The sequence below is a fragment of the Leopardus geoffroyi genome, chromosome D3 (assembly GCF_018350155.1).
Source record: "Leopardus geoffroyi isolate Oge1 chromosome D3, O.geoffroyi_Oge1_pat1.0, whole genome shotgun sequence".
Taxonomy (NCBI): domain Eukaryota; kingdom Metazoa; phylum Chordata; class Mammalia; order Carnivora; family Felidae; genus Leopardus; species Leopardus geoffroyi.
Window position 1 is genome coordinate 77381866 of NC_059339.1, and position 58815 is coordinate 77440680.

Consider the following 58815-nt stretch of genomic DNA (forward strand, 5'->3'; position numbering starts at 1 on the left):
CTCGAAATTCTTAGTAATTTTTAAACAAGAACCCTGCACTTTGTTTTGCATTAGCCTTGCCAACCACGTGGCCCGTCTCGACGGGAACAAAGATGGTTCAAAGACCAGGATAGAAAGTACGGGCTCCAAAGAATGGATTTCTGTCCGGCAAAGGACACCAGGGATAAGGAACTGACAGATAACTGAAACTAAATGCCTTCAGTGACCCAGGTAGACGAGGACCGATATAGAGAATAACCAGGAACTCTTGCAAAGCAAAGAGCGAATCCGTTAAACACGGGCAAAGGGTTGCAAGCGGAAAACAGAAGAGAAAACTTAAATGGCCGGCTGACCAACAAAAACATCCCAACTGATTTGCAATCAGAGAAATGAAAGGTGCAACAATCGGATGGCATTTTACGTCCATTAACTGCCAAAAATGAGAAAGCTGGAGCAGGCAATGAAGCGGGAATCAGCATCCACCCGGAGGGTGTCCTGGGGCAGTCGCTCTGGAGCACAGGCTGGTGGCAATTACCAGTATGGGTTTACCTTATGACCCAGCAACCCCGCTCACTGGTGTGTGTATGTGAGCTAAAGCCTCACGTAGGTCGGTATGGGGACACTCTGGGTGCTTCTGTGGGTCGGAGGCCGTCTGTGTCCGTCGCCCAGGGAACAGCTAAGTGTGAGATGCCGATGAATTATTACGGGGGGTGAGAAGGTCTGGACTAGGTGAGCGCAGGAACGCCATAAGGATAACAAGAAACACCTCAAACGTAGCACAGCACGACCCGTGTAGAAACAGATCTGAAGCACAAAGTCACGTATATAAATTATAAATACATTTGCACAAAATGAGGACACCTACGAATAAAAGCACAGACATCAAGCGTACGGGGGTAGGGGTAACAGGGAAGGGAGAGAGGGAAAAAATGAAAGGAAATGGATTATTTAAAATGAAGGACACGAGGACCCACAAGGACGTACATGAACATAAACAAATAAAAGAAGCACTTTGCAGGACCAGGGTGAAAAGTGTCATTAACTGTGCAGCTGATGACTGCACCATTCTGCTCTTGAGGGTAAAAACAAACAAACAAAATTAACTGTCTAAGGTCCCACAAAACTGGGTAAAAAATTTTAAAGACTGAATATTGTCTCTTGGCTGTATGGGGGGGGGGAAGAAAAGCTACTGATTTTTAGCCATGTCTTTTTACTCCCTCAAAGCATGTATTATTTATTTATTTATTTATTTACTTTTATTTTTTAATTTTTAATGTTTATTTTTGAGAGAGAGAGAGAGAGAGAGAGAGAGAGAGCACAAGCAGGGGAGGGGCAGAGAGAGAGGGAGACACGGAATCCGAAGCAGGCTCCAGGCTCCGAGCTGTCCGCACAGAGCCCGACGCGGGGCTCGAACTCACAAACCATGAGATCGTGACCTGAGCTGGAGTCGGATGCCCAACCGACTGGGCCACCCAGGCTCCCCAAAGCATCTATTATTTAAAAGAATTCAAATTCTTGATTTTTTTTCAGCAGCAGACCGGGCAACCCACACGAGAACCTGTATCATTCTTCTCCCTCGGTGAAGACGGGGCTGTGGGCACAAAATGCAGGCTCAAAGAGTGGCCTCTGAATTCATCTGTCTCTCTTCCCACCCCCCACACCCCCTCCACTCCCTCCCCACCCCCTTCACTCCCCTCCCCACCCCCTGTCATCTCAGATTGATGGTTCTGGAAGGCGGAGCTGAGTGCCTGTAAATTCATTTGAAAGTGACACGAAGAAGCTAACCTTGCCTACTTCTTTTGCTTTGAAATTCAGTGTACGACTCGGTCGGGAAGCTTGGGAGCAATATTCTTAACGGAAACGTGGACAGGCTGGGATCGTACAGCGAGTGCCTCTCCGCCCGGGCTCCCTCGGGACACTTCCAAGGACAGTACTGCAAGTTTCAGATCCTGCAGGTGAGTGCGGGATCTGCCCTCGTGCTCTCCAAGGACAACTGAACTTCGTGACCGGGAACCCCAGACAGCTCCGTCGATTGCTTTTCTTAACAAACCCCGCCCCCCCCCCCCCCCCCCCCCCCGCCAAATCTATTACGATGTTTCGCAAAAAGTTACACCTAAATCACACTTGCATGTTCTGAGTGTGCGACACTATAGGAGGGCAGTTGTCCGCATTCCACACAGACCTTCAGATGTTCCTCCCGCCATATTGTACGGGGGCAAGACTTCTGGACGACCTTCATGAGGAATCCAAGGTCAAGCCCCAGCCGATGTTCCTGGGCATCAACTCCTGACTCACCATCTGTTTGGGGAATACCAAAGGGAGGGGAGACTTCCCATTACCCATAATCCTGTCTCAGAAACAGAGCTCTGAGACAGGTGTTTGAGACGGGCCCGGACTTCTGTGAACACATCAGTACGTCAGTTGACTGAGGTCACAGGGCTCACTCCCTGCAAGGCATGTTAATTCTTCCGCTGCTGGAAAATAAAACCAGGGACAGCACAGCCTCTTATTCGATACAAAAATAGGCTTGATGATGTTGTACGACACTAGAAGAAAATACATTACACGTTGGCTAAAAACAGTCATATAAAATAACAGTAAGAAATCCACGCTTTCTGATATTAATGCTATAAAACGGTCTTGCGATGGTTGACCACTGGCCATTGAGAGATTCTCACCCACTTGTCCCCCGGAGGGCTGTGACAATGATTGCTTGAGGGTTTAATCAGCGTGTACAAATGTCACGTCCTATTTTCGAAGCAGATTAATGGTTTTGAAATCAGAGCCAAAGGCCAGGCCCATGCAATCATGTAAATTGCATGTTTAGAAGCAGCATGCCGGAAATTTTTATTTATAATTTGATCTTTCCTTCATTGGGACAGGCATTCTCATCATGGGCTTGATTTATGAATAAAATCTTTATTTGATATGCTGTGTCCTGTTACAAAGAGATGGCGACGTGGCAATTCTGTTGAAAACCCTAAGGACCGTCGACCCCTAGGACAGTTTGCCCTGTGGGAGAGAGGTGAACGGGGGGCGGATTACCCCGCACTGGTGGCGGCTTTTAAACTAATCAGCTGCGTACTTTGATGTAAATACAAGTGCATCTGACCTTCTGCAGGTTTACTCGAACCACCCTGTAACGGGGAAGCCATCTCCAAAGATGTCAGCGCACGTCTTTCGACACCTGTCTCCCCCCCGTCCTAATCTTAATTCTTGGGCAGCACAACAGCAGCCTTAGAAATGGTCGTGTGCACGTGTCACGAGCACCAACACGAAAGAACGTTGTGGCTTCGTGTTTTTCAGGATGGAGCTGCATACAGCGTGGGAGTGTGTGTCCCTGATTCTTGCACCGAAGAGGACGTGACCGTGATGTCTCGGTTGGGTAGGTCCTAGTGAGACTGTTGTCTCCGCGTAACGTTTGAAGACCCCCCACTCCTTGGAGCCGAGAAAGGCCCTTCTTTCAGGAACGAACTAACCTTTCGTCCTGATTAAGGCCAACCAACTGAGTGAGCATAATGGGGTTTTGGGATTTGGCAACGGAGGTGTTGGAATAGGCAAGGAGTAGGTAGGATGGAGGATGGAGGTAGGATTGAGAGAGAGAGAGAGAGAGAGAGAGACAGAGCGTGAGTGGGGGAGGGGCAGAGAGAGAGCGGGAGACACAGAATCCGAAGCAGGCTCCGGGCTCTGAGCCATCAGCACGGAGCCCGACGCGGGGCTCGAACTCACGGACCGCGAGATCATGACCTGAGCCGAAGTCGGGCGCTCCACCGACTGAGCCACCCAGGCGCCCCCTGCACAATAAAATTGTAAATTTCAACAATCTTCCCTCACCCACAGTGGCCTGGTTAGGCCTGAAGAAAGGAGGGGGGCGGTATCCGGTTCCATATTGTGAGTGTTCTCTGCTCTGGCCCACGTGTGGAAGTCTGGCAGCTGCCAAATCCAGAAGGCCATTCTGAACTGGGATCGTGTGACGCCAATGTGTTACGAGGGTTCGGGGCTGGGACCCCCGCGTTTTTTCCGAGTCGTCACCTCCCAGCTGTGCGATCCTGGGCAAATCGCTCCAACTCCCCGTGCCTCAATCCCTTCCTCTGCAGGGAGAGGGGTGGACAACGAAGTTCCGCGTGACTCCAGCTCCCCGCGGCCTTGCGGTCGCTTCTGACCTTCGCCTCGCAGAGTGAATACATTTGAGTCCTCATGGACGCTGGGTTGATTTCCTCTCTTTCGGAATTTTCAAAGGAAGAGTTTTGAAGCCCAGAAGTTTAACTACTAGCATCTCTTGTATTTATTCTGGTTGTCCAAATGAGAACTAACATGGCACGTTAAAAGGAAGACACTATTTCTCTACCCGCAGGACACTTCGGACACCACATGCGTGGGTGCCCCCCTCACGTTGTACAGTTCTGACACAAACTACCTGGAGGCCGTGCTGACCCCACAGGTCAAAGGCTCATTCCCACAAGACCGTCCCCCACTTCAGACACCAGTCCCAAGTAGTGGGTCCCGAGGTTGCCCACACTTCGGTCTGATGGAGCGGCCAGTCAGGGGTCCCCACCGTACCCTCCTCAGGTTTGCGAATTTGCTATCCTGGCTCACAGAACACAGAGAAACACTTTACTGTTACTTATTACTGGCTTGTTATAAAGGACAAAACTCGGGAACAGCCAAATGGAAGAGTTGCGCAGGGCACGGAACGTGGGAAGGGGCGTCGAGCTTCCCTGCCCTCTCAGGGTGCACCCCCATCCCGGCACCTCGTATTCCTCAGCCCAGAAGCTCTCTGAACCGCTTTGTTTAGGACTTTTATGGAGGTTCCATTACGTAGGCACAATTTTTTTTTTTAATATTTATCTTTGAGAGAGGGAGAGAGAGAGCGCGCACAAGTGGGGGAGGGGCGGAGAGAGAGGGGGACAGAGGATCCGAAGCGGGCTCCACGCTGACAGCAGAGAGCCCCATGTGGGGCTCAAACTCACGAACTGTGAGATCATGACCCAAGCCACAGTCGGACGCTCAACCGACTGAGCCACCCAGGCGCCCCAACGGGTAGGCACAGTTGATGAAATCACAGGCCATTGGTGATTGACTCAATCCGGTCCCTCTCTCCCTCCAGAGGTGGGGGATGGGCCGAAGGCTCCAATCTTCTAGTCCCAACTGGTGCCCCCCAGAGTCATTTTATTAGGCATCAACTCAAGTCTGCCTGAAAGGGGCTTATTATGAATGAGAACAAACACTCCTCCTACCCGTGTCACTCAGGAAATTCCAAGGGCTTTATGAGCTCTGTGCCAGGAACCCGGGACGAAGACCAAATTTAGATTTCTTATTATATCACAACCTCACACACATATTTAAAATCTTTTAGGTGTCGATGTTGCAGCTAGTTTTCAATAAGCTTAAATTGTCCTCTGACTTTATGATCCCCCCTATAGCTTCAGGTACGGGGTCTGTCTACCCAGCCAAATATTTTATGTGCTGTTGAAAAGAAAGCCAATTGTTATAAATTAAATTTCAATTTCAATTCTTGCTGGATAGGCCACAAATAGCCTAGCAACAAAGATAAATGCGTGGAGTCGTTATTAAATTAGCAGTTCGAGTAAGTAAATGGCTCGCTAAGTCTGAGTTAACGTTCATTATTATTTAAGAGATTTATCAGCTAGCCTGGTTTTTCTGGCCAATGCTAAGCTCGTTAGCCAGAGTGGACATTAGAATAAAGTGGAAGGTTCCATGCTATTGTGGATACAAAGATATTCTGATGAGTGTCATTGAGGAACCGGAAAAAGGAAGGGTCCTGCTTAGGGAGGGCAGGGCCGACTGATAGCGTGGGTATATTCTCCAGCTTCTGCACGGAGAAGTGGGAACTTCTTTGCCTAGAAGAAAAGGTCTCCATCCAGAAAGGATTTGTCAGCTATTCCCCAAAGCTTTTTTTTTTTTTAACCCTTTTGAAAAAAATGTTTATATTTATTTTTTGAGAGAGAACCTGAGCAGGGGAGGGGCAGAGACAGAGGGAGCCAGAATCCTGGGAGCAGGCTTCCCGCAAAGCCCGACGTGGGGCTCGAACACACGAATCGAGAGATCAAGACTTGAGCCAAAGTCGGGCGCTCAACCGGCTGAGCCACCCAGATGCCCCGGCTGTTCCCCAAAGATTTTTGATGGAGTTGCCAGTATTACCTCTACAGATGTGGGGGCAGACAGCTCGGCAATAGCGGGCAGAAGCTGTTTGTGCAAGGACTTAACACATGGCGACCCTAGCAGACAAGCCAGGAAGAAAAGAGCACAAGATTGCAGACAGAGGGGAAAAGATTCTGGGCAGGTCAGGGTGTGTTACCGAGTAATACTCCAGTGTATATATATATATATATATATATATACCACATCTTCTTTATCCATTTATCCATCGATGGACATTTGGGCTCTTTCCAGAATTTGGCTATTGTCGATAGTGCTGCTATAAACATGGGGGTGCACGTGCCCCTTCGAAACAGCACACCTGTATCCCGTGGATCAATGCCTAGTCGTGCAATTGCTGGGTAGTTCTCTATTTTCAATTTTTGGAGGAACCTTTTCCAGAGTGGCTGCACCAGCTTGCCTTCCCACCCACAATGCAACAGTAAACGTCAGACAAATCTGACTGGAGTTTAATGGAGGGGCAAATAATTACCTGGTCACAGGGACAGCACAGAGCTGAGAAAGAAGGGGCTTGGGTTAAGGAAAGGTCTGTCAATGCTGAGGTAGCCAATTTTACCCACACTCGACTATGAAGAATTTCCCTTCTTTTTTTTTTTTTTTAACATTTATTTATTCTTGAGAGAGAGCGTGAGCAGCGGAGGGGCAGAGAGAGAGAGAGAGAGAGAGAGGGAGACAGAGAATTTGAAGCAGGCTTCAGGCTCCGAGCCATCAGCACAGAGCCCAACACGGGGCTCGAACTTAACCGACCGTGAGATCATGATCTGAGCTGAAGTCGGACGCCCAACTGACTGAGCCACCCAGGCGCCCCATGAAGAATTTCCATTCTTAGGAACTCACTCTCAGTCTGCCTCCTGTCCTTATGGAAATTTCATGACATCGTACGGTGGCCACAGCGTCTCTCCTGGCAGTGGCCGAAAGCAGAGAGAACTGGGCTGTTGACAGTCAATGTGGAACCATCCCTTATATCCGTCCTCTTTCTTATGCTCTGTTAGGCTAATTTCATCTCCCCTTGTCTATTACAATTAGGATTATGAGGCCTCCACGGAACCAGGGGCCTGGCACTTCAAGGAGTGACTTCTTCCCCCGCCCCCCACGGAACCAGGGGCCTGGCACTTCAAGGAGTGACTTCTTCCCCCTCCCCCCACGATCTCACGGGAATTCCCGGAGCCCTGATTGAGCAAATGGAGCTATTTTAATGAATAACTCCCTGAACTACCCACAGAAGCACCTCGGAAGGACTGAAGATCAGTCCTGAGGATCACAAGGAATCCAAAACATTTCACAGGATACCATTGTGTGTTCTCGGTTCAATGCAGAAAATGTGTCCTGAGGACTCTTACATCTGGCCTCTGTGTGCCATCGCGTGCGTGCGCCGAGGGGGAAGAATCAAAAGAATTGGGGGTTCTCATTTTGAGAACCCTATAATTTAGTTAGTAAGGGGAGTGTGCGTGCCCGACGTGAGCCCCTGTCAGGAAATACACGCTGGAGCTCATGCCAACTGGTAGGGACAGGTAGCCGTGCAGAGGAACTTTGGGGGGGCCCGCAGGGTTGAGGGGGAAAGAGCCACCTGGGATAGGGTGAAGGGGGACGTTTGTAGCGTGGGCTTGAGCTGCCTGTGTCAGTGAAGGGGGTGCTGATGGTATGTGGCGAGACATTGGTGGGAAACAGATCAAACAAAGGTTCCCTATTCCCCTGTAGAGGCCTAGAATCTGACACAGTGTAGACCCTTCTGCACAGGCTGCCGATTGGTTTAATCAACTGGCAGGCTTTAGCACGGGGAGTGGGGATTCTCCTCAGTGCTGCTAAGACCGAGGACATTGACTCCGGTCACTTGGTGAGGGAGGACGAGCCCAGGAAACCCAACTGTCCGCAGGCAGCCCCCCATTCGAGAGTCTTGGCCTGGTCCCCCCAACCGAGTGCTATCTCATCAAGGGCAGCGATCTGGCGAGTCTCTGTGAGAGCTGGCTGGGGCCGCCTTGACAAATACCACAGACTCCGGGGCTTAACAACGAAATTTCTTTCTCATGGTTCTGGCGACTGGAAGTCCAGGATCAAGGCGTCAGGAGGGCTGGTTTCTTCTGAGGGCTCTTTCCTGGGCTTGCAGACGGCCACCTTCTCGCTCACTGTGGGCTCACCTATGTGTGTCCAAACTTCCTTTCATTTAAGGACACCGGTTGGATGAGATAGTGTGATGGCTCCGTTTTCATTTAATCACCTCTCCCTAAAGGCCCTGCCTCTAAATATTGTCACATTCTGAGGTCCTGGCTTCAACATATGAATTTAGAGGGGACATGGTTGTCTCTAGGGGTCTCTTTTCAGAGCCCTTTGAACTTGATTTTGGGACCTCCGGGGCTCAATTCTTTTCTACTCATTCTCTTCCTCTCCTGCCCCTGAGGCTTTCCTGTGATCACCTGCAAAGAGGGTGGGCACCTTGGAGGAGGGGAGCGGTAGCTGCAGTGTAGCCCTTAGACCTAGGTAAGAAGGACCCTGTCCTCGGCGCCCTGCTTTAGAGACCAGGCCTCATGCTGGGCCTCCTCGTGGGATGTCTGTAGGGTCATGGGACATGCTCACCTTCCCCTTCTCTTCCAGTCACGCTGAGTGTCTAGAATTCCCTGCCCCTCTGGCTCCCGGCCCCCCTCCAAGGGGGGGGGGATGGGGGAGGGCTAGGGAGGTGGAGCTTAGGTTATCCACACCCCACAGCTAAGGCACTTGGTGGTGTAGGAACAGGGAAGAGGTGGGGGGAGAGAAAAGTGTTGGAGGTAGACGGGACATGAGATTCCACTGTGTCCAACCCACCCTTCCTCGTTACCCAGAGGAGGAAATGAGACCCAGAGAGGTGAAGTAACTTGCCCAGGGTCCCACAGCAAGCTGGCTCAAACCCAAGCCTCCTGCATGCAAATCTAGCCAATACGTGGTGCTACAATGGGGTGGCAGGAGGACACAAAAAGGCCACACTCTTCAGGTTCACGCCGACCCGAGTGAGATTGTTCCTGCCCCTTAGCAGCAACATAGAGACAACCAACATTTACTGAACGCTTACCCTTCCAGGAACTTGCTGAGTGCTTTCTAGTTAGTGCTGCACCCCTCGCAACAACCCTATGAGGGGCGATTGTTTTCATTTTACCAAGGGGGAAACCGAGGCACGGAACCGCGAAGTAACGTGTCCACGGTCATAAAGGGTAGATGCGGGCTCTCAATGCAGAGGCTGCATTCTCTAAATTTTTTTTTTTTAACGTTTATTTATTTTTGAGACAGAGGGAGACAGAGCATGAACGGGGGAGGGTCAGAGAGAGAAGGAGACACAGAATCTGAAACAGGCTCCAGGCTCCGAGCGGTCAGCACAGAGCCCGACGCGGGGCTCGAACTCACGGACCGTGAGATCGTGACCTGAGCCGAAGTCGGACGCCCAACCGACTGAGCCACCCAGGCGCCCCCAGAACCTGCATTCTTAGCCACCATGCTTAGGTTCGTGAACTTATCCAAGGAGAATTTTCCTTCTCTGTAAAATAAGATAAATAATGGGCGCCTGGGTGGCTCAGTCGTTAAAAGCATCTGACTTTGGCTCAGGTTCGTGAGTTGGGAGTCCCGCATCAGGGGAACCCTGTCTGTCTGTCTCTCTCTCTCTGTCCAGGACACCCTCTCTCTCTCTCTCAAAAAAAAAAAAAGAAAGAAATGATGGATTAGAGACAGTGATCAAAACACGTCTCATACCTGATGGGCGCTTAATATCTATATTTTTATTTTTTGTTATTTATAATTGGCATTGCTATTTAATTAAACTACACTGTGTCCCCCCTCCTTTGCTGATGTTTTGGAACATCTGTGGGTCTCAAAGTGTGCGCCCTGATTACTAGGTAGCCTGAGCACCTGATTTCTTGTTAGAAATGCAAATTCTCAGGTCCCACCCCAGACCTGCTGCATCGGCCTGGCTGGGAGGGGAGGGGAGGCAGGCAGTGGTCTAGTGAGCAGGCCCTCCGGGTAATCCCGGGACACACTGAAGTCTGAGACCCCTGCCCTCCTCTTACCACTAATGTCCCCACAAACTACGGGGATCCCTACAATCAGTGACTGATTAGGTGCGCCCCGAGTTGGTGCTTCTGTGTTTCACTTTTATTTATTTATTTACTATCTTTTAATGTTTATTTTTGAGAGGGGCGCCTGGGTGGCGCAGTCGGTTAAGCGTCCGACTTCAGCCAGGTCACGATCTCGCGCTCCGTGAGTTCGAGCCCCGCGTCGGGCTCTGGGCTGATGGCTCAGAGCCTGGAGCCTGTTTCCGATTCTGTGTCTCCCTCTCTCTCTGCCCCTCCCCTGTTCATGCTCTGTCTCTCTCTGTCCCCAAAATAAATAAACGTTGAAAAAAAAAATTTTTTTTTAATGTTTATTTTTGAGAAAGAGAGACAGAGTGTGAGAGGGGGAGGGGCAGAGAGAGAGGGAGACACAGACTCCGAAGCAGGCTCCAGGCTCCGAGCGGTCAGCACAGACCCCGACGCGGGGCTTGAACCCACCAACCGCGGGATCGTGACCTGAGCCGAAGTTGGAAGCTTAACCGACTGAGCCCCCCAGGTGCCCCCTTTAGATACAGCGCCTTTCTCCAGCCTGCGGCCTTTCATTGTATTTTTTTCATCTCATATTGCATTTATGTCTCTTGCGGGAACCTGTTTATGAACAGATTTAAGCAGATTTAGTGGTGCCTTTTAGGATTGTCATTCCCAGCGCTGTGCTAGGAGGGACCGCAGGAGTCTGGGCGGGCTAAGCATTCCAGAGACTACGGTCCACTTCGCGCTGGGCTGAGTTCTTCCTTCTGTGAGTCTCAGCATCTCCGTGCCCTATTTTCCCCATCTGTAAATCAGATATAGGAAAGCCAGCTGCCCTTTTTCATATCAAAGTTTTATTTTGAAACAATAGGTATGAAAGCTCTTGGAAAAGTATATTTGTTGCAGAGTAAAGTATCATTAATACAATCTCTCTTTTTTTTTTTTTTTCTTTCCCTTGGTAGATATTTTCAGATTCAGAAATACTTCGTTTTTGGCCTCTTCTCTCTCTCTCTTTGCAATCACTTCTTCCTCCTCATCTGGCACGGGCGCGGCTAGATGTGCTTCTGGAACGTTCCCCCTCGACACCTTTGTGGCCGTGTGTCTGTGAGTATGGGCATCTGAGGTACCTGGTCGGGATGTATACGCCGGGACTGTGTAATCGATTTCCACTCACCACCTACGCGTGGCCATTTCATTTTCATTCTTGAATGATGTCTGGCCAGTGTTCCCTGAACGATCACCACGTACCTTAAACAAGAAAATTCAGCAGTGGTCGAGAGGAAGGCTGGCCACACCCAAATGTGATTGAGTTTCAGAGTCACGGAGAAATGTAACCCGATCCCAAATTGTCCTGTTCCTATCACGTGACCTCTGAAGATTAATTTCTTTTTTTTTTCTTTTTTTTTTTCCACTTTTTTTTTTTTTTTTTTTTGGGACAGAGAGAGACAGAGCATGAACGGGCGAGGGGCAGAGAGAGAGGGAGACACAGAATCAGAAACAGGCTCCAGGCTCTGAGCCATCAGCCCAGAGCCCGACGCGGGGCTCGAACTCACGGAGCGCGAGATCGTGACCTGGCTGAAGTCGGACGCTTAACCGACTGCGCCACCCAGGCGCCCCTAGATTAATTTCTTTTATTTGAGGTGTGGCTTCTCCCTCAAACACCTTAGCCGTCCTGTCTGTTACTTTTTGTTTGCATCCTGCACACAAACTAACGGAAGTAGAATTGCCAGGGCGTAGCCGGCATCATTGGTGAGAGGCTTTCCTGAAAACCTCACTTATTTAACAACCCCCCTCTGAGACGTCCATGTCTATATCACCGTCCTGTCACCCGTATCACCGGCTACCTTTGTAAAAACGACTACCAATCTGATGGAGTCAATACACTGGTTTAATTTACCTTAAAACCTTGGTAACGAGGAGGTTTTTTTCCCCCCTCAAGTTTATCTGCTATTCATACTTTTCGCTCCTGTTTCCATGTATGTGGGTTAGCTGGGTTCTTACTGATTTTTTAAACTATCTTATATACATGAAAGATATGAGTTCGTAGTCCAATCAGCTGCAAGTATCCTTCTTAGGGTTTGGGTGTTTCTGTTTATGACTTTTTTTTTTTTTAGCAATTATAATAAGGAGTCGAGTGAAATCCATTAATCTTTTACTTTGTCATTTCCTTCATTATTGATTCTTACGAAGCCACTCCCGCCCCTTTAAACTGTTCGATACTTGTCTGTATTTTTGTTGGGGGCTTGCGTGGTTGGTTTTTCGCTGGGCTGTTTTCTCTGCCTCTTACGGTGGCTTTGGTGCGACGTAAGGCTTGGTCACATGTGTCTTTCCCCTGCAGCTGCCTCACCTCGCTGGGCCTCCTCCTTCCCCTGGCTGGGACTGTCTATGTGGCGGCCAGGGGGCGGGGGCCCGACTACAGGGAGTCACCCTCACATCGGGCACGACCGGCCACCGACGGGAGCCTGCCTCTGAGAGAGACACAGAGGAGGGACCCAGGAAACAGAGCGGGTGGCCTGGCCCACCTCTCACTCTCAGGAACCCCGAGCAGAGGACAAAGTAGGCATTTTGATAACCTAAGAGCGCGCACTAGAGGTGGCTTAGAGGAGCCGTATTTGGAAAATAATTCCGACGGTGCTGGGGTCTGGGGAACGTCCAACAGCTTCTAAATGCCAGTGTGGAGGTTGGGTCTCTGTTCTGCACAATTCCGTCTTTGTTTGCTGTCGGAGTGTTACGGCGAGTCGCTAAAAATGCTGCTTTCTTTCTTGGGTACAATGATTCAGTGTGTTTTGTGCTACCCCGTGACCAGAGCAGAGCAGGGCTTGGGTTTCACTGCAGTCATCCCCTAAGAAACAATTCCATGACCACAGTGTCTATTTTCGGTGTCACAGCGACGCAGATGGCTCACAGAACCTTGCTGGCATCACTAAGGTAAAGGATCGACGTCCACATCGAAGCCAGGGGAGGAAGTGTGCAACACGTTAAAGCCTGGCTGAGCGTATCTGAGCCAGAACTACATAACCCACTTAGTGAAGGGCGAGCTGGACGGCGCTTAGCAGTTGGTCACGTTGCGTTGTGTTGCAGCTGAAAATCAAAAGCATTATCTTCATTTCCCCCTGCCCATATGGCAAGGCAAAGACCACACACACACACACACACACCCTGAAACCAGGGCCGCATCGTCATGCAAACAGATTTAGCACATGGGGAATCGTTTCTGGCAGAGTCCCTGGACCTGGACACAATTGATCTTCCCTTACTCCAACTCGGGGGATAAAGATAAGACACCATATCAACGAATGGGCCACAAGATTATGAATGTGTGATCAAGCAGCTGCAGGGGATATGTCCACTGTGGAGGGCACGGCGATGATTGTATCAGATCCTCTTTGGATCTTCGGGCAAAAATAAAAACCGCTGTAACACTACCACGAGCTCCCAGCAACAAGCTAGTGGTAACACTACCACGAGCTCCCAACAGCACGAGCTCCCAAGCAGCTCCCAAGCAACAATTCTCTTCTTAATTTTTTTTAATGTTTATTTATTTATTATGGGGGGGGAGGGGCAGAGAGAGAAGGAAAGAGAGAATCCTAAGCAGACTCCACGCTGTCAGTGCAAAGCCTGACTTGGAGCTGGAACTCACGAACCGTGAGATCATGACCTGAGCCAAAACCAAGAGTTGGACGCTTAACCGACTGGGCCACCCAGCAATCCCTGCTCTGTCATTTCTACCGATGGGCCCTTGTTTTGCCCTCCTACTTACTCTCTTGTTTCATCAGATACTGGGGACAGTTATGATGGCTTCTCCTGTCATAGTCTCAGAGCCCCTCAGTCACTCCTCACGTGACATTGTTCAAGAACTTGGCTCCCCAGCTGCCATGTAGAGAAGGTTCCACGAGCGTGGAACATGCTTAGCGACCTCCGCTCAATCCTGCCTGGGTTTCTAACTCTGCCCTTGGTGGGGTCGTTTGACCCCTAAGAACCTCAGGTTCCACATGTGTAAAACTGGGACATACAGTGGGATTTGTTGAAGGCATTAAATGAGGTAATGGAAACTTACATCCTCCTGCTACGTTGCCTTTTTCCTCATTCGCTGCCCTTAAGCCAGAAGGAGGAAAGGGTAGTGGCTTTAACTGCCCAAGACCTCTCGCTAACACTGACCTTGCTGAGGTCAGCTGGGTTCCAGGCACCTGCCACGGGCTTCTAGTTGTCAGACTGAGGGTGAGCCTACAGCCACCGAAATTCACCGCTGCCTGTCATTAGGTAGAAGACTAAACCACGGAGCCTGGCGTTTTAAGGCAGATGCACCTGATACGGTGTCAGGACCCAGCCACCGAAACGGTAGGGTTTCAGCCCAAGACAGGACTGTCTATGATCAGGACATGAAGGTTATGTTCACTTTTTCAGCAGCTATGTTTAACTGTGGCCTCAAAATGGCGGAAGTGGGGGGACCGTGTTCTCTTGCTGTAACTTTTTTCTTTTTTTGGATTTAATACCATCAGAGTAAAAGATCACATCCTGGGGGCGCCTGGGTGGCGCAGTCGGTTGAGCGTCCGACTTCAGCCAGGTCACGATCTCGCGGTCCGGGAGTTCGAGCCCCGCGTCGGGCTCTGGGCTGATGGCTCAGAGCCTGGAGCCTGTTTCTGATTCTGTGTCTCCCTCTCTCTCTGCCCCTCCCCCATTCATGCTCTGTCTCTCTCTGTCCCAAAAATAAATAAACGTTGAAAAAAAAAAAAAATCACATCCTGAATGTTTGGAAACAAAAAATCGAGATGCAGAGAGCCCTAGGGTCAGCATCTTTTTCGTCTCCGCATTTGCACTCACCAGCGAGTCAAATCAACGTAAGACTACCGTGTCTCCTAGAAGTTTAGAGCCAAATTGGGTATTTCAGATTCCTGGTTCTTTATCCTCCAAGTAATCATTGCGTTCGCTTAGAGAGGTTTCCTGTTACAAGAGCCTGCCCTTTCCTACTTAGATGAGAAGAAGTACCAGCACGTGTTGGAGGAAGTTTCCACGAAGCAAACGGCTATGGATTTTAGCCCCTGGAAGGCAGGGCTCTTACTGTGTGGTCTGTCACTTCAAGCGGGCTCACGGTCATCATCGCTGAGAAGATCCAAAGGGGCCACAAGGTCTTTCAAAGCGCCACGACACCTTGTGGTTCGCAGACCTTGGTCTTCAAACTCCGGAAGCCCCTGGAGGTCTTGTCGCAGCACAAGCACCTTTGCGGGGCCCGGCCCTCAGAGGTTGTGGGTCGGTGGGTCTGGGGTGGGGCCGGAGACCGTGCATTTCCAACAGGCTCCCGGGCGATACTGAAGCTGCTGGACTGGGGACCCCCTACTTTGAGGTGGGCAGGCGTCAGGCCAGATGTTTGGCAAATATGCTCAAATGCTCACGGCAGCCGGGCCAAAAAGGGTGCTCAGTTTAAAGGTGAGGGAAGAGGTCCCGAGAGGTTGAAGAGAGGGCAGAACCGGCCAGAGCCCGGGTTCTGTGTGTGTCTCTCTCTCTCTTGTGGCACGTGGCTTCTGGGGAGCCGAGGGGAGCCGGGACTCGGGGTGCAGGACACGACTGGCCGTGCTGTGCCAAGGGCGGTCGGTGAAAATGCCCCTAGGGGAGAGGGTGAGCTCTGTGATTTCAGGCAGGCACACGGGAGAGCGACTCCGATGGAAAAACCCCTATTTACGGCCGAAACCTCCGAAGGTTTGACAATTACATTCCTCCAGTTCAGAAACTGATTTTAGATTTGCAGAGCCGGGTTATCCGCCAGCTCTCATTTGTAAATAAGTCTCATTTCTGCGGGGACTTCTTGAGCCTGCAGTGTTTAAGCACCAAGCTTCAACCAAGAAAAACCGTGAGTCTCTTGGAGCGGCTTGCGCCTTCCTTTGGAGGCTCCTGGTTCACAGGTCCAGCTGTTTGGAATGCATCCCAACGAGTCCGATCAAAATTTTGTAAACATGAAACGGAAGAAGGGACGTAGAAGGGACGAGGGCAATTGGGCTTCAAATAGTGAGTGTGGCAGGTGTGATGGTGTCCCCTTTGCTCCTCATGACAATCCTAAGGTTATGAGATGGACTTTGATTCCTGTTTTGTAGCTGGGGAAACGTAGGCACTTCAGGGCGGACGGTAACACCTGTGCTCTCGTCCAGGATTTTTAGGAGCCACGGAGCACGCTCTGAAATGCTTTTCGTGGCAGAAGAACGTGCCGGCCATCTGGGCCACAGAGACGCCGGGGGGCGTGTGCTCTGCGCTGAATGGCATCCGGGCTCTGAGCCTCCTCTGGATCATATCCGGGCACACCAGTCAGATGACCGCCTGGCTGTCTTTGGGTGAGGAGAACTCACGGGTCTTTCCGAGCAGTCGAGGAAGAGGGCCGCTTTCGCGCGAGGGGATCGTGTTGGGCCCGGGATGCAAGCCTGCAGCCTTCCTTCTGTTTTAGACACGTAGCCGTGACCCCCCCCCGCCCCACCAAGTGAGTTTTGGGAGGGCCCAAACCGATGCCCAGTAGTTGCTCCCCCTCCTTGTCCTACTCGACGAAGCCAGAAACTAACATATTTTTTCTCCTGGAAAGGTAGTCAAGCATAAACAGATAAATATTATGCACCGGTGTTAAAGCCGTGTTTCTCGGCCTGCTGCCTCACTCCGGAAGCAGCACGGGAGCCGCTCCCGGGGCGGGGGGGGGGAGGGGGGATGTGCACCAGGTCAAGGGGATGTTGCTGCCCCCCCCCCCCAGGAGCTGTGGGCACCATGAGAACAGGAAACAGTCCAAAGCCTGAGTTACGGTGGTTCCGTGGCAGATACTGTCAGCTGCCTCAGTCACCATTTCTTATTCCGATCTGTGTTCTCTTCAGTAAGTTGTGGGGATACACAAAATCCTCTTTTTTTGGGGGCGCCTGGGTGGCGCAGTCGGTTAAGCGTCCGACTTCAGCCAGGTCACGATCTCGCGGTCCGGGAGTTCGAGCCCCGCGTCGGGCTCTGGGCTGATGGCTCAGAGCCTGGAGCCTGTTTCCGATTCTGTGTCTCCCTCTCTCTCTGCCCCTCCCCCGTTCATGCTCTGTCTCTCTCTGTCCCAAAAATAAATAAACGTTGAAAAAAAAAATTTAATAAAAAACAAAATCCTCTTTTTTTTAAAAAAAAAATGTTTATTTATTTTTGAGAGAGGGAGAGACAGAGAGTGAGCGGGGGAGGGGCAGAGAGAGAGAGGGAGACACAGAATCCGAAGCAGGCTCCAGGCTCCGAGCTGTCCGCGCAGAGCCCGACGCGGGGCTCGAACTCACGAATCGTGAGATCACGACCCAAGCCGAAGTGGGACGCTTCGCTGGCCGAGCCCCCCAGGCGCCCCGAAATCCCCTCGATACTATGAAAGTCGAAGGTGCTCCTCTTGCTTTTTTTGAAAACGTGAATCACATGACTTTCTTCGGTGAAACAGAAAGACAACTGTTTTTCTGTTTGTTGCAGATAATGTGCTTGAGTGGAAAAGCAGAGTGCTTAAAAATCCACTGTACCTTTATTCTCGGAGTGGCCCATTCTATCTTGGGGTTGACACATTCTTCCTGATCAGGTAATGTGGTGTGGTGTCTGCTGTTGCGCATATTGCTGTGTGTGTGTGTGTGTGTGTGCGTGTGTGTGTGTCCAGCAATAAGCAAACAAATAAACAAGAACAAAATCGGATAGTAATAGCTACTAGGAAGGAAGAGCACAGCAGTTGTGAGAGAGAGCGGGTAGCTGTGTAGACTTATTGGAAAAGGCTTGTCTGATGAGGGACTACTGTGGCTAGAAGGAGCTGGCCCTGGGAAAATCCTGGATAAGAAAGATTCAGGCAAAGGGAGCCACCAGTGCCAAAGAGCTAAGGAGAGAGAGAGAGAGAGACAGAAACAGAGACAGACAGAGACAGAGATCCATCCTTGTTAAAGGAGCAGAAAGAAGGCCGAAGCATGGTGAAGGTGGGGAGAGAGGGAGTGAGCCGGGCAGGGCCAGACCACAGAGGACCTTGTAGCAAGACTCAGGAGCTTGGACTTTAGTCTTGGTGGGACGGGAAGAGGTTGGATTGCTTTCGTTTGAAAGCGATATCATCTGACATTTTAAAAAATGATCAGTCTGGCTCCTGTGTTCGCGGCAGATCTAAGGCAGGCGGGGATAGAAGCAGGGAGATCCATCAGTGACCTTTGCTATACTTCCGATGAGAAAGGATGAGGCCTGGACGGGGGCAGGGGAGGCGGGGGATGGCCGGTGGGTGGGATAGAGTGAGAAGGTCATGTCCAAGATAGGCTTTAGATGTGGAATTGTCAGGACCTGTTGATTGGATGTGAAGGGCGAGAGAGAGAGGACTTCAGAAGGACTTCCGGCTGGGCTCAGGAGCTGAGATGGGGGGTGGGGGGGGGGTCTGTGTCGGGGTGGGGGTGGGAGGAGGAGGAGGAGGAGGGGTGGGGGGTGGCTGGCATTCGCTGAGCAGAAAGCCTGGAGCAGAAGAAGAGTCTTGGCGGGAAAACCAGGCCTTCTGTTGGAATCAAAGGGTGCCAACCCGGTGAAGATAACCCAGCCACCCAGGTAGTGGTGTTCACTCAGCAGGGGCTCCGTGTGCCGGGAGCTCAGTGGAAATGTCCAGGCCAGAGATGGGAACTTGGGGGCCTTGGGTTACGGGCGGCAGGGAGGCCACAGAGCTGGCCCGGATCTCGCGGGGAGGAGAGCGCAAGCAAGGACAGGGCAGGGGTAGATATGCTAGGACCTCCGCCGCCCCAGCCCGCAGAAGTGGGGGAGAAGGGGAGCCCCCACGGAGTCTGAGAATGAGCGACCGGGGAAACGAGACGGGACAAGCGAGACACGGCGGGGCCCAGGAAGCCAAGCCAAGGCAGCGGATCAGGAAGGAAGGGCAACTCTGTGGGAGCTGAAGAGACGCGGAAGTGCCCCCCCCCCCCCCGTATCTGGCGACGCAGAGGGGTGCTGGTGCCCCTGTCCGGGGAGTGGCCGCGCAGCCTGGGCCCTGGGGCCAGATGGCAGGGCGTGGAGACTGTGGCGGGGGGCTGCGCCGTGCGTGGGCGGCAGGGAGCGATCAGGAAAGCGAGGGATCTGAGAACGCGTCCCCATCGCACGCTGACACGTCGGAAGAGAAAGCGACCCCCCCCCCCACCCCCCCCCCCCCCATGAATGCTGCGGAGGTTGTTGGCCCAACAACAATGGAGCAAGCTTCTGATAAGTGCCCCATCGTGCTTCTTGTGCTTTGTGTTTTGTTTTCTGGTGGTTTTGCTTCGTTATGCTTGTAATTTTAAAGCCGTGAAATTCAAAAGCGTACGAACCGCCAGATTAGGAGAGAACCAGCCTGCAAACAGGGCAGAGCAGCAGCACGGGGGGACGAATGACCATCATTTTCCGCCACACTTACTTCCCCGAGGTCCTCGTGGCTTTCCCTCTCTTCCTTCAGCGATTGCCCAAATGTTACCTCCCAACAACGCCTGGCTCGTCTCCCTTGTTTAACACGGACCCACCACACTCTTGCCTTCATTTTCCCTGATTTATTTCTCCTCTTTTACCTAACCTTATAGATGCCGCATATTTATTATTCATGTATTTATTGTCGGTGTCTCTCCACTGGACTATATGATGGGACTTCTTTCTGTTTTGTGTCCTGCTGTCCCTGGAGCCCAAAGCAATGCCAGGCATACGGGACTGCCCAATAAGGAGTTGTCGAAATGATTTCTTAGTTGTTTTAGTTCAAGCTTCTGGTGTGACAGGTTCTTGGGGGTAATGCAGAGAAAGGAGGGTACAGAATGAGCTGAGACCCGGTCACCAGGTGGCCAGGGTGACAAAAAGGGGGGCCCAGACAGGCGAGGGTCAGAGGCCACTTCTGCGGTGAAATGGCAACCACTGGGCACCAGACTTGCCAGGAGGGCATAGCTGGGTCTAACCAGGCAGGCAAACCCGAGCGCAGAGACCTGGGGCAGGCCCCCCGCTGGGTGGGGAGGTCGGCCCAGGGGTCGGCCTTCAACGTCCAGAACTCTGTTCCCTGCAAGAGGACCTAGCAAGAACAAGGCCAAAAAGATGGGGCTGGCTGGCGGAGCCCCAAGCCGTGGGAGGGAGGCTGGCAAGGACAGATCAGCATGGCTGGAATCAAAGCCAAAAACTCAAGCTGGAGAATTGCCACCAGGAGGGAAGAATGAGGGCCTGGAAAGCCACTGGTCATGCCTGGACTATCAGTGCGAATCCCTGAGACACCAGAGCCGCCGTTGGGTCAGCCCTGAGATACCCCAAAACCCCAGGCCAAGGCTATGAAATTTCAGAAGTCCAAGAAAACTGCAACCCTGCACCCTTTTGTTGGTAAAAAGACTACATATCCAACCCCTGGCTCGCTCTGGGGCCCGGGGAGTGCCGGGCCTTTTATCAGTGGTTCTCAGAGTATGGGCCCAGTCCAGCTGTACCCGCGTCATCTGCAAGGCTGTCAGAAATGCAGGTTCTCAGGCCCCACCCCGGGCCTCACCCAGCTAAGAGGCCAGGACTCCTGTTTCCTTCCCGTCCAACGTTCATTTTGTTTACTTTCTTAATTTGTTAATGTTTATTTATTGATTGTTTATTTCATGTAACATTATGTTAATGTTGATGAGAGAGACAGAGTGCCAGCGGGGGAGGGGCAGAGAGAGCGGGACACACAGAATCCGAAGCAGGCTCCGGGCTCCACGCTGTCAGCACAGAGCCCGACGCGGGGCTCGAACTCACGGACCGCGAGATCATGACCTGAGCCGACGTCGGACGCTCAACCGACCGAGCCACCCAGGCGCCCCCATTTTGTTTACTTTAAAAAGTGCGCCCCGGGGCTCCCGGCTGGCTCAGCCAGAAGAGCGTGCGACCCTTGATCTCGCGGGTCACAATGTCAAGCCCCACTATGGGTGTACAGATTACTTACAAATAAGTACACGTAAAAAAAGAACTGCACCGATTCCTTTTACAGAAACATTTCATTTGGACAATGGAAATCTTACGAAGGGACCCCTAGTATCGCCATCGTGCCAACAGCTTTTAACCTGTTATTCCGGACGATTCTCCCATTAAACCCGGGAGGCTGGAGCCGGTTTCATCATGCTCGTGTTTACAGATGAGAAAGTTGATGTGCAGAGATGAAATCAGTTGCCCAAGTCCCCCCAGCTAGGAAAGTTCGAGTGAGATCGGGAACACAATGCTTGTTTCACGCCAAACGCAGGTCTTTACCGCCATGTCACGCACCCATTTACGTAGCAAAACCAGACTTCTGACCATCCCTGGTGACGGCTCGGGAACCTTCTTCTACTTCTCTGGCTGACTTCACCCATTCCTGTTGCGGGATTGTGCTCCCCGTGGCGGGGTGGGGTCTCTGCATCTTCCCAGCTTCCTACAGCAGGTTCTCCTGCTGGCAGCCTGTTTCCCTGCCAGCCTTCTCTTTGTCCTCTCTCCGCGCTGAATGGCTGGGTGTTGCATGGCCACACACGGAGACCCTGATGCATTCTTTCCCGAAATTAAGAGGAGCCTGGAATCGGAATTGGCTGGCCTACTTCCACATCTCCACACCCCCTTCTACATGTCTCTATAAATTGCATTCCTATTATAGTGAATCCAACTTGCTGCGTTTCAAAAAAAAAAAAAAAAAAAATCACGCTGGCAGAGAATCAAGACATTCTCTAACCCTCCCTGATCCCTTCCAACACACACGCAGCCTTTTTTTTTTTTTTTTTGGCCATAGGAAATGCATTTGTTCCTTAGAGAAACACCCACGAGGCCCAATGGCATAAACGTCGGAAGGTCAGGAAGCTTACTCACAGACTCGCTTATCATCAGGTTGTAACTCAGAGATGTAGCCTGTTTCTTTAGCTGAACATCCTGGGCAACAAATTTGTCGTCAGGATGTGTCGGTTGAGAATCTTGGGCAACCCACTGACCCTCTGAGCCTCGATTTCCTAGTAGGCATGCAGGAATCGTAGTATCTTCCCTTCTACCGATCACTCACTCAATCGACATTCATTGCAAAGTAGGTTGGTATGACTGGAGAAGGACAAGCAACACCGTTAGTGAAGGTACTTTGAAAACGGTGTGGCACTACGGAAGTGGAAAGCTTTGACACTGTCGTTTCAAAAGGCCAACGCGATAGCTCTTAGTGTTGTTCACCAAATATTTCTGGCTCTCTTCCTTCCGGGCACTTGGTAACAGTCAACTTCCCGGACCCGTTGTCGTTAGGTGGAATCCAGGTCTGGCCAAGGAGGGGTGCCTGGGGTTGCCGTGATGCTAAGAGCTTTAAACATGTCGTTTCTGGGCTAAGACATTTAATTGCCGGTTTGAAGCCCTCCAAAATGCTCTTTCCTCTGCCGTGGTCACCAGTGACCTTTCAGACAGTGACCGCTCCTTCAGCCCGGGTCCCCTAGTTTGGAAGACGCTGAGGTCAAGGCGACTGGCCGTGGGCATGTCGCGCGAGCAAGAAAAAACTGTTACTGTTTTCGTGTTGGAGATACCTTGTTACCGCTGCATAACTTATTGTACTCTGATGGAGACAACCAAATTAATCATCGGATGAACTGTATCATTGATAAGTAATTCCTGTGGCTCTTCTCTTTCTCTCAGTGGTTGGCTAAGCGCAAGGTCATTTCTAAGGATGCATCAGAATTCGGACAAAGGAACAACCCTTAATGTCATCCTCAGATACTTCCTCAGCCGCCTTACAAGGTAGGTCTGTTTATAAAATGTCTCAATCCATTATTGCTGTGTAACAACGTATTGCTTTTTAGTCTTTAACCCTCTTCTGAAGGAACGTTCGAAGCAAAGTAAACGGAGAGAAATCGTTTTCTTCATGAAGTTGGTTTTTGCTGTCTAGCAGCTTTTGCCAGTGGAAGATGCCAATTTTCGTGATATTTGCCCTAATAGAATTTGAACTATATGAAACCAGCAGAAACCTCCTTATTCCTCCGCTGACGGGCAGCAGATTTCCATAAATGTGCTGTCCGATTTCCATGGAACGTGTCTTCAACGGGAGAATGTGTACGTCTTGTACGAACTAGTGGTAATTGTGTCCTGTAAATAAGAGTACCGATGGTGATGATAAAAATCAAATAAGATACAGCAAAGAGAGGGGCTGGTGGAAGCTTGGGGTGATGGTGGTTCTGCTGAGGGGGAGGGGGGCGGACGTGGCCCTCCTTACGAATGGGTGGTTGGTTGGGGCAGGAGGAGATAGAGTCCTGGGACGGAGGATGGAACCCGTGATGCAGTAAAGACACAGGGAGCTTGGGAAGCAGAGGAAACTTCAGCTCGTGGAACCCACCCCTCCTTTTATGCAGTCTCTAAATCACAGTTTGTTGCTGACTGAGCTAGAGCTGGCTCTCATTACTTATGGCCGTTGCCTCTCTTGTCAAGCTTCGTTGTCACAGAGCGGGAGGGGGCTGTTGCAACAATCTTGTGGGCTAGGAAAATGGAGTGGGTAAGTTCTGTCTCTGGTTTGTCAAATCTTTCATGCTGGCTCAGTCCTCTACCAGCTATGTGACCTGGAGGCAGTGCCTCACCCTTTCCGGGCTTGAGTTTTCTCAACTCAAAAAATGGGAAGAATGACGGCACGCACTCCACGGGACTCTTGCGAGGATTAAATGAGAGCATGTGTGCTGAGAACTCAGAGGCACGTGTGACACACAGTAAGCCTCCCGCAAGTAGAAGCTGTCGTTGTTACTGTGGCCGCCACTCACACCTTTTAACTTTTCCAGAAAACCGGGTAAGAATGAGTATGGGCTACGGAATGGGCCTCTATTGATTTCTTTTCACCATGGCCTTTGTGGTTTCTTCCAAACTCAATTGAATCTAGCCCTTGTCCTGGATGCTTGACAGACTCCTTATTCCTTTTTTTCGGGTGCGTGGCCCTGGGTTTAGCATGTTGTGCCCTGTGGTCTTCTGGAGGAGAGGGACCGATTGACATTCAGGCCACAGGTTCTTAGTGATAAATGCCGATGCGGTGTTAGGGGGTGGGGCGTGGAATCCAATGGTGGCATCCAATCCAGGGCATGGTGGGTTCTGCCTGGGAAATCTACTTCAGAAGAAAAGTCCTGCTCTGGGGACTGAAGGACAGGAAGTGTTTTAGCAGGCAGATAAAGCAGTAGTGTGTGTGTGTGTGTGTGTGTGTGTGTGAGAGAGGTCTTATGGGTCAAGATGGTGGTGAGGATCCCCGTGAGGAAATTATTGCAATATTTGGGGAGGATAGCAGATCTGGACTGACAATTGGCCGTGGGAACGGAGAGAGGGCAAGTCAAGGATACTCAGAATTTCCAATCTACACAACATGGTGGATGGTGGTGATGTTCTTGAGGAGGGAGCCCTGAGAAAGTGGCAGATTGGAGCCAGGAAGAGAGAGTCCAACCCGGGACATAACTTTGTTGAAAAATCGGGGGAAACATCACCAACCCAATTTGAACTCACTCTGTAAGGGAAACCCAGAGTGAAAGCAGCCACACTCCCAGCCTCTTTGATGGTCTCATCCTTGTCAGCAAAACCCACTGTTCTTAGTTATGATCAAGTACCTGCCTACTTATCTCCAAGAGGACTGGAAATGAGGTCATTTGTTCACTCACTCATTCTGTATTTTTTATACGTTTATTTATTTATTTTGAGAGAGAGTATGTGTGCATGCAAGCACACGCAAGTGAGGAGAGGGACAGAGAAAGAGAGAGAGAGAGAGAGAGAGAACCCCAAACAGGCTCCACACTGTCAGTGCAGAGCCTGACAGGGGGCTTGAACTCATGAATTGTGAGATCATGACCTGAGCAGAAATCAAGAGTAAGGCGCTCAAACGACTGAGCCACCTAGGCGCCCCTCTTTCTGTATTTATCGAGGGCCCACTGTGTGCCAGGCACTGTTGTAAGCCCTGGGGATTCAATAGTTAATAACCACGCAAGTGCCTTCTGGCCTGGAGGTTACGTTCCAGTGACCAGAGACGGATAATCCGTGAATAAATATGCGACATTAAGTTGCAATATACAAATGCATTTCTAGCAGGCCAGGGACCCTAGGTGGCACAAAGTGCTTATTTGGAGAAGGAGGCAAGATGGGGTCTTCTTCTGGAAGGGGAGTCAGGGAAAGTGACCTGTGTCAAAGGAAGTAAAAGAATGTTCTAAGCAAAGAGAGTGCTGTGGGGGAAGAAGGGCCCATGTGGGGAACAGGTGTTAAGGTCCTGAGAAGGGAATGTGGCTGGCATGTTTGAGAGACCGCAGAGAGCCCACTGGAGTGGAGAGAGCAGCTTGGAGAGCAGGAGGGGACGAGGTCAGAGAGGTGGAGCGGGGCCCCGTGGCCAGGATCGTAGAGGGCCTGTATGCTGCTTTAAGGACCTTCTATTTTACTGGGGCACAAGAAGCCTTTGGAGGGTTCCAGCAGGGGAGTGGCACGGGCCGAGTCACATTCTCCAAGAATCACACTGAGAATAGACAGTAAGAGGACAGGGGCAGGAGACGGAGGACCCGGGAGCTACAGCAGCTATAAGAAAGTGCAAAACGCCAGCTTCCCGGGGTAAATCGGAACAAAGATTATGTGACGGGAAACAAGGAGAGTAGATGTCTCAGACCCTTAAAACTGTGTGATTATTCCAACTAGGGGTAACAGGTTAAAAATCAGGGGTTTGGGGGCACCTATGTGGCTCAGTCGGTTATGCCTCTGACTCTTGATTTCGGCTCAGGTCATGATCTCATGGTCGGGAGACTGAGCCCGAGCTGAGCTCTGTGCTGAGTGTGGAACCTGCTTAGGTTCTCTCTCTGCACGCACGTGTACTCTCTCTCTCTCTCTCTCTCAAAAAAAAAAAAAAAAAAAAAAAAAAAAAAAAAATCGGGAGTTTTTGTTACAATAAAGACATTACTGATAAAAATATCTATCACAGAAGGTTATACACTAAAATTAAGGGTACCCACTGCAGTCTCACTCCCCCACGGGGCACCTTTGTTAACGGTTTCTTGTAAATTCTCGCAGATACTTTCCATGTACTTACATACTTACAGGCACTGGGTTTTTTCTTTTTTTTAATGTTTATTTATTTTTGAGAGGGAGAGACAGAGCGTGAGCAGGAGAGGGTCGAAGAGAGAGGGAGACACAGAATCTGAAACAGGCTCCAGGCTCCAAGCTGTCAGCACAGAGCCGGGACGTGGGGCTCGAACTCACAAATCGTGAGATCATGACCTGAGCTGAAGTCGGACGCTTAACCGACCGAGGCACCCCCATGTCCCTGGGTTTTTTCTTTTTCTTTCTTTCTTTCTTTCTTTCTTTCTTTCTTTCTTTCTTTCTTTCTTTCTTTCTTCTTTCTTTCTTTCTTTCTTTCTTTCTTTCTTTCTTTCTTCTTTCTTTCTTTTTTCTTTCTTTCTTTCTTTCTTTCTTTCTTTCTTTCTTCTTTCTTTCTTTCTTTCTTTCTTTCTTCTTTCTTTCTTTTTTCTTTCTTTCTTTCTTTCTTTCTTCTTTCTTTCTTTCTTCTTTCTTTCTTTCTTCTTTCTTTCTTCTTTCTTTCTTTCTTTCTTTCTTTCTTTCTTCTTTCTTTCTTTCTTTCTTCTTTCTTTCTTTCTTTCTTTCTTTCTTTCTTTCTCAAGAATATGATTATACTATAAACCATACTATTTTACAGGTAGCTTTTTTCACATAATGATTTCATGTTGGCATATCAATCTGTTGCATGCAAGGACCCACCTCACTGATTTTATTTTTTTAAAGTTTATTTATTTATTTTGAGAGAGAGCGAGTGGGGGAGGGGCGGGGGAGAGCAGAGAGAATCCCCAGTGGTCTCCAAACTGTACTACAGAGCCGGACATGGGGCTTGGACCCACAAACCGTGAGATCATGACCTGAGATGAAGCCAAGAGTTGGACGCTTAACTGACTGAGCCACCCAGGCACCCGGCACCCCACTGATTTTAAAGGTGGCCTGGGATGGCTCTGTGTGGGTGGACAGTCGTGAATCTAACGTGCCCCTGTTAATGGGTGTGGTGGTAATCCCAAGCTTTTGCTATCTTAGACAATGATTCAATATCAGTACACTTTTGTGCACATGTTTGGGGGTAAATTTCTAGAATTGGTGGTTTAGTGCATCACACATTTTGATGGACATTTTCCACTTTCCCTTCCCACCCACTGGCTAAGAGAATGCCTGCTTCTTGTACCTCGCACGACAGCCAATATTGCACTTTTTAATCTTTGAAAACCCTCCTAGACTTTCAATCTCCCAGCAGCTTGAACAAAAATGAAGAACAATTTACATTTATGCGATTCATTCCATGTTGCCGGCTGTTTTCTTATTGATCTCCTTTGATTCTCAAAAACCCTTAGGAGGCAGGAATCATGATGCTCCTTAAAAGAATCTAAGGAATCATCATCCCCCCCCCCACCCTGTCTCCCTAGAAGAGGAAAGAGAGAAGTTACATGATTTTCTCAGTAGGAGCATTTCGACAGAACTAGAGGCCACATATCCGTAGCTCTGCTCCTCAAGGTGAGGCCCAGCCTCTGCCCTGCCCCCACGGGCCCCCCCACTCAGAGGCGGAACACGCCTGTACCGTGCTCCCCCCTGAGGGCATCTGACCTGAACTCCGTTCAGAGGGGAGCGGGGGGGGGGGGGGTAACTTACTGTCCCCAGGGAGGTGACAGATGGTGGGAAGGAAGGCTTGGGAGGCGGAGCCCGAGGCCTGGGGGAGCAGCTGTAGGACAGCTCGGTCAGATGGCTAATGTGGCGGGGCCCGGGCCCAGGCAGGGCTCTGTGGCTGTTGTCTGAGCTGATCTGGGGAGATGCATTTTGGCCCAGTCAGCAGCCCTTTCTCTCTGACCGTGATCTGAGATTCCAGGCTGCTCCCCGCATGCCCCCAGCCCTCCTGTCTGCTAGGCACGCCTATGAAGGATGTATCAGCGTGGGGAGCACCGGAGGCCGACAGGTCTGGGTCCCGGCGCCCACAGGGCAGCTGGGTGCTGCCCTACGACTCTGCTGGAGTGTGGACCTCCAGCAGTCCGGCCCTTCCCATCTGTCACAGCCAGCCCGGGGCCCTGACACCCTCCCCGCCCCCCCAACCCCCGCCTGAGATGCCCGGAGGTGCTGCTGGGCCCTGTGCTCAACTGGGAATTTCTACATATGTCCTTTTAAAAGACGGCTGTTGATCGTAGCTCACCCAGAATCCGTGCCGGGATTGCGTCCGCCCCCCTGCTATGGCCTCGCTTCAAAACTCTGCACCAGCGATGTCCAGTACGTGGCCACCAGACATGTGGCCCGCTGAGGTGTGCCGTGAGCGTAATGCACGCGGGATTCTCAAGACTCAAAGAAGGAAGGATGGAAAACTGCTGGCTAGTTTTTTTATAGCGATTACCTGTCAATAACATTCGGGATACGCTGGGCTACGTAAAGTATATTATTGGACTTCATTGTGGCTATTTCTTTTGACTGACAAATGCGGCTGCTGGAGAGTCTAAAGCAGGTGGCGGGTAGGGCTGGCATTCTGTTTCTAAAGGACACCTGTGCCTTTCCCCCACCGTCTTTGTATCTGGGAAGGAGGTAGGGTATGAAGGAAGGGAGGGAGAAAGAAAACAAGGAGGGAGAAAGGAAAAGAGGGAAGGAGCGAGGAAAGGCATTGTCATCCAGGGTGGCCACAGGGGGAAGGATGTGAGCTGGTGGCAGACCTCAGTGCCGCTGGGTGGTTGGGCCACCTTGGCCAAGTCACCCAAACTTCTGTGATTTCCCCATCGGTAAAATAGAGGTACTTTTCCCCTGACGGGAGTATTTCTTTTTTTTTTTTTTCTTAATGTTTATTTATTTATTTTTGAGAGAGAGAGAGAGAGAGAGAGAGCACAAGCGGGGGAGAGGCAGAGAGAGAGGGAAACACAGAATCGGAAGCAGGCTCCAGGCTCCGAGCCGTCAGCACAGAGCCCGACGCGGGGCTCGAACTCACAAATCACGAGTTCATCACCACCTGCTCGGTAACTGACGTATGTTTGCCTCAGCAGCATCGGAGCCCCGGGGTGGGAGCTCAAGAATTTTTACCCACGAGCGTAGGAACGTTTGAGGTGTGGGCAACTGGTCGCCCACCCAGCACAATCCGTTTCAGAGCGTCTCTGTCGCTCACCCCGGGGACTGAATGGAACCACGGTGGAGAGTCCCCTTCTGTCTTCTGGCTCTTTCCTGCCAGGTTGCAGCCCCTTCACATGTATTCGGTGTGCTTGCTGGCTGGATTGTTCTCTCTTGTTCCCTGGGGACCCGTCTGGGAAGTGCCCAAGTTCCACGTGGATAACTGCCGGCGAGTGTGGTGGACGAATCTGCTGTTGCTAAATAATTTCCTGTGGGTCCAAAACGCGGTGAGTCCCGCGTCATGGGCTGGGAACAGGCAGATGGGCACGAGCCAACGCGGGGTGTCACTTCACACGGTTCGTGAACTTTCCAAGGGCCGGCCTGGGTCTGATGCCCTTTCTTCTGGCACTTTCTCTGGAGTAACAGTGAAGCCACAGGAAGGGGGCGGCTGGGGGCAGGGAGACTAGCCTCTCGGGATGGGTGAGTGTTACCAAACCAGCCTTGGCAGGGGCAGTTGCTGTGCAAAGCAGAGGGAGGGAGCAGGGTGGTGGGCACTGAGGGGCCAACCGTGCAGGTGCGTGTCCGGAAGCGGCCAACCTTGCTCCGTCAAGGTTCCATGTCACACCCCACAGAGAAAGGACACTTGTCTTACCTCCACGCAGACGGCCTGTAACTGGGATGGAACATTGCACCTCACCTGCGCCATAATGAGTCGTTTTTCCGTCTCAAGCCAGATCAGACAGAGCCACAACATCTGTCTATACTGGCTGGGGCTTCCCCCGAAGCCCTCGGATCCTCACGATGACATCGGAGTCAACGAAGGTGAAATAGGGGTAATTGAATCGTGTGTGCCAGGTGCGGACCGGCCTGGGCCCCACGTGGGAATCAGTGGCGAGGACACGAGCCAGCCACCTGTTTGAGGCAAAGCCCACCTTAGTCCTTGAAAGCGGACGTGTGAGGGCCGTCTGGCCTGGAGGTCTCACCGATCCCCCACCTCGGGCACTTCCCTTTAGCCGGGACAAGGAAAGCTGTCGCTTGTGCTGGATAAGTCTGGGCTCTCGAGGACCGGATTGGGGACTGGAGGGAGCAAGGAGCCTTTTACCTCCGGAGCCCTGGAGGGAGCTGCCCCCAGGAACTTCGTCACGTTGAAGAAGAATGAGGCAGGTAACTGGCTCATTTCACACCAACCCGGACAGCCTGCGGAAAGATGTGGCTTTGGCCAGACGACCGCACGTCCGTCACACGTGGGAACTCTGGGCTCTCCGGCACAAGCTCGTCTGGAGCCAGGCTTCCAATCTAGATGAGCACATTCCTTCCCCGGGGCTGGGGAGGGCCGGCAAGGCAGGGAAGAGAGGACAACAGGGACCTTTACCGGCTCTGAGGGCACCAAAACGATAATTGTCCCTTACATTCGTGTAACGGGGTGGAGTTGAGTTCCTCCAACTGCCCTGGGAGCTTAGCTTTCACTGCTTTTTTCAAGAGAGAAAGCTCTGCATTTCCCTTTTGTAACCTGGCAGTAACAATACTCCCCACCTAGGCTCCTTACAGGATTAAGTGAGATGAGGTATGTGAAATCCTGTGGCCCCAAATTCCTTTCTCTTCCCTTGGACCGCCCCTCCCCCACCCCCCCCACACCTCCCCAGCCTCCAGCTCCAGGAAGGTGAGCGAGTGGCCCCGGTGAGTGACCTCTGCTCCTCTCGTTTCAGTGTAATGGCTGGACGTGGTACCTGGCCAACGATTTTCAGTGCCATCTCATCACGCCGGCGATCGTCCTCATCCACAGAAAGTGAGTGTCCCCGGGACCGGCGGGTCTGGCCACGGGACCTCTCCCACGGCACTCCCAGCGAGCGCTCCAGCTCTGGGCAGAGCAGCCTTTGCGATTTAGGAAGCGAACTTTTCAGAGCAGGGTGGACACCGAATCCTTTTCTGTTTATCTTTCTCCACGTTCTCCTCCAAGCTTCGTCCTGCACACACCCCTCTGTGTTTTTGCAGGGTCGTAATCAGGGCGTGTGTAATCTCTACTCTCAGTCTTTTCCATTCACCTGTCTTTGTAAACATTTCCGCATAGCGACACGATCCACACACTCCGCGGTTTTAGGGTTTCTGTGCCACTGTTATGGTCGGGCATCTACATTATTTCCAGTGTTTCATGACTCCAGATGGCACCTCAGTGACTGTCTTTGAACGTACTGCTTTTTCCTCCTGTTCATTTCCTTGGGGACCCATTTCCAAGTGGAATGACTCGGGCAAAGCGCAGGAACGATTTCTTGCTGCTTGTTACATGTCGTGCGGTTGTTCTCCAGAAAGAGGGAAGTAATTACCGTGCCCCCAGCGATACATCAGTGTCCCTGTTCCCCCCATCAGATATTTATTACCGTAATTTTTGTTAGTTCTAGAAAAGCTCTCAGGCCTCAATAATTCACGAGGACACTTATAGCTTGTGGAATATCCATGCCATATCTTAAAAGATTTTTCCCTTTTTTTGTTGTTAACATACATGTTCAGTTTAAGAGGTATGGGAAGATAGTAGGATGAATAGAGGGGAAAACCATCACCCTAGACCCATTCCTCACTCAAGAAGAGGTGAATTCCCTGTCAATATCTCTGTGTTTATCTTCCTGATCTTTTTCCGCACCACTTTTTAAACATGAAAGGCTTCTGTGTATATACATCAGTATCTTTCTTTTAATAGTTACATGACGTAAGCGTTTTCTAAGCGTACTTCTAAGAGACACAATTTTATCTATTTATTAAAAAAAAAATTTATTTATTTATTTTTTTAATTTTTTTTTTTCAACGTTTATTTATTTTTGGGACAGAGAGAGACAGAGCATGAACGGGGGAGGGGCAGAGAGAGAGGGAGACACAGAGTCGGAAACAGGCTCCAGGCTCTGAGCCATCAGCCCAGAGCCTGACGCGGGGCTCGAACTCACGGACCGCGAGATCGTGACCTGGCTGAAGTCGGACGCTTAACCGACTGCGCCACCCAGGCGCCCCTAAAAAAAAATTTTAATGTTTATTTTTTGAAAGAGAGAGAGAGAGAGAGAGAGAGACAGAGCATGAGTGGGGGAGGGGCAGAGAGAGAGGGGGAGACACAGAATCCGAAGCAGCCTCCAGATTCTGAGCTGTCAGCATAGAGCCGGACACAGGGCTCAAACCCACGACCCATGAGATCATGACCTGAGCCAAAGTCGGTCGCTTAACCGACTGAGCCACCCGGGCGCCCCTATTTATTTACTTTAAGTAAACATAATTTTAATGTGTGTGTAACGTTTCATTCTATGGAATGAACCGTAATCTACTCACACCTTCCCCTGGTGTTAGATACTTGGATTATTTCCAATTTTATGCTTGCTTTCATGAATAATCGTCTGATAACTATTTTCGTGGAGATCAGAGTCTCCACCCTGATATTTCTTTAGAATGCATATCTTTAAGGGGAATCCCTGGGTCAAAGAGCATGAATGTCTTCTAGGCTCTTGAAGCATAATGACAAATTGCTTTCCTTAAAGCTTCTATCAATGTTCAGTCCTCTGGCCACCAATTACACGGTTGTCAATATGGAATGTTACTAATAATACAAAACAAAATATAAACCTTGCTATTTGGATATGTAAGAAAATAGTCATTTTTTCATATCTAACTTGCAAGTCTTTAACTCCTAGGGGTGAAGCGGGGTTCTAAATACGCCTTGACCTGCTCTATATTGTGGTTACCTGTTACTGCTCTTTGTAGGACAGACCTTTGAATCACAGGCTGACCCATGAGGTTGCCTGTTCTAGCCAAATGCAAGTGTTCAAGCCATCTTGATTTTAATTTCATCTAAGAATTAAACACCAAAAAAAAAAAAAAAAAAAAGGGAAATCTGCTTTTCACATATCTGAAACACACAATGCTTTCTAACTTTAAATGTACAGGAGGTGTTTTTTGGTTTTTGTTTTTTGTCTTTTTACTAACCGCTAAAAAAATGTTCCATGGATTCCACTCAGCACAGAGGCGGTTTTGCTGGTATAGTGAGTTTGAGTCAGAAGACGTGGCAAGTTCTTCCCCACCCCGTCTCCTGAAACAAAAGCATTGGAATTAAATGGCTTATTTTCTCAGAGTGGGGGCTGGGAGGTGGAGAGGGCAATTTTGGATAGCATCATAGCACTAAGAGCATATGAGATTGAAATAAAATCTGACGATAAGATGGAAATGAGCTCTAATAATCACATTGCTTTCTATCTTGGAAATGAAGGTTTAAAAAAAAATAGCTCCGAACATCCTCTGGTAGAAAGACGTACCACTCTCTGCCTCCTTGATTTATACTCACACCTCCCAGGATGAAATCGCTGAGAACGGTGAGGATTAGGAATTAGTGTGCCCTCCCACGCTCACCTCAGTGTGGATCAGACAAGGAAGGATGAGAGTAGGTCAAGGTGGCTTTGGGATGCTGACCTCCCTTCCCCTCCCCTTCCCTCCCCAAGCCCCTTAGAGAGGGTGGGGATTCCTGGGACACTCCTGGGTCGCTGATCCCTGCTGCTGCTGGAGAGGGGCTCCCTGAGCAGGAGGCTAGACCTGTTCAGGCCCCCAGGGCCTCCACGGGGGTGGACTCTCCCTCCCACGAGGCAGTCAAACCCTCAGAGCTCCAGGGGCAGGGGAGCACCTGGCCCAATTCTCTGGGGCTGTCGCAGGCCTCGGCTCTGTGACGGACTATGGCTGCTCCAAGAGCTCTGGAGACCTTGGCAAGCGCCTGCGGGGAACAGGTGGGGCAGGTGTGAGGCCTCTGCAGGCCCGGCAGCCCTGGCAGAGGAGAAAGGGCGAGCCTCCACAGGTCTCCTCGGAGGTGGCATTTGCAGCAGGATGTGCTCGTTGCTGGTACAGGTATTTGTGAAGAAACGGCGAGAAAAATCCTGTGGGGCATCCTGGCCAGGGTGCTGGGGGCTGACAGGCTTTCAAAGAATACCAGGGTCTTTTCAGACCATTCCTTCCTCCTCTTGGGCTATATGGCCCCTGAACGGGCCCTTCTGAGGGACCAACCCTCTTGAGAGAATGGGGATAGTGGGTGGCACTTGAAGCTCTGGGCCTTTCTCAATCCCACGGTCGTAGAAGGAGTCCCCTCAAACAGGCAGACAATACAACCACTGACCCGAGCTGGCAGAGGGGACCCTTTGGCACAGTGTTGGTTTCTTCTGAGGCCTGTCGCTGTGTCTTCATGCGGTCTTTGCTCTGTGGTTGTCGGTCTTCTCATCTCTTCTCATGAAGGTACCAGTCACATTGGATTAGGGCCCATCCCAATGACCTCATTTCACATTCATTATCTCTTTAGAGACCCTATCTCCAAATAGAGCCACATTCTGAAGTGATGGAAGTTAGAATTTGGGAGGGGGGGGGGGGGACAAAATCCAGCCCATAACAGTCTAGATTAGGAGGCTTTATTAGTTTTATTATAGAGGCGGTTAGCCCGTGGAGACTTGTCTGACTCCTGGGAGGAGGTGCCATGGGTTGGGCTCAAGTCTCCCAGGGAGTTAAACAAATATTGACTTGGGTGCATGCAGGTTTTTATTGGATGGCCTTACTGGATGGTTAACCATTGACCTAAGACAATGAATTCTTAGTACCTCCTCACTCTAGACCTACTAGAGTAGGTAGTAGGTGGGGACCTACTTGAGTGTCCTTGTGAGTTAAGACCCCTGAGTCCCCAATGTCAGCATCTTTCCTAGAGGCTGTCATGGAAGGTAGATATTTAATTCCTCAGCTAAAAACCAGCACTATACAAGCTTGTGGCCGTGCAACTACGTTTAGCTTCTAAATGGTGGGAGGTATATAAAAGGTAGAGCTGTTTTCCTTTAGAGAACACACTTGTATAGAATGCCAGTAATCCAAGGAGGGCAGAACTAAATGGTCTGGCAAAAGGAACAGTAAATAGACAGCATTGTTGTCATACCTTCCCAGCCCACTCTCACAGCAGACATTACTAATCAATCACAGCACCACTGAGCTAACACTCCTCCATTCCGAGCATTAACACTAACCTAGAATTGGCACTCTGGATGAAAATCATTTGCCGTTTGCCTCACTCATGATAAACGAATGGTCCCTTATCCCCTCCTCATGAAGAACCGTGGCAACTTCACACAGCGGAACGGGATTGTCAAAGGCACCATCTGGGCAGGGTTATGCCTGGCTAGTCTTGTCTTACGCCTGTGTTTGACATTCCTTCTATACTACTGCACATCGTCTTTGTCCCGACCCTCACGATTCTGAGGAGGTGCAACCAGTGCCTTACTCTAACTCTAAAGCCTATGTCCCTAAATCTCATTTCCTGCCCCAGAACCTCCTACATACTACAGCTGGGCCTCCTTCGGGATCTTTCTTGGCCTTATACATGTGTAGTCCCAAAGTGTGGAGGAATTAACTTTCGTGGAGCCACCCTTGGCTCATGGGGGATAAAAGACACTGGGAAAACGCCTCTTTCTTTCATCTTCCACGACAGTTTTCAGGCGCGTCTTCCACAGAACATTCTGGAAGAATTGAGTACTGGCCACCTTGACAGCACATCCTTGTGTTAGTTTTCCCTGCTTCCCTGTTCTACATGCCATCCCTCATCCCTACCCCCACATCAACTCCCTGCACCCAGACGTTTGTCTCAGATTGCATCTGGGTGGGGGAGAATCCCTGGACCGCCTCTTACCCTAACCCCGTCCCTGCGTCCCCCCGCGCCTGACAGTCCTTTCTCTCCCGAATCAACCACCATTTGTGTCCGCGTAATGCTTCGTGGGTGGCAAGGAACATTCCCAAGCATGGTCACATCTTGAGCCGCACAGTACATTTCAGGGTGAAGATGAGGAAGATCGAGTTCAAGGTCCTGCCTAGGGTCGCACAGCCAGTAAATGGTCACATTTAAAGGCTAAGCCAGTTCTCTTAACTCACAGCTGCCCCCACATCAGCCTCTCTCAAAGGCAGGCCTGGCAGGAAGTGCCTCTGATTGCCAAGCTTTCAAGTCTTTCGTGGCCACAAATTTTGCAGCGAAGGAAACTGAAGAGTGTTTCTGTCAATGTCCTCTCTTTGCAGAAGTAAACATGTCCTTGTCCTCCTCGGGGCCATGCTGTTCTTGGCATCTTTCACTGCCACAGCTCTGCTCACCCTGGCTTACTCCCTTCCGGTCGCAGCTCCGTCAGAAGCAAGGTAACCCACGGTTCCCAGCCGGGCCCTCTTGCTTGCCTGCCCTCGGAATGGCCAGGACCTCCCAGGGAGGCTGCTCAGCGAGTGCCAGGCTGTTTGCGCTGTGTGCGGCGGCTCGTGGAAAAACTGGGTGGGAAATGTTCAGCCTGGATGGGAAAGTTGATTGCGTTTTTGTTTCCAAACTTCTGACCCTCTCAACTTGCGCTGGGGGGGGGGGGGGGGGGGGTCTTCTCTGAAAGTACCAGGAACGCGTGGGCTGCCCGTTGAAATGTTTCTCGGAGGAAAGGAGCGCCCCCACGCGGCTGTATTGGGTTTCTCCTCCCGCGGCCGACTTGCAGCTCGGAAGCTCAATTATTGGCTGGAGAGACTGAAATTTACGGAAGTGGGGGTTATCCCTTCAAGGTCACACGGCTAGTAAGCGGCATAGGTGTGAGTGGAACCGAGGACCTTACCCGCTATGCTATTTTGCTTCCCCAGTGAGGTTTATATCACGATTTTTCCTTATCACCACCCTGTGCATCACGCGGGAAACAGCGGCACGATTTCCTGCTGATCTGTTCTCAATGCAGCAGGCAGAGTGATACAAATGGAAGTCAGATGCTGTCGGTCATCTGCTCAAATTCCTCCAAAGGCTGCCCACTGTTCTCACGGTGGAAGCCCTGTCTGACCTCCTCCATCACTCCCCTATGTGCTGACTCTGGACCAGCCACACCAGCCTTCTAAGCTTCACACACCAAGCACGCTCTCTCCTCAGGCCTTTGCACTCACTGTTCCCTCACGCTAGGATGCTTTTCCTTTGAAGTCCGGATCTTGGCAGGGCTCGCTTCTTCATTTCCTGCAGGTGTCAGCGCAAACGTCATTTTCTCAGAGCAGCCTTCGCTGACCTCCGGATGCAAAATAGCCCGGCACCTTGACTCGCGCACGTGGTGTTCCACATGTATTTGCCAGGGGAATGAATGAATGAATGAATGAAGACACCCCAGGTTTTTTCACTAGGGGAACACCATGCCCTTCCTGTCATACCATTGGCCCCTGCGGGCCCTGCCAGGTGACTGAGGGAGAGGCTCATTCCCATCCAATCCCATCTAATCTAATAGAGTAGGTCCTCAACTCTGGAAGCACGTGAGAATCACCTGGGGAGACTTTAAATCCCACTGATGCTTCCAGCAAGCACCATCTCAGACCACAATCTCCGGGGATGTGGCCCAAGCAACCACGAAGACGTTCCACGAAGACGTTCACTTCTGAAAACCACATTTTTAGAGCTGTCGTGATGTGCCAGCTGCCAGCACAGCTCCTTAAAATGGACTCGGTCATCGTATTTCTTTGGGGTCCAGGGTGGAGGGGCCCAGGGGCGTTTGCAACTTGAGCAGGCCAGCTGTGGCACAAGGCAGGACCCTGAGGGTACCGTCTGTAGATCTGACTGAGGAAATGAACAAAAGCACCCCAAATTTTCCTTTGGATTTGCCGATTGTGCCGATGGACATCTGAGAGATTCCTCTCTTTGTGTCTAGATCAAACATGACCTTTTTGCCTCATGTTCTTTTGTTTTTCAGTGAAAACGTGACTGTGTTGTACTTCTCCGAGTACTACACGAAGCCCTACTGCAGATTCGGACCATTCCTCGTGGGGCTCTTTCTGAGCATTTTCATGCACCAAAACCACCAGGCAAACATTCTTAAAACCAAGGTAAGTTTGTCCCATACTTCACTGTAAGGGCCGCATCTGTTTGGGACTGGAGTGGCCCATTCGGCCAGGCTCTTCCAAAGCCATGGGCAGGAACCAGACTGCTCAGTACTTTATTGTGTTGTGTTGCGTTAGCAATGTCTCTTGGTGCCAGAGAATAAGAGAGACCTTGTCTTCTCGCGAAAGCCTGGTTCTCTACTTTCTTCACGGAGCTCCTTTAAGAAAGCTCCAGAATTGGAACCCAGCGGTGTTCCACCCGTTGGAGCCTTGGTTACAGACCCAGAGAAATCCCTGACACGGGAAAAACACACCCAATGAGATTGCAATGGCAAGGCCCTCTTCTGAAAGAACATAGTTACTTGTTTGTTTGTTTTCATAATTAATTTTTTTAAGTTTATTTATTTATTTTGAGAGAGAGTTGAGGAGGGGCAAAGAGAGAGGGAGAAAGAGAATCCCAAGTAGGCTCCAGAGCCCGATGTGGGGCTCAATTCCACGAACCATGAGATCATGACCTGAGTTGAAATCAAGAGTTGGACGCTCAACTGACTGAGCCACCCAGGCTCCCATAGTTACTTGTCTTATAACTTTTTAAAAATGCTTATTGATTTATTGAGAGGGAGAGGGCGAGAGAGAGCATGGGCAGTATGGGAGGGCAGAGACAGAGGGAAAGAGAGGGAATCCCAAGCAGACTCTGTGCTGTCAGCACAGAGCCCAACGCGGGGCTCCAATCCACGAACCATGAGATCATGACCTGAGCGGGAATCAAGAGTCCGACACTTAACCAACTGAACCACACAGGTGCCCCTGCCCCATAGTTACTTTTTTTTTTTAATTTTTTTTTTCAACGTTTATTTTTGGGATAGAGAGAGACAGAGCATGAACGGGGGAGGGGCAGAGAGAGAGGGAGACACAGAATCGGAAACAGGCTCCAGGCTCTGAGCCATCAGCCCAGAGCCCGACGCGGGGCTCGAACTCACAGACCGCGAGATCGTGACCTGGCTGAAGTCGGATGCTTAACCGACTGCGCCACCCAGGCGCCCCCATAGTTACTTTTTAATAGCACGAGCTCCTTGGTTTCTACAGATAGGATTCTTGGTCAGATTCATTGGTTCCATCTGAGAGTCAGGACATGCGGTATCTAAGGGGGAAGAAGCTGTTACTTTACCTTGCAGGTAAAATTCCTTCCCTGGCTCCTTTGCGGGTAATCACTCTGATTCACCAACCAACCTCGAGACTCAAACCGGAAAGCCGGGTTCGTCTTCCTCATTGACCACTCCTCCCATGCAATCTTCCACCAATCCCTGCTGAAGCGCCTCTTTAATGGCACTCTGTTGTAATCTACAAGTGAATGGTGCATCTACAGGGGAATATCATAACTCGAGCCTATAGGAAAAGTCACGTAGCCCTTGTATATCCATTCTTTCCGGTGAAGCCCTATGCTTCCAGTGAATCCCTGCTGATCGTTTCTTCTGCTGTCCTCTCTTAGCTTGTCCAGCTGACTTTGGTGAAGCTCTTCTCATCTCTTGATCTCAAATCTACACTTGGGGCAATCTATTTAAAACGCTAGCTGCTGTTGCCCTTGAACTGCGCAAAAGTTCCTCTGGTGGCAGAGGTGAAATCTAAGATGCGGGGAGAACATTTGTTTATTTTATTTTATTTTTTAATGCTTATTTATTATTGAGACACAGAGCATGAGCATGGGAGGGGCAGAGACAGGAGGAGACACAGAATCCAAAGCAGACTCCATACTCTGAGTTGTCGGCTCAGAGCCTGACGCGGGGCTCGAACTCACAAACTGTGAGATCTTGAGCTGAGCCAAAGCAGGATGCCCAACCGACTGAGCCACCCAGGCACCCCTCATTTTATTTTATTTTAGAGAGAGAGTGAGAGTGAGCAAGCAGGGGAGAGGGGCAGCAGGAGAGAGAGAGAGAGAGGGAGGGAGGGAGAATCTCAAGCAGGCTCCACACTCATCACAGAACCTAATGTAGGACTTGATCCCATGACCCTGGGATCATGACCTGATCTGAAACCAAGAGGCAGACACTTAACTGACTGAGCCACCCAGGTGCCCCAAGGACAGAGTATTTGTGAACCACTCTGAGGGCTGAGTCACGACCAGGAAGCATAAAGCCAGAACACAAGTCAAGCTGAGCTGGAGAAACAAGGTGGAAGGGATGGGCAGACCAAACACAAACCTCTAGAAGCCAGAAAATAAGGACACAGTGTCCAAGCTGGAAGCAGCCGGGGGCATATGTTATATGCTGGGAATGAGATGGGGCGGTGTGCATTATGAGTGAAAAGGTGAAGGGGATCCTAGCCTAAAAAGGGGGGCTTGTGGAGAGCCCCCGAGTAAATGCCTTTCCTTCCAGAGCCTACCGCAGGAATCTGAGGCCCAGCGGGGGAGAGCTTCCCTTTAGAGACAAGATGGTAGACTGATAAGATGCTAGTTTGGTTCAATGGAGACGTTATCATAGCAACCTGGGAACTGAAGCTTAGAAGCAAGAGAGACTCTTGGAAGACAGATCTGGGTCTAAAAAGGTCAAGTTAGATGACCTAAAATCTAAGATCTTGAACTGAGCCCCACAATAGAATTTAACCCATGGTGCTATTTTCTGAGCTAGAAAGTTCTCCATTCTCCCACTCCCTCTGCCATTTTATGACCCCAGTGACTAGGGTGCAGCCCACGTATGGATTAGGTGCCAGAGGCCCTTGAGTTGTTGGTGGGGACAGAACCAATCAAGGAGCCTTACGAGGTTAAGGAACAGAATGGGAGGTCAAGAGTGGGCTCCAACATTATCTTCTCTTTCTCCCTTTGTTCCCCCCCTTGAACTTTCATTTAATAATTATTTGGGATTCACGGCCATTTTGTGCAATTTTATCACGTGGGGATTTGTGTGACCGCCACCACAAGCAAGGTGCAGAACTTTGCTGTCGCCACCAAGATCTCTCCGTGGTCACACACCTCACTCCCCCCTACTGCACCCCAAACCTAACCCATCGTAACCAGTAATCTGAACCTTTTGTGTTAGCGACATTTTGGGCACCAATCGAGGTTTACAAATAGATACCGAAAGTGACCAAAAAGTAAATTCGTGTGAAAGGAAGTAAATAGACAATGGCCAGAACGAGCTTGACCCGTGTCTCTCCTTTCCCTGTAGACGCAGGCCCTGCTGGGGTGGACTTGCTCCCTGGCCACCCTGTTCGCAGTGGTCGCTCTGGCGTATGCAGTGGATGATGCTTCTGTCACCTCTTCACCTGCCGTTGCTCTGTACCAGGCCCTCCACCGGACCCTGTGGGCGGCAGCCGTGGGCTGGGTCCTGTTGGCATGTCAGGAAGGCTATGGAGGTACAACGCAGCACGGGGGGTTGCTTATAGGTTCACACTGTGTCCTTTTAAAGGGGACAAATGCGAAAACACAGTGTGCGCGGAGGGGCTTTTTTATTTGTTGTTGAACGACTGATACTGACTCAAAGACATCAATTTGTTTATATCCTGGGGGAACCCCCCCCCATATTCTGTTTTCAATTTCTACACTGGTTTATGTACAAATGTGGGTTCTGAGCCTCTCCAATGAAGCTACTTTAGAAGCTGGAGGAGAACAAAGAGGGTCCTACAGTAAGAACAGAATACCAGTGGCAGGGACCAAAGTGGTGGTCACACCCACCCTGGGCCTCGGTTTCCTTATCTGAGGGTAGAGACCGAATAGTTCCCAAGATCCCCTTCAGCCCTGTGACAAGCTGGGGAACTGTCTATTGAGCCTGGCTCTCAATGTGTGGAAAGTCAAGCAGAAAAGGGGCCTAAATGGCAAGAAAGGGGTTTTCTTCACATTCGAAATGGCTATGCAAGTCACCTGATGTCTTTTTCCCTTTCTTTTCTAGTTGGCATGAGATAGGGACTGGATGCTTGGGGTGTCATAAAATGACAGGAGAAAGACTGGCAAGAATCATCCAGAAAAAGTTCTGGCCCCGCACTGCCCAGAAGCCCTGAAGGGTTGGAAATAGAGCCAGGTGGAGTCATGACACCTTTATATACCCTAGGGAAGTAATCAGGATGAGCTTAAAGTTTGGCCTGTGAACCCAACCCACTTAGCCTCAGCAAAGGCGTTTGGGATTCATGGGTTAAGGAGGAAAACGATAAATTGATCACAACAACTCTTGCTGACGGGGCACAGGCTTACGCCAGGTCTCATGGAGAATTTCACCCATGTGATCCTGGGTGACGCTGGCCACACCGCTGTGGGTACAGCTGTAACGTGCTATTTCTCTGTGAGAAAGATGGCGCCTGCAGATAACACTTGAACGTCACGCAGCTCGGTAGTGATTGAGCTAGAAAATGAACCCTGGACCGAGTGAAAAGCTGATGCCCAAAGCCCGTGACCGTCGTTTCTGTGCAATAGGACCCCTCTCAGATGTTTGACTGGTAGAACTGTTTCTGAATCTGATGAGTATATAAGGATGAGGAATTTGTTCTTTAATATTTTAATTTTAAACGCTTTCCCTTCTATGGAGAAATGATGTTAACGAAGAAATGGGCCGCGTTCTCGCTGACAGATGTATTTGCGTTTCTGGGCAGCTGTTTGAGTCACAGGACCCCACCCTAACACTGCTCCCACCTGACGACAATGACCATGAGCTGTCCCCAGAGCCTCAGAACATAGGCAACTACTCTCCCTGGCCTGGCACAGACTGCCCACGATATGGTGGTTGCATAACAGTATTCTTGTCTCTTGTCAAAGTCGTGCTAAATGAAGAATAACTTGCTGGGGGGAGAGTCTTAGGTCAAGTTAGAAGATTAGTCAAATTGGGGGCACTTGGGTGGCTCAGGCGGTTGAGCGTCCGATTCTCGATTTTGGCTCAGGTCGTGATCTCACCGTTTGTGAGTTCAAGCCCCACGCGGGGCTCTGCGCCGACAGTGCAGAGCCTGCTTGGGATTCTCTCTCTCTCTCTCTCTGCCCCTCACCCACTCACATTCTCTCTCTTTCTCGCAAAATAAATAAATAAATATTTTTTAAAAGATCAGTCAGATTTGCAGCATTATCATTACCGTGAAGCTAGTCAATGCTAGCAATTCTTAGCCTGAGCATGGACGACGCCTCCGTTAATCCAGACGACAGACAAGTCCTTTGATGCATTCTTGAGTGATACGTGTTTTCAAAGAGTGTTGTCATTAGCCAATCACAATTGCAGGTGCGACTGATGTTCTAGGTTTGCATCTCTGGTGCCATAAGATAGCAAGATTGGTTAGCAGGTCAAGGTAGGAGGTGACAGGTGAGGTTCAATCCTAGAAAATATGTGTCCACCTGGTGACCTTTAGAAAAGTACATCTGTAAAGGAACATTTGAGGAAGTGTTTCACCGAGACTCTCAGGGTGAGAAGGGGAGTCCTGATGCCTCAAATCATCTTTTCATCATCTGAGTCAGGGCCAGTGTAGACCATGAGGGTTTGGTTCCATGCTGAGTTGCCAGAGTCATCTTCTGACCACGTGACTCCACCAGTTAAAACCTTTCGGTGGTGCCGTCTCTCCTTCAGGGGTCCTCGAACTTTAGTAATACATGGACCCGTTCCAAAGGAACAAGAAGTCTTTGGGGATCCTTAGTATTGGCTTAAATTATTTTAATTCTAATTTTACCTAAACATGAGCATACATAAATCTAGATATAAATTTTTATGTTTATAATACATAGATTTATAAAGTCAAGACAAATGTGGTTATAAAGTAACCACAAAAATGGGGCACCTGGGTGGCTCAGTCAGTTAAGCATCCAACTTTGTCTCGGGTCATGATCTCACGGTTCATGGGTTGGAGCCCCGTGTCGGGCTCTGCGCTGACCGCTCAGAGCCTAGAGCCCGCTTTGGATTCTGTGTCTCCCCCTCTCTCTGCCCCTCCCCCTGCTCACGCTCTGTTTCACTCTTTCTCAAAAATAAACATTTAAAAAATTTAAACAAAAGGGGCATCTGCCTGGCTCAGTCAGTGGAGCATGCGACCCTTGAGCTCGGGTTTGTAAGCTCGAGCCCCATGATGGGTGTAGAGAATACTTAAAAATAAAGTCTTCAGAAAAAATAATAAAGTAACCATAAAACTACAAAACAAACAAGGTCTGAATTAACATTAATTTAATGTGATTAACAGTTGACTGGAGCCAGTTGTGGCTCATGACGTGACCAGGAGGTTGCTTGCTTTAAGGATGTTCTTTTGTGTTTCGTTTACCTGCGTGACACGGGCTCTCTGTTGCCTTAATTTTCCTATAACTATATTGTTTGCTCCCCAGAAATGTCTTGGTTGATCTTATCCCTTGACATTCACTTGGGGCAAAGGTATCTTTGGCCAGTGACTCTATCTCTGTTTTCTCAATCATATAAAATACTTCCAGAATGCTCGCTTTACGCCAAGCGCTGTTCAAGTTGCACAGGATGTGGAGCAGTAGACAAGAAAAAACGTCTCTGTTGTAGGAGATCACAGGGGGGTAGGGGACACAGCCCGGGAGACTCTAGTAAGCTGCATTAACGACCCCTGGTATATCAGGTCCAACTGGGACTTTGCAGATGTGATGGCGGCGATCACGAGATTGGGAGGCGGGGAGATTATATGGGCCCTAAATGCGGTCACGTGTACCCTCCAAAGAGGAGGATAGAGGGACACTCGCAGAGGAGACAGCGACACGAAGATGGAGTGGGGAGACATTTGAAACCGCTGATGTTGTTGGGAGGGGCCACAAGCCAAGGAGAGCCAGAAGCCGGGAGGGGTCGGAGGAGACAAGAAATGGATTCTCCCCTAGAGCCTCCAGAGGGAGTGTGACCCTGTCCACACCGTGATTTCAGCCATACTGGTTTGGGGCTTCTTGTCTCTAGAATGACGCAAGAGTAGATTGTTGTTGTTTTGAGCCACGATATTTGTGCAATTTGTTGCAGCAGCCATCGGAAACAAATCTGGAGCCAGGTTAAGTAAATACGTGTATAATTCCAGCATGGATATATATAGGGAATAAAAATAAAGCCGGGATCGGAGGGTAACTGGAGTAGGGGTGAGTTTGCAAATATTTGCAGGCAAAGGGATGGTGTGGCAGAGGTCTCAAGACTGGAACGAGCTTAGTGGGCGGGAGAAGCAGCAAGAAGACCGGTGAGACAGGAATCAAGATCAAGGTGGGAGAGAGATGGGAATGAGAACACAGAGGAAGGTAGCAGCCAGGTCATGCAGGGTCTTCAAGGCCCAGGGGAAGGATTGGATTTTATTTTAATTTTTTTTAACATTTATTTATTTTAAATTTTTTTTTTCAACGTTTATTTATTTTTGGGGCAGAGAGAGACAGAGTATGAACGGGGGAGGGGCAGAGAGAGGGAGACACAGAATCGGAAACAGGCTCCAGGCTCTGAGCCATCAGCCCAGAGCCTGACGCGGGGCTCGAACTCCCGGACCGCGAGATCGTGACCTGGCTGAAGTCGGACGCTTAACCGACTGCGCCACCCAGGCGCCCCTAACATTTATTTATTATTGAGAGACAGAGCGAGACAGAGCATGAGCAGGGGAGGGGCAGAGAGAGGAGGAGACACAGCATCCGTAACAGGCTCCAGGCTCCGAGCCGCCAGCACAGAGCCCGACGCGGGGCTCGAACTCACAAACTGCGAGACCGTGGCCTGAGCCAAAGTCGGACGCCCAACCGAGTGAGCCACCGAGGCGCCCCGGATTTTATTTTAAAAGCCATGTGACGTAATCTGACCTGTGATTTAAAAGAGCACTCTGGACGTTGCATGGAGACTGCAGGGCAGCAAGAAGGAGAGCAGAGAGACCAATGGGTCCGTCAGGAAGCTACTGTACAGGTCCAGGGAGTAGGAGCTGGTGGGTTTGATGCGGGGGGTAGTGGAGGAGATGGGAAGAAATGGTCCAGTTTGAGATAGACAGTTTTAAAGACAGATGGTAGTACTCTGTGGGATATGGGAGAAACAACAGAATTTGGGATGACAAAGATTTTGTCCTGAGCAACTGATACAACAGTGATGCATGACTGAGCACTGGAGATGAGCCTCGTGCAAAGGAGAAACAAATTTTTTCTTTTCTTCTTTTTCTTTTTCCTTCCTTCCTTCCTTCCTTCCTTCCTTCCTTCCTTCCTGTCCTTTCTTGCCTTTCTTTCATGGCTTGAAACAACAGAAATCAATCCTCTCATAGTTCTGGAAACTAGAAACCCAATATCAAGGTGTTGGCAAGGTCCTTCTGGAAGCCCCGAGGGGGGGATCTGTTCCATGGCTGCCAGCGAGCCCTGAGTTCCCGGCCCGAAAGTGCATCACTACAGTCTCTGCCTCGCCTTCACACGGCTTTCTCACCCTGCCTCTCCCCTGTGTGTCTGTGTCGCCTCTTCCGCCTTCTATAAGGACATTCGTGGCTACCGCGTGGGACAACACAGTTCTAGAAGTTATACCGAGTTACGGAATATTTGTCCCGAAAGGGACCTACACGTTGACCAGACGCAAGCCTCTCAGTAACAGAGGACGAGCCTGAGGCCAGGCGATGCGAACCACCTTGTCCCAGGGCCCAGCAGCTCCCGTGCTGCGTCTTGAGCCAGAACCCAGGCCGGTGGAAGGACTTGGTTCCTTGTTTCCCACGCGGAACGGTCGGTGCTCAGGGCTTGAAGTCGTACTGAGGAAGTCAACTGACTGGAAACCCTGTATTAGCGTCTCTTATTTTTTCACATTCCTGCAAAGTTTGGTTTGGTGTGGGGCACCTTCTCTTAAAAATCGGGAGAATGGCTCCGTAAGTCAGGCTGCCCGTTCCCTCCAGGGCTGGTGAACAGGCTCCTCTCCTGCCACATCTGGGCTTTCCTGGCCAGCATCAGTTACTCCTGCTACCTGGTTCATCCGATCCTCATCATGCTCTACAACGGCCTTCAAGAAACGCTCCTTCACTACAGCGACACCAACATGGTGAGTGAGTCCCCACTCTCCGCTCTCTTGTGGCTCCACTGTCCCTTCTCTGCTGGAGCCACCACGCAGCCCACTGGCTCGGGGAGAGAAGCTCGCTTTGTTGTGGGGGCTGCTAGGGGCCTATTGTCCTTTGCTTTCTTTGAGGGAGGGCTTTGGGATAATATCTTTCTTCGATTTTATTTATCCTATTTATTTTAAGTTTATTTTTATGTGTTTTGAGAGGCAGTTAGAGAGCCAGTGGGGGAGGAGCAGAGAGAGAAGGAGAGAGAGAATCCCCCGCAGGCTCTGCACTGTCAGCAAAGGGCTCGATGCGGGGCTCGAACTCACAAACTGTGAGATCGTGACCCGAGCCGAAGTCAAGAGTGGGATGTTCAACTGGCTGAGCCGCCCAGGCGCTCCTACCTTAGTTTTAATGTTCAGGGCCGGGGGTCTTACAGATCTAGATCATACGGCCGGGATGATGATGCCGTTTAAAACCAAACATAGGGGGCACCTGGGTGGCGCAGTCGGTTAAGCGTCTGACTTCACCAGGTCACGATCTCGCGGTCCATGAGTTCGAGCCCCGCGTCAGGCTCTGGGCTGATGGCTCAGAGCCTGGAGCCTGTTTCCGATTCTGTGTCTCCCTCTCTCTCTGCCCCTCCCCCGTTCATGCTCTGTCTCTCTCTGTCCCAAAAATAAATAAGCGTTGAAAAAAAAAAAAATTATAAAACCAAACATAGTACGAATCTGGTAGTAGGATTGCATTCACTCTGCCCCTCTTTCTCTCCAGTTCTACCTTTTCTCTGGACACTGTTTGCTGACCTTCATCACTGGGCTGGCCCTGACACTGTTCGTTGAGAAACCATGTCAGGAGCTGAAGCGGTACCTGTTGGGACCAGTGCCTGCTGGGCCATGAACATTCTGGTAAAACCCTAGAGAATGACTGGGTTTTTTTTCTGCTGGCAATGAGCTAAAGTAGGCAGGGACTCATTTATGTAACAAACGCTTGTGTTCCCGAAAAGGGGTGTGGATTCTGATTTGGTGAATGCTGAAGATATACAAGTTCTCTGTGCTTAATGCATCAAAGAGTTCTGAGTGTTTATGTACTATATAAAAGAGTTCTGTGATAGCCTGTTGGGTAGCACAATAATCACTCTCTGATGTACCTTTTTAGAAAAAAACAACAAACAAACAAACAAAACCAAAGAAAAACAATCTAGATTTGTGATATCTGGTTCGGCATGTACGTTCTGTACCAATGATCGTAGGAAAACATCAAATCTAGTGAATTTAATGAAACTTGGGTTATAATCACATTTCTTGGTGAAGTCACAGTATGTAGTTTTTCACATCATCGTTATCTTTGTGTTATCATGATACCTTTGAGGACTCGTAACTTTATTTCAGAGCCTCAGGATTGTATGACCCACTAGCGTGCCCAGTTCATGGGTGTGTCATTACAGGCCTTCCAAACATTATCTATTTTACAACACAGTCGCTGTTATGGGTTGAATGTGTCCACCGAAAAAGATACAAAGTCCTAATCCCGTCATACCTTAGAACGTGACCTGTTTGGGGGGGGGTGGGTAGTGTTTTTACAGAAGTAGTCAAGTTAAAATGAGGTCATGGGGGGAGGTGGCTCTAATCCAGTATGACTGGTGTCCTTGTAAAACAGGGAAATCTGGACATAGAGACAGATATGCACAGAGGGGGGAAGATGTGAAAACAGACAGCAATAAGGCAGCCATCTACAAGCCAAGGAACACCAAAAATTTCGGGCAGACACAGAAGCTAGACGAGGCAAGGAAGGACTCTCCCCTAGAGTCTCAGAGAGAGCAGAGCCCTGCTGACACCTCGAGTTAGGACTTCCAGCCTTCCAGAACAGTGAGATGATTTACTGTTGTAAATCAGCCAGTTGTGCAACCCTAGCAAAGAATACAGTCCCTCAACAAAACTCCCAACAGAGAAGGACGAGATCCAATCAATGGCTCCCATCCCAACTCTTCAGTTTCCAGCAACAAGACCTGGAAATGGAGAGATTTATAAGGCCAGGGTGTCCAGGCTCTCAGGCTTGTGTTCCTTCCTGGGTGTGTGATTTCACGTTAACCATCCCTACTTGCATTTGCGTAACATCACTTAAAACAACGCTCTCTTTGTGTACTCAATAAATAAAGGGTTTATTAGCAATCACGGGGCTATGAGGAGCTAATTAGCACAGAAGACTCCCCATCTCTGTACTGTGTCTCTCCAAGCGGATCTGCTAAGACCACCACTGGAGGGTGGGGAGGGCTGTAAGCCTCAAATCTTTTGCCAGGGCAACCGACAGCAAACCTTGTCCTTTTCCACCCCACCCTGGGGAGCCTCATCTCCCGGAGGCTTGGTCTATTCTCCTGGCAGAATCTGACCTGAGCCAGGAGACAAGTCCCTGCCCGGCATGTTCAGTGTCTGTATCAGAATGCACCAAGTTGGGTTTTTGGGTAACCGCCAAGTTCATGGAGTTCTTTGGGAGCCCTCTGGTGGCTGATTTGGCACCTCTGACTTAATTAGGCCTCAGAGGAGATCTTGAGGGCGTGTGACCTTTACAGGAAGAACCCTACAGTCTGGATGGATGCTGGTGGGAAATGACTCCCCCGCCAACACTGATGGGCAGTCAAATTGCCAAGTGCTTCTGGTTATGAGGCTAGAAACTTGGGGCCGTGGAAATAGCTTTCATAACGACTAGTGACATTGCCTTTGAAAGTTTTTTTGTTTTTTTTTAACAAGGAAAAAAAAAATACCCTCTCCACGATTCCAATTTCACAAAATATAAAGTAGGGATAGAGAAATCCAATTTTGTTCTGGCTTTTGTTTCGATCTGGAATTCCTGAGGGGTTTAAGATTTATGGAGTATGTGGAACTTCTTTCGATCCTGAAGCAAACTGTAAAAAAGCATATGACATTTACAAGACAGCTGGAAATTTGAACACGGCCTGGATATTCGATGATACTAAGGACTCACTGATGTTTTAATGTGATAGTGGTATTGCGGTCATGTTTTTGTTTTTGTTTTTTTAAGAGGCTTTATCTTTCCGCTGCATCCTGAAATATTTATGGACAGAATGATAAAATCTGGTATTTACCTCAAAATAATACCAGGAGGACGAGGGAGACCAGAAACAAGATTGGCCATGTCGTGATACTTTTTGAAGCTGGGTGATGGGTATGTGGGGCCTCATTATACTGGGTTTGTTTGTTTGTTTGTTTGTTTCTCTATTTTTGTATATAATAAACTGAAGCAAATTTCTTTTTTTTTTTTTTAATTTTTTTTTTCAACGTTTATTTATTTTTGGGACAGAGAGAGACAGAGCATGAACGGGGGAGGGGCAGAGAGAGAGGGAGACACAGAATCGGAAACAGGCTCCAGGCTCCGAGCCATCAGCCCAGAGCCCGACGCGGGGCTCGAACTCACGGACCGCGAGATCGTGACCTGGCTGAAGTCGGACGCTTAACCGACTGCGCCACCCAGGCGCCCCTGAAGCAAATTTCTAGAGGCGGCTACATCAGCATAGAGAATTGATGGGGGACTCCTCTAATTCTCCCTAAATTCTGAAATTCATGTTTCGTCCCCACATACCAACCCGGGGACAGGTCACACTGACAGTATAGTCACCCCCGCAGATCTAAAGGAACTCCAGCCGCCCTTAAGTTCCTCCCGACTGGTGTTGGGAGAGTCCAGGGATATCTCGCTGGTCTTGTAAACGCCCGGACCCTCCCCGCTGCCCCTCCCCCACCCCGCCTGGCTCCGTGCTCAGCCTACTGCGTCCATCCAGAGCACAAATGATCTCCATAAATGTCACAAGCAGGTAAGTCCCCTCTGCCCCGCCTTGTGCCACCTGTGCTCCCTCATTGAGGCTTTGATGCAGTGCTAAGTGCTCAGCATGTTGTTCCAGAAACTGCTCTTGCAGATTTTCCTTGTTCTAATAGAGGTCGTTCTCCCTTGGGTGCCTCATGAGCCGATGGGCGCTGGGATGGAGAGTGACAATTGTTTGCCCTTTACATTTGTGCTGTTCACCACTAGCCCTGATCACCATGGCTGGCACACAGTAGGTGATCAATAAATGGCGGCTGAGGCAGTGATGGAATTAACCCCTTCTGTTTTTAGGTGATTCCTTTTCCGGGAGGCTTCTCGTGCCTACAGGCAGGCACCTCTCAACCAGGTGTTAGATATGTTCAGTTTTGTAAGACTCTTATCCCCAAATGGCCCAAGCAGGCCCCCTTCCTGGGAAGGTCAAAGCTGAGAGGCTCCCAAGTACTTTTAAAAAGGTGAGAAGCCTTTAGAACTAGAGTCTGTAGACCCCACCTGGGATGGAAAACGATGCTGTGCTAATATCACGGAGGCAGCCATTTTGGGTGGCCTCCGAACATGCCTATTCCCTCCTCCCTCGTGAAACCAACTCTGACGTTCCAGCATCAACACTGGGGAGGCCCCATACTTCGTAAAAGCCAATTTTGTCTCCCTCGGTGCTCTTGCCGGTGATTGGCCCAAGTGTGGTCATGTGACCCAGCTCTGCCCAATGAGACCTAAGGAGGCGTGTGCCGGGGACTTCTGGGAAAGACTGTCCTCGCGGGAACGGGTGGGGGTTGGGGAGCGTCAAGGAGAAAGTCTTTCTCGTGGTCGCGTCCCTCAGCCTTGTGAGGATGTGGTGCTGTTTGGGGTTGTGGCCGCATCCTGTGAAAATGGAGGCGCGCCAGGCTGGCACACGGAGGCTGACAGAGGGACTGAGGGAGGCCAGGCAGAGTGAGGGTGGTGACACTATACCGAAACCAGAACGATTAAGGGACTGTCTGGACATTGTATCCTGAGGGCTGGCAGGGCTCGACTCTCCGGGCAGAAGATTGGAAGCCGCTTCTCTGGGGATTCTGACGGGCCTAAGACCAAAGCCCGAAAACCATTGACGTAAAAGGCTCTCCCCAAAACGTCCTCACCCGGTGCCCTGTGGTGAAGCTCGGAGGTGACAGGTTCGAATCACAGGGTCAAAGCAAGGTGACCAACGCATCCCCATGTGCCCGGGACTTCGTCGGTTTGGGCACCGAACCCTCCCCCGTCCCGACGCCCCTCAGTCGTGGGCAGACAGGGACGCGCCACTGTCCTTGCAGAGGTGAGAGAAGGGGCTCCCTCCACTGAAGATGCCGGGACAAAGAAGTGACTCCTCTTTCGTTCAGTCGTTCAGTCAAGAAGCGAATGTTTCTAACGACCACCTATTGGCAAGGACTCCAGGACTACTGATGCGAATGTCAGGCATCCTGTTGTGAAGGAGCTTCCGGAAATCTCTTAGGGCGGCCAGAGCAGCCAGGAATGGCCCAGAGTTGCTTTGGACTAAGGAAGGGGCCAAGTGCTGGGTATCTCAGCAGATTGTGCAGTACAGATAGATGATTATCACTTAGAATGGCGGTTGACTTTTAAAAATTTGTTGATGATGACTAGGAATGCATTAATATACTCTTTCAAGTAACTAATTTTATGTAGTATTTCATTTTTATTAGATAAGAGGCTCATAAAACAAGGTCCAATGCTGCACCTTTTGTCCTACATGTATTAGATGAATTCTTTATCTTTCTTTTTTTTAATTGGGTATAATTTCTATACAATAAAATTTACCTTTTTCTTTTTTTAATGTTTTATTGCTTATTAATTTTTTTATTTTAATTTTTTAAATTTATTTTTAAGACAGAGAGAGACAGAGCATGAGTGGGGATGGGGCAGAGAGAGAGGGAGACACAGAATCTGAAGCAGCTCCAGGCTCCTAGCTGTCAGCACAGAGCCTGATGCAGGGTGTGAACCCAGAAACCATGAGGTCATGGTTTGACCTGAGCCAAAGTCGGACGCTCAACCGACTGAGCCACCCAGGCGCCTCTTAATGTTTTATTTCTTTTTGAGAGAGAGCGTGAGCAAGAGAAGGGCAGGGACAGAGGGGGACAGAGGAGTCAAAGGGGGCTCTACGCTGAGCACTGACAACAGTGAGCCCAACGTGGGGCTTGAACTCATGAGCCTCAACATCATGCCCTGAGCCAAAGCCCGATGCTCTACCAACTGAGCCACCCAGGCGCCCCTAAAAATTCACCTTTTTTAAAAGTGTGCACTTTTCATGAGTTTTGACGGATGCATACACTCACCGCCAGCTCTTAGCAACTGTCTCTCATCCCTGTAGTTCTGCCTTTTCCAGATGTATTTATTTTTGAATGTTTAATATTTACAAATGTAAAATATTTCACAGTCCAAGTCTAAAGAAATGAAGCAACTGATAGCCCACATGTCCATCATCCCTAAGAAACACAGGTTAACAGTTCGCATTTTTCTTTCAGATGTGTTTCTTTTTGTTTAAAAATAAAACATTGCGAACACAGTTGTAGACCTCCCGCATCTCATTGCCTTCCCCGCTTCTTATCCAAGTTTCCGCCATGTTTTTATATGTTTACTAATAACATGCAGATGTCTATAAATGTTATATAGTATGTTGTATTTAAGCATTATACAATGAGATCCATGCTGTAATATCCTTTCGAAATATGATATCCCCATTAAACATAGTTTGGCTAGCCAGTCAATTCATTGTTAAGCGTTCGTAGTGTTTTGCTGAGTGCACGTGTTCCTTAAATATTTATCCATTCACCAGTTGGTAGGTAGACATTTGGTATGTTTCCAGTTTTTCATGGTTGAAAACATGGTTGTAACAAAACTCTTTGTTTGTGTTTCCTCATGGAGATATGTTTCCCGGGGTGTATAGTCAGGAGAGTAATTACAGGGTTATAGGGTATATGTATATTCAACCTTGGCTGATAATCCTATACAGTTTTCTAAAGTGATTTTGCCAATTCTCACCATCACTAGTGGAGGAAGGGGAGTAGATACCATCAGTGAAGACCCTCCCCAACATGTGGTTCTATCAACCTGTTAATTTACTGTTAAATCCCTGATGAATGTAAGGTGGTATCTGATTACTTCAGTTTGCATTTCCCAGCCTACCAATGGGGTTGAATGTTTGTTTTCCATGTGTGTAATGGCCCCATGGAGCTTCTCTTTCAGAGACTGCCTACCATATCCTTTGCCCATTCTTCTCTTGGGTGTTTGCCTTTTTATTATTGATTCTAAGCTGTCCTTTATTTATCCCAAAGACTAATCTTGTTGATTATTTGTGTTGCAAATACTTTCTCCCAATCTGTGGCAACTTTGTATAGGATACATGCTTTACATTTTAATATAGGCAAAATTACCAATCTTTTCCTTCTGACTTGTGCTTTTTGGGGCTTTATTCATGAAATATTTATATATATATATTATTATTATTATTATTATTATTTTAATTTTCTCCATAGGGCAAAAAGCTCCAGTAAAAATTCCTGATCTCATGCTACAATGTCCTTTGCTTCTTTGTAAGGTAGATTTGTAAGGTTGGATAAATAATGTAATAAATTTAGGGGCGCCTGGGTGGCTCAGTCGGTTAAGCGTCCGACTTCGACTCAGGTCATGATCTTACAGTTTGTGAGTTTGAGCCCCACATCGGGCTCTGTGCTGACAGCTCAGAGCCTGGCGCCTGCTTCAGATTCTGTGTTTCCCTCTCTCTCTTGCACTCTGTCTGTGTCCCTCCAGCTTGCACTCTGTCTCTGTCCCTCAAAAATAAATAAGCATTAAAAAAACGAAAATAAAATAAAATAAAAAATAATGTAATAAATTTGTAAGGTTAAATAAATAAATAATGCTCAGCGGGAGAGAGGGGACGATTTTGTCTTCCCAGGGGAGATTTGGCAATGTCTGCTGACATTTTTGTTGTTCTTTCGTGGGTAGAAGCCAGGGATGCTATTCAGCACTACAGTGCATGGGCTAGCTACCCCGGCCCCCATCTAAGAATTCTCTGATAAGTTTAATAGTGCCCAGGTTGAGAAACTGAGTTTAGAAGGATCGCTTTGCTGTGTTCTCAGAAACCAGGAACCCTCAGGTGCAGAGCCCCACATGGAGGGACTTGGCATTGTGTCTGGGGCCGTCAGCACTGGGTCATTCTGTGTTGAACTTGGCAAATACACCCCAGCCAAGTGTGGTAAGTCTACTGCAGGAAACTTGACTGAATCTGCCAAACAACCTAATACGTGCTCGAATCATAATAGAAGGGGGAGGGGTGCTGCAGGACTTTTCCATCAGGTCTTCCTGCCGTGCTAATGGACCCGAACATGCATCATTTGTATTATGCGCTGGTTCAAAAGGCACAGCGTATTTTCTGGTCCTGAGCAAATTATGTTTACTTCATTGTTGATTAAAACAGTCATGCTCTCCATGCTCTCAATCTTGACACGGTGTCAGTGTGCCTGTTTCTTCCTTTATAAAATGACAGAGTTTGACAAGATGAGGGATTCTCAAGTGCCGGTCTATGCAGGCTGCTTATAACAGAATCACCTGAGAAGCTTTTGACACGTACAGGTTCCCAGGATAAACTCCTGGGGATTTGCAGGTGGGGTGGGACTCAGCAGTGTCAGCTTTTCTCGAAAATTCCCGAAGGATTCTAGTAAGTAGCTAACCATGCTTTTGAAGCCCTGGACCCAAAGAGTGACAGGATTTGTTCCATGTCACAGAGTCTGAATTAATGACTCTCATGTGCAAACAGCAGCTTCTCCGAGACATGCACCGTCTTTGGCTCAGAGGGACATTTCTCATGCCCCAAGGGACTCCCTACAAGGCTCCCTCTGGGAGTCATAGTCAGTTGATCAAGCCACCAGGTACCCCTTGGCCAAAGATGGCTTCCACAGCCAAAGATGGCTTCCATAGGCAGCCTCCATTCATATTTGGATGCAAATGGGCACTCACAGATTCACTCACCCATTCCTTCGGGGGCTGTATGACCCACAAATGTTTATTTGCTCCTGTCACGTGCCAGGCACTGTGCTAAGCACTGGGAATACAATGTTGACAAACACAGAGGCAATTTCCGCTCTCTTTGATCTGATAGTATCCCAGGTGGGGGTAATACTAAACAACACCAGACACACCTAATTACGGCTTAGGTGGGAATTAAGAAAGCCTGACCCTCACTGCGAGGCCGTGGAAGGAATCTCTGAGAAAGGAGCCTTAAGCTGAGATTTGAAAGACAATAATAACAGCTGTGTTGAGCGAGGACCATTACATGCCATATGCTGTTCTAGGCACTTTGTGGAAACCAAGGCATTTAATCCTAACACAGCACTCTGAGCTAAATGCTCTTCTCACCCTCATTTACCGATGAAGGTGGGCTGCGAGGGGAGGGGAGGGACAGCTGGGAGCTGGAGTGTAACGGGGGCTTGGGGGATAGAAAGACAGCACGTTCGCACTCGTGGAGGATCCTGGGAGGACTTCCGCGTTTCCTCAGCACTTGAAGGAACATGAGGACCAAGGACGTTTAAGGGAGAGCTCACAAACAGACCTGGCAACCCGGGGTTCCTTCAAATGTCCTTCTGTGCAGCTTTGCTCAGTCTCCCTGCATCTCCCCAGAAGGCCCCCTGGCGCCCTCCAGGTTCTACCGACATGCTCAGGGACTGCACAGGTCTGGGCCAGAAACCACCGAGTCCTTTCCAGAGGTTGGCAGCCCATGATTTCCGGATCCGCGCTGGGAATGGGACGGACATATGCACAGAGAGCTGGTAATTCTTCCTCCGGCATCAGATGAAGCTCATGGCCTCATAAAGCCTTCCGAGACACGGAGGAGCCCCTGCCTGGGAAACGTCTTCAGTTACAGACCATGACCTCAGACCGATGTGCCTCAAGTCGCACAGCAAATCGGTGTCCCACGTGAGTAATCGAACCAAGTCTTCTGAGGGAGCGTCTCTTATTCTGAATAGATGCCCCACGACTGTCTCTGCATTGGAAAGGCGAGCATAAGCCATGATCTCACTCCCTAAAACCTCTAGGATGGATTGTATAAGGGTCTATTTTACAAGAGACAGGAGCCGGTGAGGTGTTTAGGTATTCTGGCCTTCATTGCCTGCTCTTGGGAATGTTGGAGAAATACCATTTAACTTAATTAGGAATGCTAATTACATTTTGAAAGTCCAGAAGGTTGTTTTCCATCCATCGTGGGCCTGAGGTACAGACGTTTGGTTGGTGAAGTCACTATTCCCGGTTTCCAGAACTTGGTGCGTGTGTTACTATTTGGGGCGAGGCAATTGAGCAGGTTGTAACGGCTGCGCTGAAAAGGATAAAGAGGCCGGGCGTACCGAGGCAAAAGCAAACAGCGGCAGAGTTTCATCGAGGAGCAGGTGGGGAGGTGGGGACAGAGGGACCAGATGGGAATGGCGGCGGCAGAGTCGGCCTGTGTGGCTGCAGGAAGCCGTACAACTGGCTGGGACTGGAAGGAACAGGGAAGGCGCCTTGGCTACTTGGGAAATGGATTTTGCGGCGGAGAGCTTCTCTTTCCCGAGTGTAGGAAACTGGACCGAATCTGCCGAACAACCTAATCCGTGCTCGAATCACAATGGAAGGGGGAGGGGTGCCGCAGGACTTTTCCATCAGGTCTTCCTGCCGTGCCAACGGGCCCTAACCGGGTCCCAGCTGGGAGCGTAGGAGTCGTGTCCCCTCGGAGGGTCTCCCGGGTGGGGAGTGGCTGCTGAGTGTGTGATCTCCGGCCTTCTGGTCTCCTGCTGCCCGCCTCCTCGGTCAGCAGGATGCCGTCGGGGCACAGCCCACTGTGTTCTGGGGTGTGAACCCTTCTCCTAGGAACGCGGAGCACACGCGAGTTCGTGTGGCCCTTCTGTGGTTTAAGGCTCCGCCTTGTCGGTGGCCGGGCTGCTGCTGCTCCGCGGGAGGGTTCCAGACAGATCCCTCCACCAATGGTGCCCGCTACCGGAGCAAGAGCACGACCAAAAGCTTGATGCTTCCACCGTCACTCTGGTGACCGTCACGCAGGGTGCGATCATTGTCACTCCTGGGACTCCCTCTGAGAGGATCTTACCTACAACTTCCCTGTCCCCGCCCCCGCCCCAGACGCTCAACAGTTCCCCTGGTCTCGCTCCTCCCAAGCTTCTAAGCATGCAGCCAAGTGGTGAGTCGCTGCCCAGGAGTTAGTGAGGGGCCGTGTCTGACCATGTCCGCTTTCAGGAAACCCAGAGTCCTGCTCAGTGCAAGGGTTCCTCTGTCCTTACAGGGCCTGCCCCGCGGTGGGGGTTAGGACACTGTATCAGCCTGCTGCCTTATTTCAGACTGTTGTCCGAAGACCGGACTCAACTTCTTCTTAGTCAGCTAATCCCAGGGATCCCCCGTGACGTCGTGGCCGAGGGGAGAAGGTGGGGGGGGGGGGCGGGGGGGGGGAGTGTGGCTTGTCCAAGGCCCCCTTGCTGTGCTCCCACGTGGCCTTTCCCTGGGCACACATCTCTGGCCTCTCTCCCTCTTCTCCTAAGGCCACTAAGTAATTCTCTTGGATGAGGGCCCCGCCCTGATGACCCCATTTAAGCTTACTTGCCTCTTTAAAGCCCTGTCACCCAATATAGTCACACAAGGGGGGTTAGGGCTGCAACGTCCGAATTCTCGGGAACATAATTCAGCCCCTAACAGTAGTACGCCAGCTGCAAAGGAACCTAAGAGAGGTCATGTCTGGCTTCCTGGGCTCTACAGAAGAGAGGTTAGAGGTGGAGAGGGATAACCCGGGCCCAAGCCCTCCGTGTCGCCGGCAGCTGCTAAGGATCTCTGTCAGCGACCCTCAGCCAGAGAGCCCTGCTGCCCCACAAGGGCGTGGCTCATGTGGCTTCCTCTCCAGTGGGGGCCTCGGCCTCTTTGGGCTCAGCACAGAGGTAATGCAAAGCAGCCTTGGTTTTCCTGGGCTCAGGGAAAGTTTGGTGCGATCTAAGAATATGCTTCTGGCTAGCAGTGTTGACCCTAACCTTCCTCCTCCACC

General features: G+C 50.1%; 1 protein-coding gene across 2 annotated transcripts; it reads left to right on the top strand.

Moving 5' to 3' along the window:
• Window positions 1-17655: 17655 nt before the first annotated feature.
• On the top strand, window positions 17656-48276 carry LOC123587715 (O-acyltransferase like protein-like). Of its 2 annotated transcripts, XM_045457684.1 has the most exons (9): window positions 17656-17745; window positions 22761-22862; window positions 29308-29473; window positions 30893-30972; window positions 36240-36353; window positions 37907-38039; window positions 41195-41381; window positions 46806-46948; window positions 47718-48276. In XM_045457684.1, exons 2-9 carry the CDS (start codon window positions 22792-22794, stop codon window positions 47841-47843), a joined length of 1020 nt encoding a protein of 339 aa, XP_045313640.1. In that variant the 5' UTR covers window positions 17656-17745; window positions 22761-22791; the 3' UTR covers window positions 47844-48276. The 2 variants fall into 2 exon arrangements, with proteins under 2 accessions (XP_045313640.1, XP_045313641.1); XM_045457685.1 differs by lacking the exon at window positions 36240-36353.
• The last annotated feature ends 10539 nt before the right edge of the window (window positions 48277-58815 follow it).

Coding starts and splice junctions, on each gene's coding strand:
- LOC123587715 (XM_045457684.1), top strand. CDS start 22,792: ATGCATCAGAATTCGGACAAAGGAACAACCCTTAATGTCATCCTCAGA. Junction 29,474..30,892: donor TCCTGTGGGTCCAAAACGCG/GTGAGTCCCGCG, acceptor CTCTCGTTTCAG/TGTAATGGCTGGACGTGGTA. Junction 41,382..46,805: donor ATGTCAGGAAGGCTATGGAG/GTACAACGCAGC, acceptor CGTTCCCTCCAG/GGCTGGTGAACAGGCTCCTC.